Source organism: Azolla caroliniana, unplaced genomic scaffold (assembly GCF_043228905.1).
Source record: "Azolla caroliniana isolate FFs.n. ecotype wild unplaced genomic scaffold, voAzoCaro1.0.p SCAF_12, whole genome shotgun sequence".
NCBI classification, from domain to species: Eukaryota; Viridiplantae; Streptophyta; class Polypodiopsida; order Salviniales; family Salviniaceae; genus Azolla; species Azolla caroliniana.
The window spans coordinates 18,627,699-18,699,787 of record NW_028230447.1 but is presented as its reverse complement, the minus strand read 5'-3'; the positions used below and the strand labels follow the sequence as shown (position 1 = coordinate 18,699,787).

The 72,089-nt window shown below is 41.5% G+C and overlaps 3 protein-coding genes across 3 annotated transcripts; all 3 read left to right on the top strand.

The window, feature by feature from the left end:
• The first annotated feature begins 44,350 nt into the window (after positions 1-44,350).
• Positions 44,351-48,542, top strand: LOC147857354 (putative receptor-like protein kinase At1g49730). The gene is made up of 7 exons (XM_087328611.1): positions 44,351-44,864; positions 45,556-45,814; positions 46,491-46,543; positions 46,737-46,807; positions 47,007-47,096; positions 47,293-47,386; positions 47,563-48,542. The coding sequence occupies exons 1-7, from the start codon at positions 44,408-44,410 to the stop codon at positions 48,078-48,080; spliced, it is 1,542 nt and encodes a 513-aa protein (XP_087184737.1). The 5' UTR covers positions 44,351-44,407; the 3' UTR covers positions 48,081-48,542.
• A 6,887-nt stretch (positions 48,543-55,429) lies between these two features.
• LOC147857353 (uncharacterized) lies at positions 55,430-60,779 on the top strand. Its single transcript, XM_087328848.1, has 7 exons — positions 55,430-55,571; positions 57,452-57,584; positions 57,680-57,762; positions 57,970-58,048; positions 59,653-59,762; positions 60,259-60,323; positions 60,411-60,779. The coding sequence occupies exons 1-7, from the start codon at positions 55,500-55,502 to the stop codon at positions 60,502-60,504; spliced, it is 636 nt and encodes a 211-aa protein (XP_087184974.1). The 5' UTR covers positions 55,430-55,499; the 3' UTR covers positions 60,505-60,779.
• A 2,913-nt stretch (positions 60,780-63,692) lies between these two features.
• On the top strand, positions 63,693-69,325 carry LOC147857352 (uncharacterized). The gene is made up of 3 exons (XM_087328440.1): positions 63,693-63,848; positions 64,604-66,895; positions 68,940-69,325. Exons 2-3 carry the CDS (start codon positions 64,736-64,738, stop codon positions 69,030-69,032), a joined length of 2,253 nt encoding a protein of 750 aa, XP_087184566.1. The 5' UTR covers positions 63,693-63,848; positions 64,604-64,735; the 3' UTR covers positions 69,033-69,325.
• The last annotated feature ends 2,764 nt before the right edge of the window (positions 69,326-72,089 follow it).

Genomic DNA, 72,089 nt, shown 5'->3' with positions numbered 1-72,089 from the left:
TTTAGTCTCACTTTTGTAAACGGTCTTCCCTCCTTGTGCTATAAAAGGAGAGGGAAGGCACCATTGTGAGGGTTGCCTATTTTGAGTGTGCAAGGTATACCACATAGGTCGAGCGTTAGGGTTAGGGTTAGGGTTTCTTTATCTTTCTCTTCATCTTTGTCAGTTAAGGTTTCGAGTAGTCGTTTGGTGCGGCCTATGCAGCCACCAATTTTTAATCATTCATTTCGTTTTAATACATCTTGTTGATCATCGTGTCTCCATCTTCCTCTTGTTCGATCTAATCTCTTGTTCATTCTTCTTCTTCTTGAGCAAAGCTTCCATTCCATGTCCGATTCCTTCTCCTCTACTCCTTAGTCCAAGACCCCCATGGTCCCGCCCTTCTCCACGCACGCGCGTAGCAACGCGACAACGTAAACATCCTGTGTCGTCTCTGTTTGAGTTTGTTCTCTTCCATTCGTTGTTTTAAGACTCGGTTGTGCCAGAGCGTTATTTCCACACAATCTGGTAGCGTTATTTCCGCACATTTACTTCAGGCGGCCTTCGCGTGTCACTCGCATGCATCCACCCATTCCAAAGGTACACCACGTTACTCCTAAGCGCTTCGCCGAAGTTGGTACAGTCTTTTAGGCGTGGCCAACAGCATAACACCATATACACCTTTGGTCAACTGACGATCGTCGGTCGCGCGATTGACCTATGTCGTCCCTTCGGGACTGAGCGATCTAGAGATCGTGCACCATCTTTCTTAGCTCCTCTAGATTTGTGCCCCCGGACGGTCCCACGACCACGGTGGTCGAAACCTGGCCCGACTCGAGCCACCTTCTCGTTTCCTCGTCCGGGTCAGTACCAGCTCAGCCTTTGTCTCCGTAGTTGAACCAACTGTTGATGGCCCCTCGTTTTTCCAGTCTCGTCGTTTGTCAATACAACTGCATACTCCTTGAACCGCGACCCAATCAACCGTGAGCCCTTCGTCCATCTCCAAGAGGAGACCCACGTTATTGCGGTTGAGCAAGTCGACCAACTTAACAAATAGCAGAACCTTTCTCATATCAAGCACGGTTCGGTCCAGTGTCGAGAGTCGCGTGAATTGCGACTCAAACTCCTGAAGCAGGGCCAATGCGTTCCGGCCTTTGTCGGGGCTCTCGACCCAATCCATGAAATCTTTCTTCAACAACTAAAGAGAGTCATCAAAGCCGTACTTCTCGAGCAGCCGCCCCTTGAAGTCTGCCCAATTACGACAGTTCGTTTGCACTTCGAGCACCTCCGCATGGATGCTCGGTGTTATGACCCAAGGAAATCTGGACAACTGTCTTTCCTCTAGAATATTCCTCATCAACATCTTGGCCTTGTAGGCCTCCAGGTAGCTTGTTGCGTCTTTCCCATTAAACTGGCCTATCTTGTCGACCATCGTTTCTATGGCCTTGGAAGATCCTAACGTCGCTCGGACATAAACAGACACAGAACCAAACAGAACAAAATAGAACAGAAAAGATGAGAAAAGAACATAGACATAGAACAATGAGTCTCGATTCAATTAGGCATAGAACACGCAGTGAGTACAACCAGGCGCAACTGGTGAAGGAGCTCTGAGCTCAACAACCACACACACACACAGAATGATGATCCTCTGGTTGAGAGCACATGGGCTTCCAGCGCGAGTAGAGATTCGCCTTCTTGTTCCGTAGTATAGAGCACAATGCTGAGAGAGGAGAGAGCTTTCGCAGTTCAATGGGCAGAGCTTCGTCCTCCCAAATCCTGGATCCCCAAAATAGTTCAAGGCACCCCCTTTATAACACAAGGGAAGACCGCTACATCATCTTTATGATAATCGATTTTCTCACAGATCTCCCCTTGATTCTAGCCCTCTGTGTGGTACTAAAGTACCTATCGAATCATTCTTTCCTAGTAATCACCAAAACCGTACCATTACTATGATATTTACATACGTTTATACAAAAGACGTGCACTTGTGCACACCCGCGTTCACACGCATCTGGCTTCGTTTCCTCATATGGCCGGAATCCTTCACTAAAGCGCAAGGCGGAGCGTCCGGAAGAAGGGGGAGCAAGCACGTTGGACCCAGTCGACAAAACAATCCCACCTAGTGTGGATACTGTGGTAAATTCAGGCATTATTAGGTAGTGTGTCAGAAAAAGAAGAGTGAGTCGGCTTCCACAAGCCGACAACTCACAAACTAGGCCTCCAACTCCGACTACGATAATCGTGGAAGAATGTTTGTGATGAGGCACAGAACGCACTCGATGACAACCTCAAACCCGACCAACACCTCCAAACCAGAAGATGTATGGTTTGTCATCTCGGGCGCATAAAACCACATGGCATCCCACGAGGATTGGTTCAAGGAGCTACGAAAGCCCGAACAACCCGACTATGTGGAAACTGGGGATGACACAATTCACCCCATTCAACATATCGGCAATGTCCCATTTGGGGAAGAAGGTAACCAAACATACGTCAAGAACATTTTGCATGTTCTTACAATAACAAAGAACCCAGTCTCAATTGACCAGATAGTCAAACAAGGCATGCAAGTTCACTTCAACGATGGAGGATGCTTCATTGAAAAAGAAGGCCGACTCATCGCTAGGGGTCAAAAAGAAGGTCGGATGTTCATCCTCGACTCTCACGAGATGAACTCAACAATGTATGCCAAGCGCCAAAGAGTTGACGCCGACATAGAGTTGTGGCACAAGAGGATAGGCCACATCAATCTCCAAAGGCTCAAGGGAATGCAGTCAAAAGGAGTTGTCACCAAACTCCCGACCTTCACCGAAAAGGAAATTGCAGGCGTGTACAAAGCTTGTCAATTTGGCAAATAGCACCAACAATTGTTCCCAAAGGAGAGGAACACAAGCAAGGGGATCATGGATGTAATACAGTCAGATGTATGGGGACCAGCCCAGACGGCAACATTCGGTAGTTGTCAGTACTACGTAACATTCATCGACGACTTCTCCAAACATACCTGGATCTACCCCATGCGACAAAAGAGCGAAGTGTTCGGACACTTCCAAAAGTTCAAAAATGAAGTCGAAAAGGCAACCGCTCGAAATGTCTGATGCCTTCGATCGAACGCGGCAAGGAGTACTTCTCCGACACCTTTACAACATATCTTCGACAAGAAGGAATCCGACAGGAGTTTACCTGCTGACAAACACCTCAACAGAACGAAGTAGCCGAACGCAAGAATCGGCACATACTCGAGGTGGCATTGGCAATGATGAACGAGAAACATCTGCCAAAGTCCTATTGGGCTAAAGCGGCAAATACGGCCGTTTATTTGATGAATCGTTGCACAACATTAGAAGTGCACGGAAAATAAAAACGAGATGGAGGAACATGGAAGAGAGAGAGAGCGCAACAGAGAGCCGCCTCAATGACACAACAGGGGAACTCTAAAGAAGCATCTCCACCAACAGAATCTGAGGAGTAGCCTCTACCGATTGTATTCTCGACAGAAGAAGAGGTTGAATTACAATCAAAGATTCAGTGTCTAACTCAACTCTCCGTGATCTGCAGAGTGGTGGGAGCTCGGCCGAATAGAGGTGAGTGCAAAGATTTATTACAAGCATCTATGCATGGATTAATTGGTAGGATAATAGATGTCCAATTTATGGGATGAGGATTTTATCATGTGGAATTGGATACAATCGAATCAGTGGGCATAACGTTGGAACATAGTCCTCTTGATGTAAGAGGTGCCCGTGCATTTGTGATGCCTTGGAAACAAGGTTTTAATCCTGTGGAGGCAATACGGAAAGGAGATCGGATATTTCCGTTAACGATTGTCTTCCCGGGATTACGCAAGGAGTATTTACCGATGCTTGGAGCAATAGCTTCGAGGATCGGAATAGTAGTGAGTCCAAGAAAGTATGGTTATGCGATTAACTAAAATGTCAGGATTTCCGTCAGCCCGAATCTTGGTAGGATCACTCGAAAACTTACCTACAAAGGTAATGCTACCAAATGAAGAAGGGAATTTTATAGAACAAAAGGTGGAGTTTTCCGGACTCTCGAGACTACTTCTATTGTCGACAAATGGGACATTTAGCCAAGAATTGCCCAAGGAGAAATGTTAAATTGGGGGAAAAAAAACGTTGTTGCGAATATTGTAAACAAGAAGGGCATGAGGCAGATAAATGTCAAGAGAAACTAGCCTCAGATTGTATGGGTGTACGGGCACAAGGGGAAACAAGAGACAATCAATGGATAAATGTAAAGGCTAAGCATGGATGCAAGACACGTACGGTGCCGATGCAAGAGACATGCCTCACCCCTAATGCGTATAATGTATTGGACATAGAAACTGATACACAAGAACATCCAACATCCACTACTGAGATAAGGGGGGAAAATGTTAGTACCATCCAACCAAATGATGGATGTGTCAAGCCAAGAACATTTCGTTCGAAAAGAACGGTACGATCACAAAATTTGGATAATGCGATCACAATAAGAACATGTGTGATGTTGAAGGAGGATACCGAAAATGGGGGGTTCTCAATACTTGATTATGCAGCCCCCTTTGGGCATGATTTCACAAAGCATTTGGGTGTTAAAGATGTTCATGAACCCAATGCAATAAGGGTCCATGTTTTATTTAGACAAAAACAAGTGGAAAGCCCATTTGTCGGTTATTCCTTTCCACTATGTGGTTATGAGAGAAGTGACATATGGAATCAACCGAATGTTATGTTGGCCATGAGAGGACAAGTTTTGTATTTTACCAAATACGTGCAAAATCCTCAATTGGGGGAAACAATATTGAGGGGGTTAGAGAATGCAAGTTGTTCAATGGTTCCGTATTTGGATGCAATGAACCGCAAGCATGTTGTATTGGATGTACCTTTAGATATATTGTTTGATTTTGGATATGTTTATATTCATGAAGATGATGTGCCGGAAAGCCAAGCCAAGGCTCGGGCCCATCATCATTGGCGATTCATTAAAGAAGGTTGTGACATACTCAAAATCCAAATGGTGATTATGGGAGATGGGGGGGGCATAAGCTCCGTGGAACCATCCTCTAAGACTCGTAGGATCGGGTCTAATTCGGCCTCTAACAATTGTTAATGAGGCTCCTCACGTGGAATGTTCAGGGCTTGGGAGGTCCCTTGTATCGAAGATATAGAGGTAGGTTAAGGCAAGCATTACAAAAGTGTCTCACGAATGGGTCGTTGGATATTATGATGTTCAAGAACATCATTTGAATGAGCAAAGAATAAGGAACTATGGCACTATATTACCTGGTAGTTGGGAGATGTTTTGGTCCCCGGCTATTAGCACTAGTAGTACACAAGGCAGGGTGTATATGACAATAGCACATCATTGGAAATCAAGTATTATATGCAAAGAGATCATTGTGCCAGGAAGAGCACAATATATTGTATTACAAGATTTGCATACAAGTTGGGGTTACTTGAATATCTACGCGCCAAATCATGCATCGGCTAGGAAACACTTTTGGTGTGAAATTACAAATACATTACCGAATGTGTGTCATTGGTGTGTTGCAGGGGATTTTAATATGCTTGAGGACCCGGAGGATAGGAAAGGAGGGAGTGTTTCAACAATTCATGGGGAGGAATTAGTAGTTTGGGAACGGATGTGTTTGAAATTGAGTATTTTGGATGCATGGCATATGCCTAATGTTTATAGATCTCATGATTCCTTGAGTTTCTCACGTTCTGATAGGAGAATTGCTAGAACCAATCTTTCAAGATTGGATAGATTTTATGTGGGGGAGGCCTTTATCTTAAATGGGGGAAATATCACTATTATGCCAGGCACAACTTTCTCTGATCATGATCCTGTTATATTGAGAACCTTTGGGCAATCGAAAAGGGAGTCCATACGATTTAGGATACCCGAAAAAGTAATGTTACATGATAGATGGTATAATCAAGTGACAGATATTTGGCAGAACAAAGATAATAAGGATGTTCCCATTGCAATCAAAGTGGCTTGTGCTTTGACGGAGATATCACAATATTTTGTGTTAAAATCAAGATCTGAACATATGGAATATCAAGAGAAGGAAAGAAGGATGAGGGCAAGATTGATATCTTTGCAAAGATTGCAACAGGGTCGGCCAAAGTGTGCATGGATAGCTTCACATCGTGAAGAAGCCCGAAAACAAATTCAACATATGGAAGAATGTCGTAGTCAATTTCGGTATCACAATTCTGCTTCAAGATGGACGCAAATTGGGGATATATGTACAAAAAAAAAAATTAATATTAAAGGCCCCAAGAAGGTCTCTAATGTAACCTGTTGTTTGCATAATGAAAATGGCGAACTTGAAATGGATCCAAATGTTGTACGGGAAATTGCCACGAAATTCTATGCTACCCTTTTGTCAGAAGAGCCTATCTCTGAGGATATCAGCCAAAATAGAATGAAGGTCTTGGCAAAAATTCAACCCATAGTTGTCCTGGAGTGGATGGACTTACACCTAAATTCTACAAGAAATATTGGGGGATACTGAAGAAAGATTTAAAAGATGCTTACCAACATATGTTTGAAAGTGGAGAGATGCCCATGTCATTATCTGAGGGGCTTATTTATCTTATACCTAAAACAGAAGGGGTTTCAGAAGATATTCATAAGTGGAGGCCAATCACCCTCTTGAATACTAGTTATAAACTATTTGCTAAGTTGCTTAGTTCTCGGTTACAAGAGGTATTAACAAAGATAATTCATGTATCGCAAATTGGTTTTATGAGGGAAAGGAGTATTATGGATAATGTTTTTACATTTTGGGAGGATACTGCAATAGTGGTAAAAAAACAAAACCTAGCCGTGTTGCTTTTAGATTTTGAGAAAGCGTTGTCGCGTTGTTACGCGCGTGCGTGGAGAACAAGGCCGGACCACTGGGGTCTTGGACCGAGGAATAGGTGGGAAGACAGAGAGAGAGAGAGAGAGAGAGACGCTCACACACGGATAGACAAAGAAGCGCGCGGGAACGCAGCCCGATCAACACAAGAGACACAAGTTGGGCAGGAGGTAGAGTATAAGAACGCGTATATAAATATATGTATGCAGATGACTTGGATGGTTACAGCCGATCAGGTCGGCGAGACGGGTGTCGACGCCTGATCACCCACGCATACAGGGGACCAAGATGAAGATTCTGCCAGAAGCACACGGGCGTTCCACGGAGCAGAATCAGCCTCTCGAGAACCTACGCAAAGAAAGCTTATGGAGAACGACAGAGGAAAAGAGCTCGGTCCCAGTCCGGCAGCACTTCATCCCCTCTAGCGCGCGATCCCTCTCTCCCCCGTCTCCCTCTCTTTTATAGCTCAAGGAGGGAGGTCGTCTTGCCCGTTTACATCACATTAATTCTCTGTCCTTTCGGACAGAGATACTCCTCGATTCTCCCTATAGAATATTGCTACCTAGGATCTAACCCTTGCGCCTTCCTACCTACTATACGACAAGGGACGTGCCCACGTGTAAGGGCCGGTTCACACACACTATACACGGTTTGCGCCTGGGGACGGTTTTCTTCACGACAGCGTATGATAGGGTTGATTGGAATTTTTTGGAAGGTACTATGCATCACTTGGGCTTCAACACGGCATGGATTAAGGGTGTTTCTTGTCTTTATAGAAATGCACATAGTCAGGTGTTGTTGGCAGGTGGAGTAGGACCTCAGTTTAACATTGCTCGATCCGTCCGCCAAGGATGTCCACTCGCACCATTTTTGTTCCTTTTGTTTGTGGAAGCAATGCATGTATTTATATCATCACAATCTATAGGCTTGCGTGGTTTGGCAATGCCAATGCATGGACAAGATATATTGGACTCGAAATTTGCAGATGATACTGCATTATATGTGAATGGGACTCTAACGAATTTGCAACAAGTACAAGGGGCTTTGTCACAGTTTTGTATAGCGTCTGGAGCTATGTTAAATTGGGAGAAAATTGTTGCATTTTGGGTGAGCATGGAACCGCCATCCTGTTGGGCACCGCATCATACTTTCTAGTGGACTCAAAGAGGAGTTGCGGTTCGATATCTTGGAGTGCAGGTTGGGATTGATTTGGTTCCAGAATTACATGTTGCACCATTACTATTAACTTTAAGGAAAAAGGTATTCTTGTGGAGCCATGCTAAACTATCTTTGGCTAGTAGAGTGATAGTTGCCAACCATGTGCTACTATCTACAGTGTGGTATATAGCCTCATCTTGGATCTTTTCAAAATCGTGCATTGGACAAATTCAAAGGCTGGTTAGGAATTTTATATGGGTTGGGGAGGATAAGAGTCATGTAAGAGCGAAAGTAGCTTGGAGTACACTGATAACCCCAAAGCAATACGGTGGTCTAGGGATTATAGATCCATTAGACCAATGCATGGCCTTGTTAGCAAAGCTAATAGTTTGTGGCCTTTTACCAAGACATGCTCCTTAGAAGCAATTGCTTATGCAAAGATTGTATCGTTGTGCTCCGCCGACAGGTGGATTATGGGTTGATAGCATAAGGTGGATCTTTATACCAAACAAGAAACATGTTATGACTAGGAATTGGGAAGACAAATTTTTTAATGGTCTTCTACGAGCATGGGAGCATGTACATAAAGGGTTGGAACATGGTGTACCAACATGTGAGGAGGAATACTTGAGACAAAACTTAGTGTGGAATCTGAATATGTGTTTGCCCTCAAGGCACATGTTGGGGTCCCGTACACGATTGGATTGGGCCAAGCTCGATATAGGGCCAGGCACGTCCATTGATGCATGGAAATCATTTCATACTCTGAATATAAATGACAGATCAGAATTCTTGTCTTCCTTGAGAGGGGGGCTGATTATGTGGGACCAGGTGTAGTTGGTTTTGGGGCACTCAGCCTCTATGGTATGGTCCTTTAATCCTCCCAACTAGGAAGGAGCATTTACGAGGCTTCAAGTGCTAGTGGGGGTAAGGGGACATTTGTCTTGCGGATGATGTCAAGACTATGATGTGGAGGAAGATGGCAGTATATGTAGAGCAGTGATACAAACAAAGATCTTGCAATATGCTACATTTTCTAAAATAAGGGTCCTGGCTTATGACGGATCTAAGTGGATCATCGACCCACAAGTTGAGGCAGTCAAGGAGCATTGGAAACTGAGAGTTTTTGAAAAGAGACCTTTGATAAGGTTGCAATGGGATCCGGGAGATCCGTTTGATCCGTTTGATCATGCGGAAAAAAGGTGTGGTTTTTTCCAATACTCAGTTAAGATTGGACGACACATTTTGGCAGCTCAATGTAGGACTACACCACGAGCTAGTCAATTTTGGACCCACCAAGGGATCACATCCGAATTCCTAACAAAGTTTTGGAGAACATTATGGAAAAGGAAGCAAGATATGAAAATAAATGCATTCCAATGGCTAGTAATACATAGAGCATTACCAGTTGGCCAATGGTTGCAACAATCAGCCGCACCGACCGCATGCATCTATTGTAGTTGTCAGATGGAGACATTGAAACATTGCTTGTGGGAATGTCATGTTGCACAGCAAGTTTGGAGACAAGTGTTCCGAGTTCTTGCCTGTATGTTTAGGGATTGCAATTTTTCGTGGGGTATGGTAGTATGGGTTACAGTGGCACAAGTGATGTGGCCATATGAGGCATGCCCAAATGACACAATTATTAGAATTCAAAGAGGAATGATAATGGTGGTGCAATGAAGTCAAATGGAGGCTCCTTACATGTTAAAGACAATGCAAGAAGTATGGGAGTTACTATGCACCACCACAATGTGGTTTATTTGGACTGCTAGGTGTTCTAAGGTGTTAGGTAATACTATTGTTCATCTAGTGGAAAGTGTACGGAATGTCTGGATGGAGATGGTACATACCTTGAAAGGGCGGTATGAGGATATTAAAGGTGAGACGGATGTTGCAGTGTTGCAACGTCTCGAATTTATTGCCTATTGGAAGAAGGCCCCTTTCCTCATAGTACAAAATTCAAGACCTAAATGGTGCTTAGCACCACCAGTATGGTTGTTCCCACCACCAATCACATAACTTGGTTAAGGAGTGGTGGAGTGTTCATACTATTTATCCTTGAGGGATGGGACCTAAGGAAGAATGCACCAGATCAATGGTAGCTTGATGATAGGTCGGTTTTTATTGTAATAATTGTTTATAACTAATGAAAGGATATTTTTCCAGGAAAAAAAAAACATTAGGAATGCACGAAGTTACCCCCTGTGAAAAGTTCTATGGGAAGAAACCGGATCTATCTCATGTCAAGATATTCTCTTGGTGTTCCCATCAAGGATCTGATTCCCCTCTACTGCGACAACATGAGCAGTATTCTCCTCGCTCGGAACCCAGTCTTCCATGCTCGAACTAAGCACATCAAAGTGCACTATCACTTCATCTGAGAGTGTGTTCTGGCCGGGGATGTCGACCTACAATACATCCGCACAAACCTGCAGACGACCGACATCTTCACCAAGGCCTTGGCAGTCGACAAGATGGGGCAGGTCACGACCGATCTAGGTCTTTCGACCATCGACCAGCCAAGCTTGAGGGGGAGTAGTAGGACTACACCCGGCCATTTGAACCCGAAGCCGAAGTAGACCAATCCTAACCAACCATCTGGAAGCCGAAGTCAGAAGTTGTGTTTGAAGGGGCGTGTTGAGAATCAAACAACTTCCCATGAGTGGGAACACACTCTAGGATACTCAAGTGTGAAAACACCCCACCTCCTTGTATAGTAATTAGTGTGTCATAGAAGTTAATGTCCTATGTCTAAATTCTGTTATGGCCTCATACGTTTCGACTGAATTGACCGGAATCGTCCGGTCTTCACTCAGGCCTCCCGTGATCACCCTCTCGATCTCCCCAAGGGTGTTGTCAAACGAGACTGCCTCCACGGCGTCGTTGATAGTCTCTTCGGGTCCCAAGGCTCTGCACACCTTCAAGCGCCCTTCGACCCGTCGTTTCTCCCATCCGCCGACGTTAGCTACTGTACAACCTCCATTACTGGAGATCCAAAACTTCCTACCTAATGTACAGGTGTGGGGTTTCTTCCAGTATTCCGGACTATCGTGGCCCCACACCTTGATAGCCCTCTTCAAAAATCCTCTTGGCCTTCGCCACTGAGAGAGTCCTGATTTCTCTCATGGTTCGGCCGAACCGTCAAAATTTGGATAGAGTACCGACCATCCTAGCTCTTTACCCACGCGTACGTTGAACCGTTGTCAGGCACTTTTGTCTCCATCCGGGCTGCCATGATATAGGGCTCTCCCAAAATGAACGAGTGTGAGGACGACTCCTGCACAAAGAAATGTTGGTCGATCTTGACATCACCGACCTTCACCTGGACATTCAGGCACGCATCGTGAAGCTTCTCAGCCTCGCGGGTCGCTGCGCATATCTTCCAGTCATGCTTTGTGTTGATTGGTCATTTACCCTTCATGTAGAAATCCATGGACAACAAGTTAATCTCAAATCCATGGTCAATCAATGCTACAACCGGCTCCTTTACATCCCCGATCTGAACTAGCGTCTTTATGGTTGCCCTCACCCAATGTGGCCTCATGTAGTGGTTGTCGGCATATTCGTCTTCTAGTGCCACATCATCGATGTGGGCCGCCTTTACCTCGATCAGTTTCTCGTTCTCAGGCTCCGTTGAGAGCAGCTTTCTCTTCACCATGTCAATTATGGAGTTGTGGAACTCTTTCTTGGCAATGCCCAGCACTTCTCGTAATGAGAGTTCCACCCGACTGTCAAAGATTCACTCCTCCAAAACCTTCCGAAGGTCTGGTGATTTCTCTATCTTTGAGCCCAATCGGAAGCTCGGGAACTTCATCTTTTCTTTCTCCTGTCAATCAGCCAAGCCGACATCATTCTTCCTTGGTCCGCTTCGGGTGTTGTATCGATTCGACAGACCGGCCCCTCCAGTCTTTCCGACCCGCTTGTCCTCAACCAGAACCTCGTAGTTCTAGCATGCAGCTTCTACGAAGCTAGTCTTTTCCTCTATCGGGTCGCTCCACCCGGTGACCTCTCAAACTCGCCTCTCTGCACGGTCTGCTTCTTGCTTCACCAACTTTTTTCGGGAGAACTCTTCTAACACCACCAGCCAAAATACGGTGTCCTTTCCCGTCTTGGTGTTCTCCCCTCCGACCCGAATACTGGCCGATGCCGAGTAAGGGACGGTCTCTGCATATCGGCTCGCAGCCTCCTCCATTAGTCTTTTTATACCGCCTCGTCCGGTGTTCATTTCGAGGGGCCTTCACATTTCGCTCGCATGTACCCATCCGTTCTAAAGGTACACGACATTGTTCCTCAGCACCCTGGCGAAGTCAGCGCGGTCTCTCCGAATATGGCTAATGTCGTCGCACCACATGCACCGTGGGTCAGTGGGCAGGCGCCGATCATGCGATTATCCTTTGCAATCCCTCTGGGCCTAAGCAATCTAGAGATCACAAACCATCTTCGTCAATTCCTCTAGTGTTGCACCCCCCGACGAGCCGCTGACAATGTTTGTCGATGTCGGGCCTGACTCAAACCTTCGACTCGTTTCATCTGACTGAGTCGGCACTTCTCCTGTCATCCTCCCGACTGTCGAGTCGGCCAACGATGCTCTTGCATTGTTCCATTCACGTCATTTATCGAAATGGTTGCAGGCTCTCTTTACGACGACCCAGTTGGCCGTCTCGTCCGTCTCCAATAGGAGACCAACTTTCTCCCAATCAAACAAATCAGCCGACTTGATGAATAACAGGACCTTGCTTATGTCTAGTGCGGTCCGATCCAGCGCCGAGAGTCACGCGAACCATCTCTCAAACTCCTGGAGGGGCGTCGATATGTTTTGTCCTTTGCCAGGTGATTCAACCCATTCCATAAGCTCTCGTTTCGATATTTTGAGTGAGTCATCGATCCCGTACCTCTCACAGAGTCGCCCCTCGAGCTCCAATTAGTTTCGGCAGCCATCCTAAATCTCAAGCATGTCCGCATGGATGCTTGGCATGACAACTCGTGGGAAACTGAGTAGTTGTCTGTCCTCCGGGATGTGCCGCATTAACATTTCGGCCTTATAGGCCTCCAAGTAGGTCGAGACATCTTTACCATTGAATTGCCCCTGTCGAGGCCACTCAGGCTCTCCCGAGCATTCACCAAGCAGTCGACCGTCACTGCCATTGCTTCCGCGAGCTGGCTTCCCCTCATCTCGACTCCTTTGCCGCCCTTTTCACGTCGGGTTTACCAAGGATGTCGTGGTATTCCATGGGTACGTGTTGGATCAGGACGGAACCACCGGGGCCTTGAACCAAGGAGCCGGAGAGAGAGAGAGAGAGAGAGAGAGAGAGAGAGAGAGAGAGAGAGTGTGTGTGTGTGTGTGTGTGAGTGATTATCCGGTTCAATTTCTGGATGTCTTCACAAGCGCACGGGCCCACAACACAATCCGATCCGGACGTGTCGTTGGGTTCCGGATGATGAGCACACGGGCTCGGAGACTCAAATGAACACGCAAACGGATGGAAGCGGAGATGGGAATCGGGCCGGAACAAAGAGAACAAAGCAGAGACACAGATAGAATCACCAGATACAACAAAGCTAATGGATTAATCAATAACATGGTAGAGTACAATCGGACTCGACCAATAGCGGAGCTTCGAGCTCTTCATGCATCCACACAGACACTTGTGAGCCTCTAATCGGGAGCACGCAGGCTTCCAGTGCGAACAGAGGCCTCACACTACAACGATCAAGAAACACGAAATAGAAAAACGAGCACTCCCCCCTTTGCAATCCGACAGCGCCTCCTCCTCTCAAAATGAACCCCGAAAATAGTTTCAAACCTCCCCCTTTATAGCACAAAGAGGAGGCCGTTATACCACGCATCAAGACAATCATTTTCTGTCAGAGTTTTCCCCTGATTCTCTCACCTCATATCTCCTTATTCCTTTCTTTTCGTGGGACATTAAAGTACCCATTAACTACTCTACCTAGTACTTATAAAATACTTTATATTAACATTCTTTGTTTTATAAAAAGACCGTTTGCGTGTGCATCCGTGTTTACCCCGTTCACACGCCGCCAATTCACTTTTCTCCTCTTTGCCGGAATTCCCCACGACAACGTGCAAGACACTGTCCCACAAGCGTGCCAAGTGTTGACTGGGCATGACAGTCGAAGGTGTGAAAGGGGACAGGACACCAAGCACATGAAAAGTGGAACCAGTGGCAAGATGAATAAGGTGTCAAACTACCTAATAGAAACGATTGTAACGCACCATGCTTCCAGGAACTAGGAAGCATGGAGGCCTATATAAATACCGAGTGATCAAGAGAGTATGAGGGGCTACAAGAGTATTATTTTTAGGCAAGAAGTGTACAAAGGGGGGGGGGAGGGGGGGGAGGGGGAGGACTTTAGAGAGAGTGAGTGGTATAGCGACAATCGATTGGTACCTATAACTATGTGTATTCATAATTGATTATTCTTTATTGTGGGGTAACCCGGTGTGTGTAACGTATGCTCTAATGTGTATTGTTTGTGTATAATCATGAGCATGTAATCGGTTATATCCGATTCAACGGGATACTTGTTATTTCGTTCCTTACGAAGTTCTAGGAGCGGCATGTATCCCCGAGTGTCACGTGAATCAAACGAGCTTGAGTATCCATAGAGAGAGAGTTATCTAGGAACCCTTGGGGTTGAGTTACCTCCCTAACACCCGAATTCGGCTAAGTACAAAGTCAAAGGGAAGACCCAAAGTCCCTTCCTCCTTCTAACCACAATTACCTTGATCTACTTACTCAAAAGTAATAACCGAGAGTGTGTTCCTCCTAAAAAGGGGTAACAACCCTCCCTAGAGCGCTGTCGTGAAAAATCCGTCACTATGTGCAGATCGTGAGGCAAAACTACCGGGGTTATGGACTGGAAGGATTTAGAGCTCACCTGTACAACACAAGCAAGATTTACACATAAGACACATAGATGAAAGAAAACATTCATTTATATCAAAATAATAGATTCTTTTATAATATAAGAATCGTGTTACAACGGATTGGATATGAAAATGAGAGATAATCTCGAAAGAAAGGATTCAGCAACCATATAAGGAGTGGTTCGATATGAATATGAGAGATTGTTTTCCAAGGAATTGAGAGAAGGGAAAAAAAAAATGGAGAAAAAAAGAGAGTGGAATATATAAGGAGTTCTTTGTTGATCATGCCCTTTAATGTTCAATTGCATGCGTCCACACATGACCTTTACTTTAGTTCCATGCATCCACTTTTGGTTGCATGGCCTCTACTTTTAGTTGCATGCGTCCACCTTTAGTTGCATCCGACGTCCGTATAATTCGGCCATATGATCTAATCATCCATAAAGTTCGGCCCGTGGGTAATCCGTACATGCATTGCGACCGAACACCCGCGCGCGCTCGTCTCTACCAAGCCGTGGACGCCCCTGTGTGAGCGCATCCCCAACCAAGCCGTGGACGCCTCCATGCGCACGCGCGTCCCCCCCGACTAAGTTGTGGACGCCTCCGTGTGAGCGCGTCCCCGACCGAGCCGTGGACACGTCCGTGCGCGCACGCGTCCCAACCGCTACGAACGTTCAAACCGTGCAAACATGCGTGCGCGCGCGCGTTCTGACCGAGCCGTGCATTCATACGGACCCGTCACCGAGCCGTGCACATCCATGCGTGCATGCGTCCCGACCGCTACGAACGCTCAAACCGTGCAAGCATGTGTGCGCATGCGCGTTCCGACCGAGTCGTGCACGCACGTCCCCCAACTGGCCCGTGACCGAGCCGTGCACCACGAATGCTCAAAACTGTGCAAGCATGTGTGTGCACGCGCGTTCCGACCGAGCCATGCACACATCACGTGCGCGCACGTCTCCCAACCGAGTCGTGCACCACGAACGCTCAAAATAATCCGTGCACCACGGATCGCTCCAAACGGCCCAACAACTCGTGCACTACGAACAACCCATGCACCAAGCACCCAATCTCCAAATATGAAGTAATGGGTTTGAGATCTGGTTATATAATGCGGGATATCTCACAGTTTTGTTTTCCTCGTCTTCTCAACTTTATACTCACATAACTTGATACTTAGTTGTTGAATTCATATGTAGAAAAATGCGTTCAAAATCTCTTGAAAACGTCCATCTTTTTGTACTAAGCCATTTAAACTAATCTAAAACAATTATTTCACTATTTTTTTATATCTTGTGTAAAGAACCACACGACAATGCAAAAATGAAGGAGTGTATGAGATGAATGACAGTCATACACAATATGAGGGCTTGACCAAATCGATTAGAAAGAGTTGTGAATTATAATAGATTGTAGAGACCAACGTGGTTACGAATTAAGGAAAACGACTCGAGAAATTAAGAGGGATCAAGCGAAGGAGTATGTAAACATATACATTGCTTATGATCTATAATTCAAGAAGAAACCCTAATGAAGATGGTTACAAATATGTAGACAAAGTAAAAGTTAATCTTAAAATATATAAGGCATCTTAAAATATATAAGGCATCACCCTATTGTACGCAGCGGTAGGACTGTGTCTGTGTGTGTGTGCGTATGAGCACTTATGTGAAATTGAGGAAGAGAGAGACTTAAGATGAGACAACTATGTATTACTTCCAACAATAACAAAGTTACAAAAGGTTGGTTTAAATACCAATTAACCTAGGGCAAGGGCCCTTTCTACTATTTACAAAACTAGCCTAGTATGTCCATGAGGTAGTGTGAAACCTATTTCTATGACAAGTTCAGTTCAATTCTCAACACACCCCTTCGAACACAACTTCCGGATATCGAAAAATTGTTTCGGATCGAACTTTGGAACGCTTCGAACTTCAATTGTTCGGCTTTTCAGCTGCGTACTCCTTGTTCGGCTTCGATCAATCGATCGGTTCAATGTTCTGTACTCCCCCTCTAGCTCGGTTGGTCGAGAATAGGTAGGCCAAGGTTCGACGCGAACTGCCGCAGCTTGTTGATACCCAAGGTTCAATTCTCAACACACCCCTTCAAACACAACTTCTGGATATCGAAAAATTGTTTCGGATCGAACTTTGGAACGCTTCGAACTTCAATTGTTCGACTTTTCAGCTGCGTACTCATTGTTCGACTTCGATCAATCGATCGGTTCAATGTTCTGTACTCCCCCTCTAGCTCGGTTGGTCGGGAATAGGTAGGCCAAGGTTCAACGCGAACTGTCGTAGCTAGTTGATACCCAGGGCTTTCATGAAAATGTATGCTACCTGTAGATTCGTGTTGATGTGATGTAAGTCTATATCTCCGACCTGCACGTGTTCGCAGATGAAGTGGTAGTGCACTTCGACATGCTTAGTAAGCACGTGGAATATGGGGTTCCGCGCTAGGTAGATATTGCTCATGTTGTCGTAGTATAGACGAATCAGATCCTTGATGGGTACACCTAGATCCTTCAATATACGCTTGAGCCATACGGCTTCGCACGTAGCAACCATCGCGCCCTTGTATTCAGCCTTTGTGCTCGACAGTGCGACTGTCAATTGCTTCTTGCTACTCCATGAGATTGCTCCACTGCGAGGGAGAAGACGAATCCTGATGTTGACCGTCTAACCACTTCATAATCTGCCCAGTCCGCTTCTATGTACCCTTCATGTTACGGGCATGACCATATAATATCCCGTGGTGAGAATTTACCGTAGTATTCTATACACGTGGATAAGTGTGAGGGTTAAACGAGAGTGTAAAGAAGGGGAGGCTTACTTTTAAATCCTCGGGATTGAGACAACCCATTAGGCCAAGTGTGAACATGGTTGGGGGCCTTGGGTCTCGCTATAAATAGAGGCCTAGCTACCCTCATTTCATCATTTGGTTGACTACGTCGAGACTCTGTGTTGTGGTGGGTCAACTCTTGTAGTGAGCGCGCCAGCACCAGGTACGACTCGACGCCATGGTGGTGGTATGGGACGTCGATCGATGCTCGAGTCCGTCTCGATCCCTTCGCTCGGGGGTGGTCGGGTGGATCGGCACCCTTCTTTCTCTCTCTCCTTTCTTTTTATCTACCTAGATCTATCCTTATCTAATGCTTACTTTAGTACACGTCTCTAATACTTCAAGTCAAATTATCGTATTTGACATGTATCTGATGTCGTAATCCATCGTACCGCAAGTGTACCAAAGTACTCTCTTAGCACAATCAAGATGAAGATTTCACAGATTCTGCATGAATTGGCCAAGTAGGCCGACCGAATAGCTGAGGTCAGGTCGCATAATGGTTAGGTAGATGAGGTTGTCGATCAATTGGCGATACTAAGTTGGCTCGCACTCGGTTGTGCCAGAATCGACATCAAGCTTGAGATTACGGTCAAGCGGGGTGGACACAAGTTTGCACTCCGTCATCCCAAACTTGTAGAGTAAGTTGAGGACGTAGTGTCGTTGTGAGATCATTATCCCGATAGGTGTCCGAATTACTTCGATGCCTAAGAAGTAATGGAGCTCGTGCAGGTCTTTCATTTCGAATATGCCGGAGAGAAGTGTTTTGACCTTGTTAATCTCGGCGAGATCCTTTCCTCTAATGACCAAATCATCCACGTATAGGATGATGACAATCGGGCTATCCGACTCGTTTCGGATGTATAGAGAATTATCCGATTTGATGAAGATACTGCGTGATCTTTGAATGTCACACACACGGTGCTTGTTTGAGGCTGTAGAGTGGCTTCTTGAGTTGGCACACGGCGTTCAGATGATTGTGCAATTCAAAACTGGGTGGTTGGATCATGTACACCTCCTCTTCTAATTCTCCTTGAAGAAAGGCGTTCTTGACGTCCATCTGGTGGAGGTGCCACCCTTTTGCTACCGTGATTGCAATCACAGTCCGCACAGTTGTCATCTTTGCCATGGGGACAAAGGTATCTTCGTAGTCAACTCCGTGCGTTTGTGTGTATCATTTCGCAACGAGTCGTGCTTTGAAGCAATTTATGGAGCCGTCGACATTGTGTTTCACTTTGTAAATCCATCAACAGCCAATCGCTTTCTTGTGCGGAGTGTGAGGAACGAGATCTCATGTCTCGTTTTTGCATAGGGCTTGTCAAGAATAGTACTAAAACAGAGAGAGAATTAGTACTAGAGAAGGGAAGTATTATTAGTACTAAGAGGATGGGACTGCGTAAGACTCCCGAGAGAGGGAAAGAGAGAAGAGGAGAGACAGAGAGACAGAGAGATGGCAAGGATGAGAGAGAGAGAGAGATGATGATGATAACACATGATATATTCTGTGAAGAGTAAGTACAAAAGGGCTATGAGGCTTAAGACTGGCGTTGAACTAATTTGGTTCAAAATAATGCCTAATGCCTTCTTTTATAGTGTTCTTAGGAGTAATCCTAAAGCTTCTAGAATGTTCCAAAGAAATCTGGAATATACATTAATTTCCTATAGCTGAGCCAATCAACCAAATAATAAAGTTTGTTGCGAACAAGTTTGGAATCGAGGACGGCAACAACTTCACACTCCGGGCCGGCGTCCAACTCAAGCGGGGGCGGCGGTGGTGTAACATGATTGGGAATAGTGTTTGCTTTATAAGGTTCAAGAAGAGAACTATGGAAATTTGGATGTATCTAAAGATGTGGAGGGAGATCAAGGCGGAACGTGACATCATTAACCTTACCAGTAATACGGAAAGGACCAAGTCGTCGATAATCCAACTTGTCACACGGTCGAGTAGTCTTGATGTGACGACGTAAGAGCCATACTCGCTCTCCGATGGCCATACTCGATCTTCGTAAGTCTGTTGTGTGTGTTGGAGGCATGATGAAGATGAGTAGAGAGATCCAACTGGATCTTACGTAGCCTCTCCAAATGATCCTCAGCACGAGGATTGGTAGGTAGCTCCGGGGTGTCGATCACCGACCAACGAGGATGAGAACCAATATAAGCATAAAATGGGGAGACCCGAGTCGAGGAGTGAACAACATTATTATACGTAAACTCCACAAAGTGGAGAATCTCGGCCCAATCGTCCTGTTGATAACTTAGAAAACACCGGAGATATTGTTCCAGCGTTTGGTTTGTTCGTTCCACCTGCCCATCGGTCTGGGGATGGTAGCCGGAGGAGAGGTTGTAAGAGACCTTGAGCATCTTGAAGAGATGCTGCCAAAATTTGGAAACGAATTGAGGGCCTCAGTCATTGATGATACTGTCTGGGAGGCCATGATGCCGAAATACCTCACGCATGACAAGGGCGGCGGTTTCCTCGCTAGTGATGGCCTTAGTACACGGCACAAAATGTGTCATCTTAGTATATCGATCGACGACGGTTAAGATAGCATCGAACCCCTTCGAGACTGGCAGATCTGTGATAAAATCAAGACAAAAAGAATGCCACGGCTTACTTGGAATCGGTAAGGGTTCCAACAAGCCATATGGATGGTGTCGTGGCATCTTTGCTCGACAACAAGCATCATCTTATTTCGAGAACTCAACGCTCCTTATCCGCAACGCTCAGCCACAACCGAGCTTAGAATCATACACAGAAAATGGGAAATAATAAACGACACAAAGAAGAGAAGAGTACACAGGAGGTTTACGTGGAAAACCCCAAACTAGGGAAAAAAACCACGGCAGCCCACAGGCTGCAAACTGTCACTATGTAAGTGTTAAGAATCAACGCTCCGATTCTCTTCCGCCGCTCGGCCACAACCGAGAAATCGCGAATCAATGCAGCAGAAAATAGGAAACACAGAGAAAAAACACGATAACACAGGGATTAACGTGGAAAACCCTATACGGGAAAAACCACGGGAGTCCTCAAACTCCAACTATCACTATGAACAGAGATGTACAATGGTGAAGCTTCAAGGCAACAACCTTGAGCTCACTGTCTTCGCCACAGGCGGCGGTAATACACAGAGGCAACGACCTCTTCGTCTCTCTCTCTTTCTCTCTCTCTCTCGGCTGCTCTCTTCACTCTCTCTAAGTGGAAAAACAGAAAAATGAGTAGCAACATAAAACTGTTTGCCCTAAGTCATATTTATACACATATGACTTTCCGGCTATTTACAAATATAGCCACAAGGGCCCTTGGCAAACATATTCACAGATATGTCCCCGCATCCGGATCTCTCTCTCCGGGTACATTCATCATCCGGCTCCGTAACCGGGTCTTCGTCATCCGGCTCCGTAACCGGGGTCTTCATCATCCAGCTCCGTAGCCGGGTCTTCGTCGTCCGGCTCCGTAACCGGGGTCTTCATCATCCGGCTCCGTAACCGCAACCGGGCTTGCCGTCATTCATCTCCGGACATCCCATCCGGAGGGACCGTAAATCCTAACAAACTCCCCCTTCACTTCGGCATGGGATGTCTCTCCAATCCGATCCTCTTCCGGCATGCTTCCAGCTTGTCGGGTGTAAGTACCTTAGTCAGCATATCCGACCCGTTCTCGTCCGTGTGGATCTTCGTCAGCACGAACTCCTTGTCTTCTATCCTTTCCCGGATCCAGTGATATCTTCGCTGGATGTGCTTCGTCCGGGAGTGATAGGCCGCGTTCTTCGCAAGGTGGATGGCACTCTGACTGTCGCAGTAGAGTCGGTACTCCTCCTGCCGGATACCGAGCTCTCTAATGAAGTCCTTCATCCATATTATTTCCTTGCCGGCTTCAACAGCTGCCATGTACTCCGCCTCCGTGGTTGACAACGCAACCGTCTTCTGCAGCCTCGACTGCCACGAAACAGCTCCCCCTGCATACGTCATCACATACCCTGATGTGGACCGGCTGGTATCTGCATCAGCCGACATATCCGAATCGGTGAAGCCATCGAGTTCGGACTTACCGAGGCCAAATCGGAGGCACACGTTTGCCGTGCCCTTCAGATATCGGAGTATCCACTTGACCGCGTTCCAGTGCTCTTTGCCGGGATTGCTCATGTACCGGCTCACCACTCCGACTGCATATCCTATGTCCGGTCTCGTACACACCATGGCGTACATCAAGCTCCCGACGGCTGAGGCATACGGCACTTTCATCATATCCTCCTTTTCAGCCTTTGTCTTGGGACTTTGCTTGCTGGACAGCTTGCAGTTTGCCGGGAGGGTCGATCCGACCGGTCTTGCTTCCGACATGTTGAACCGGTGAAGCACCTTCGTCACGTACTTCTCCTGTGACAACCACAACTGCTTCTTCTTCCGGTCCCAGATGATGTGCATCCCTAGTATTTGCCTCGCCGGACCCAAGTCCTTCATTGAGAAGGTTCGGTGAAGAGCCTTCTTCAGCATCCGTATCTTGACCTGGTCCCGTCCGACGATCAACATGTCGTCCACGTACAGGAGGAGTATCAGAGAGTCTCCTCCTTCGAACTTCTTTACAAACACGCAGTGATCAGACTGCGTTTTGTGGTACCCTTCGTCGGTCATGAAGGAGTCGAACTTCCGGTACCATTGCCGGGGAGCCTGCTTCAGTCCGTAAAGGCTCTTCTTCAACCGGCATACCAGGTGCTCCTTCCCTTTCTTCTCGAATCCTTCCGGTTGCTGCATGTAGATCTCTTCTTCGAGGTCACCGTGAAGAAATGCCGTCTTCACGTCCAACTGTTCAACCTCGAGGTCCATGCTTGCCGCTATGCTCAGCACCGTCCGGATGGAGGTCATCTTCACTACCGGGGCAAATATCTCGTCGAAGTCGACGCCCTTCTTCTGCTGGAACCCCTTCACTACGATCCTGGCTTTGTATCTCGGGGGGTTTCCGGCATCTCCCGGTTTCAGCTTGAACACCCACTTGTTTCGAAGTGCCCGCTTACCTTTCGGCAACTCCACAAGTTCATATGTGTGGTTCTCATGCAGGGAATCCATCTCCTCCTGCATGGCACTTAACCACCTGCGGCTATGGTTGTCAAGGTTCGCTTCTTCAAAGCTCTCCGGCTCCCCCTCGTCGGTTAGCAGCACGTGCTCTGGTTCCGGAAATCTCCGGGGGGCCCTTCTCTCTCTTAGAGGATATCTCCGTTCCGGAGCTTCGGTAACCGGTTCTTCCGATTCTTCTTCATCCGAATCCATTTCGGGATCGGGGCCGGTTCCGGTATCATTTTCATCTTCTTCGGCTGGTTCTATTTCTTCACCGTCTTCGGCCGGATCCTCGAGTGTTAACCGGTCCCTTGCCGGTCGGGACTGCTCCTCGTAGAGTTGATCCTCACCGGTCGACTTTGAGCTCTTCATCTTCTTCTCCGACTCCAAGTCGGCGAGTGTCTTGTCCTCCATGAAGATGATGTCTCGACTCCTGAATATCTTCTTGTCGACCGGGTCCCATACTCGGTAGCCGAACTCGTCGTCGCCGTAACCGAGGAATATGCATGGCCGGGTCTTTGGATCTAGCTTTCCTCTCCGGTCCTTTGCCACATGCACGTAAACGAGACACCCGAACACCTTCAGATGCCGGTAGGACACTTCCTTACCGGTCCACACTTTCTGCGGCGTGTCTCCGTCCAAAGGTACTGAGGGTGATCTATTTATCACGTATGTCGCCGTCGACATTGCCTCAGCCCAAAACCCCTTGGGTAATTTCGCATGCGCCAGCATACTCCGGACCCTCTCCATTATGGTCCGGTTCATCCTCTCGGCCAGCCCGTTCAGTTCCGGCGTCTTCGGCACAGTAAACTCGAGCCGGATTCCCTTCGAGCGACAGTACTCTGCGAACTGCCCCCGGTATTCCCCTCCGTTATCTGCTCGTATCGCTTTCAGCTTCTTGCCGGATTCTCTTTCCACTCTCGCGTGGAGTTCTTTGAAGACGGACAATACTTGGTCCTTTGTCTTCAGCGGTGCCGTCCACAGCTTCCGGCTGTGGTCATCTATGAATGTTACGAAGTACTGGGCTCCGCCATGTGACTTCGTTTCTACCTGACACACATCAGTGTGCACCAACTCCAATGGTACACTACGTCTCGTCGGTGGCCTTGAGTGGAAAGAGGTCCGGTTTTGCTTACCGGCCAGACAGTCGGTGCACTTCTCCAGGTGCACATGCTTCACTGGAATAAGATTGTCATCTGCAAGCCTCTTCATCCCCTTCTCACTCATGTGGCACAGTCTCTTGTGCCACAGCTCACCGGCAGTGTCGGCTGCCACGTTCAGCTCCTCCGGACATAGCCGGGAATTCATCAGGTACAGCGTGTTGACCTTCCGGGCCCGAGCCACTATCAGGCTCCCCTTGCTGAACTTCATGACACCGTTCCGGATGCTACCCGTGTAGCCTTCATCATCTAGCCTCCCGGCCGAGATCAGGTTCAATCGAACCTCCGGAACGTGTCGGACATCCTTCAGCAGCATTTTGCATCCGGTCGAGGTTGTTAACCACACGTCTCCTATGCCGGCAATCCGGCACGTACCTTCATTTCCCATCCGGACACAGCCGTGCTCACCGGCTATGTAGGATGAGAAGTATTTCTTCTCCGGGGTCAGGTGGAACGACGCTCCGGAATCGACCACCCAGGTCATCTCTTCACCGGCAAGGTTCAGCTCCCTCTCTTCGGTAATGAGCATGATCTCTTCTTCACTTGCCGCGAGTGCCGTCGTTCCTTTCCGGTCCTGCCCTCGCCGATCCGGACCTCTCCGGTCCGTGGCTCCCCGGTATGCACCGTTTCTCTCCGGTGACTTCTTCGAATCGGTGTCGTCGGCTCCGTTATCCTTTCGGTAATGCCGACAATTCTTCCGGAAGTGCCCCGGCTTCCCACAGTGGAAGCATGTGGGTCTTCCTCTTGACTGCGACCGGGTCCCCGACTTCTCCCGTCTTTGTGGACTCCGGTTCCATTGTCTTCCCCGATCCGATTCGGTAAGCAGCGCCTTCGAGTCGGAGGCCGGTTCTTTATCTCTCCGACGCGCTTCTTCATTTAGAATACTTGTCTTTACCGTTTGTAGAGACAAGTTATCTTCGGTGCAGGAGGTGCTGAGAGTCACCACCAAGTTCTCCCAGCTTTCCGGCAATGTACACATCAATATGATGGCTTGCATTGCATCCTCCAACGGGAACTTGATCGCCGCAAGCTGGTTCACGAATCCCATGAACGTGCTTACGTGTTCCACCATACTCTCGCCGTCCCGGTACTTGAGGTTCACTATCTTCCTCATCAGGGAGGTCCGGTTCAGAGCATTCTTCCTCTCATACAGTCCGGACAGCTTCTGCCACATCTCATAGGCGTTCGTATCGTTCGCCACATGTTGCAGGACAGTTACATCGACATACTGCCGGATCGTCGCTACGGCTTTCCGGTTCAGAAGCTTCCACTCCGACTCTATTACCCCCTTGGGTATCTCGGCATTGTCGATCGGTTCGTACAGGTCTCGGACGATGAGGAGGTCTTCCATCTTTATCTTCCAGTCGGCGTAGTTCTGTGAGTTCAACACCATCATGCCCGGAGGCCCACTACCGCCGCCTTCCATTTTCTGCACTGCCGTCGCTCTGATACCACTTTGTTAAGAATCAACGCTCCGATTCTCTTCCGCCGCTCGGCCACAACCGAGAAATCGCGAATCAATGCAGCAGAAAATAGGAAACACAGAGAAAAAACACGATAACACAGGGATTAACGTGGAAAACCCTATACGGGAAAAACCACGGGAGTCCTCAAACTCCAACTATCACTATGAACAGAGATGTACAATGGTGAAGCTTCAAGGCAACAACCTTGAGCTCACTGTCTTCGCCACAGGCGGCGGTAATACACAGAGGCAACGACCTCTTCGTCTCTCTCTCTTTCTCTCTCTCTCTCGGCTGCTCTCTTCACTCTCTCTAAGTGGAAAAACAGAAAAATGAGTAGCAACATAAAACTGTTTGCCCTAAGTCATATTTATACACATATGACTTTCCGGCTATTTACAAATATAGCCACAAGGGCCCTTGGCAAACATATTCACAGATATGTCCCCGCATCCGGATCTCTCTCTCCGGGTACATTCATCATCCGGCTCCGTAACCGGGTCTTCGGCATCCGGCTCCGTAACCGGGGTCTTCATCATCCAGCTCCGTAGCCGGGTCTTCGTCGTCCGGCTCCGTAACCGGGGTCTTCATCATCCGGCTCCGTAACCGCAACCGGGCTTGCCGTCATTCATCTCCGGACATCCCATCCAGAGGGACCGTAAATCCTAACAGTAAGAATGTACAACAGTGAGTTCACAGAGGTAACGACCTCGTGCTCACAATCTTCGCCACAGGCGGCGGTTACAACTGAGGCAGCAACCTCTATCTCTCTCTCTCTCTCTCTCTCTCTATACACTATTACGCACTTTTGGTCTCGCGTAGACAAGAATAACCAACAACAAAAGGTTTGCCCTAAGTCATATTTATACTAATATGACTTTTCGGCTATTTACAGATATAGCCTCGATGGACTCTCAGAAACATATTTACGAATATGTCTCTTCATCCGGTGAGCATTCCTCACCGGGTCTGCACCATCCGGCTCTCCGTAGCCGGGTACTCCTCATCCAGTTCTCACCGGGTCTGCACCATCCGGCTCTCCGTAGCCGGGTACTCCTCATCCGGTTCTCACCGGGTCTGCACCATCTGGCTCTCCGTAGCCGGGTACTCCTCATCCGGTCTTCACCGGGTCTGTACCATCCGGCTCTCCGAAGTCGGGTACTCCTCATCCGGTTTCAGCCTCGGCCGAGTTTGTTCATCGGCAATGTTCTTCTCCCTTCCCATCCGAAGGGACCTGTCTCCCAACACATCATAGGTCTGAACGTAGTCATCGACAAAACATCACATACGGGGCCACCAAAAAGATCGTTGAACTAGATCCAACGTCTCAATACTACCGAAATGTCCCGTCGTATGGGTGTCGTGACAACTTTGGAGGATTTGAAGGCGACAGGAGCAATTGGGGACATATGCAAGCTTTTTAAAGAATAACAAACCATCATGATATTCGAATTGTCGGTAGTCCATACCTGGTTGTTGAGACTGGGAGCAGGATGCCCGAGAGGTATCAATGTGCGCCAAAATGTCTTGAGCAAAATAGTTCGTCTTCAAGTTCTCACACATGACATGAGTAATCCGGGAATCCATTGGGGTGTGAAAAATCCGTGTTGTGTGCAATCGCGCTGGTCCCAAGATTACTTGCTTTTGATTATCAAACGTTGGATCACCAGGACGAGGTGCAAGATATGAACGTCATGATAGTGCATCTGCTTTTCCTTGCTGCTTCCCCGGTCGATATGTGATTTTGAAATCAAAACACGTGAGGAATTGAGCCCACCAAGCTTGTCGTCGATTTAGCACACGAGCATTCGAGAAATAAGCAAGATTTTTGTGACCACTGAAGACAATGACCTGATGTGGAGAGCTCTCTAAGAAATGCCACCATTGCACAAATGAATCTACGATGGCTAATAACTCCTTGTCATGTATTTCGTAGTTGATTTCCGCGCCATCGAATTTGTGCGAAGGGAAAGCCACATGATGTAACTCTTCTTTATCTCCTTGTTGAGAAAGGATACTACCGAGGGCGAAATCCGATGCGTCGGCCTCCATGATGAATGGTTTGTTTGTATCCACATGAGCTAGAATAGGGGCTGATGTAAAGGCTTTCTTAAGATGCCGAAAAGCCATGTCCGCTTCATTGGACCAAAGGAATGCATGTCCCTTCTTCGTAAGTTGTGTGAGAGGTAAAATAATCTTTGAGTAATCTTGTATAAACTTGCGGTAGAAGTTAGTAAAACCTAGGAAACATTGTACATCTCGTAACAAATGGGGAGTTTGCCACTCTAGCACAGTTTTGACTTTAGTTGGATCCATGGAGATGCCCCTTGAGGAGATGACATAGCCTAGAAATTCCACTTGCGTGCAGTCAAAGCTACATTTTTCTAGCTTGGCATAAAGACCATTCTCGCGGAGTCGTTTTAGTACTAATAGTACATGAGAATCATGCTCTTCCTGGGTCTTCGAATAAATCAATAGATCATCCAGATAGATGATCAAACAGATATCCAAGAGGTCTCTGAATATATCATTTTCCATGTGTTGGAAGACTGCGGGTGCATTGGTTAGACCGAACGGCATAACAGTATACTCGAAATAATAGTACTTCCCTTCTTTAGTACTAATTCTCTCTCTGTTTTAGTACTATTCCTAACTGTTTGAACCAATTTGGTTCAAAATAATGCCTAGTGCCTTCTTTTATAGTGTTCTTAGGAGTAATCTTGAAGTTTCTAGAATGTTCCAGAGAAATCTGGAATATACATTAATTTCCTATAATAAAACTTAAATGAAAATAATATTTTATATATTACAATAGATGGTATAATGGTCAAGAGCTTGACCCATATAACATAAGGTCATGGGTTTGAGTCTTGCCATATCATGACAGGGCTTGCATTTCTTCATTCATCGCGTCGACCCGTCGCGGATCCGTTACGGCCCCCGGAAAGGGTTTCCGGTTTCCATACTGACGCTACCTTCATCATAAAGGCATAATGGTACGCCATATAATCGTTGTAGCCGAATCGGCTTACAGGGTTCTTTTCATGGGTGGATTGGCGGAGCTTCTCGTTTGCGAATACTAAGGCTTTCTTCGCTCCATTTGTCTGAATGTCAAAGCCTTCGAGCTCACTATCGAGGGAGTGAGTCGATTCGTTGCCGTCAAAGTGATCGTCTTCATACTCTGGCATTTTCACCTTCCCTTTGTCCAGCTTCGAAATTGGCCGAGATGTGCTTTGATCGCTCAGGGGCTCTTGTGGCCCACTAAGCCTTGTCATAATTGGGCTTTCTTTGTACATGCACCTGAGCCGATCTTCGACTTCTATCTCTATTTCGGCGTATTCCAGGTCAAGTGGAATCAGAGTTGAAGTCATCTCTAGTGTGTACCAAGATGCGGATTGTCAAAAACGACATCTCGACTCACTCAAGATTTTCAAGTTGAGGGGTTATAGCACTTGTACCCCTTTTGCTCCAGTGAATATCCTACGAGGATACATTTCTCCAACTTCGGTTCGAGCTTTTGTCGCTTCTCGTCAGGGATGTGAACATACACGATTGAGACAAAAATACGGACATGTGATAAGTTTGGCTTCTTTCCAAGGAACTTCTCATGGGGGGTTACGTAGTGTACTCCCAAGGTTGTGCACCTATTCATGAGGTATACGGCCGTGTTCGCTCTTCTGCCCAGTACGATTTCGGCAAGTTTTTCTCGTTCATCATCGCCCATGCAACCTCTACTATGTGTCGGTTCTTTCGCTCGGCTACGCCATTTTGCTGAGATGTGTGACGGCATGAGAATTCTCGTCGAATTCCTTCCTTTCGAAGATATGTCGTAAACTCATCCGAGAAATATTCCTTGCCTCCATCCAATCGAAGGCATCGTACGTGACGGCCCGTGGCTTTCTCAACATCGGTTTTGAACCTTTAGAAGTGACCGAACACTTCACTCTTCTTCTTCATCGGGTAGATCCAAGTATGCCTAGAGAATTCATCGATGAATGTAACATAATATCGGCAACCTCCAAATGTTGTCATCTAGGCTGGTACCCACACATCTAAATGTACGACATCCAGGATCCCTTTGCTCACATTCCGCTCTTTCGGGAATGGATGTCGGCGTTGCTTTCCAAACTGGCACGCTTCGCATACGCCCGTAATCTCCTTCGCGGTAAAGTTTGGGAGTCCAATTACGACTCCTTTTGATTACATATTCTGGAGCTTCTGGAGGTTGATGTGGCCAATTCGCTTGTGCCATAGTTTCAAGTCAGTTTCGACTTTGATGCCATTAGCAAACATAGTGGACTTCACCTCGCTCGACTCGAGGATGAACATTCGGCCTTCTCGACGGTCGTGAGCTATGACTCGATCGTCTTTGTCAATGAAGCATCCGTCAATGTTGAACCGTACTTGCATACCTTGTTCGACAATCTGGCCAACCGAGACCTGGTTCTTTGTGATGGTTGGGACATGCAGGACATTTTTGAGGTAGGTTTGTTTGCCTTCATTTCCGATATGCCGTATTGAATGAGTCGTGTCATCACCTGTTTCGACATATCCGGGTCGTTCGGGCTTTCGTAATTCCCGGAACCAATCTTCATGAGATGTCATATGATTGGATGCTCCTGAGTCAATGAACCTTACATGATCTGAGGGTGTGATGCTTGTTTCACCTTGTGTCGCCATTGAGTGCGCTTTGTGTCTCATCATGAACATTCCGCTACAATCGTCGTAGTTAGAATTCGACGCGTAATTCATGAACATTCCACTACGAATGTCATAGTCGGAATTCGATGCATAATTTGTGACTTGTCGACCGGTCGAATCGGAGTCTCGCTTCTTCTTTCGGCACTCCTCTTCATAGTGTCCAAGTTTTCCACAGTATCCGCATTCGATTGGGTTATTGCGATTGCTTGGTCCGACGTGATGACTCCCCCTTCTACCGAACTCTCTGGGATTGTTCATATCCGCTTCCCATTGGTGGGAGTTACGCTCTTGGATCTACCGACCGTGACGACCTTGTCCAAATCGATCTCTATTTCCACGGCCGAAATTTCTTCTATCATCCGACTAGGAGTAGAGCATATGACCCTTCGGTGCGTTGCTCCTTTGTCGGGCGTGATTTTCCTCAACCAGCAATATTGATTGGAGATCAAAAAATGAAGGAGGGTTCTCCCTTGCAAGGATGGCCGATCTAATCGAGCCAAATCGGGGTGTTAAGCCGCCGAGGCATATTTGCACCATCTCATCATCATTGATGACGACATTGATTGATCTGAGGGCATCACATAGCTCCTTGATCTTCAAGGTATAGTTGTCGATTGACATGTCCCTTTGATGAATATTGTTCAGCTCCTGACGACGTTGAAGCTTACAAGCAGCCATATTGGCCGCGAAGATCTTCTTGAGATTGCCCCAAGCTTCTTTCGGCATTTTCGCCTCTCGAATATAGCCGAGCATGTGATCATGTACGCATTATGCAAGGCAATACAACACACGGCTTGTAGTCTGCTCCCAAACGGGATAGTCGACGTGTGTTGGGTTGGGTTGCGTTTCGTGAGCTCCTTCAATATAGCTCCAATATCCTTGTCCGACAAGCCTGTACTGATGCATCTTGTACTCCCAAGATGCGAAGTTTGTCCTATCGAGCTTCTTCGTAGGAAGAGCATTTCCTATCTGAGGATTCATGATAATTTCTTCTTTGTTTCTTGGACCGGTTCTGTTGATCATCGGTATGTAGAACACCATAGTTGATTAGACTTGATCAGAAAACCACACACTCTGATACCATGTAAAGAAAGGAGAGTGATTGTATGCAGCGGTAGGACTCTGTGTGTGTGTGTGTGCATATGAGCATTTATGCGAAATTGAGGGAGAGAGAGAGACTTAAGATGAGACAACTATGTATTACTTCCAACAGTAACAAAGTTACAAAAGGTTGGTTTAAATACCAACTAAACTAGGGCAAGGGCCCTTTCTACTATTTACAAAACTAGTCGGGCATGTCCATGAGCTAGTGTGAAATCTATTTCTATGAGAAGTTGAGTTTGATTCTCAACACCCTAGTATAATTAGGGGTGATTTCCTCTACGAACGCCTTCCTTTAAACAAAAATTATTTTGAGAGTGTAGATCCTTTTTTCTTGAAATTTCTACTAGTTGTAAGTCTCCAAAAGAGAAAGATTTTGATATATTTATTACACTTCCAAAATGGAGTTCTTACAACCTTTATAGAGTTGTTTGAAGTTTTTCGCACTATTCCACCCGTTCTTCCACCTCCAACCTCCAAATTTAGCGTGTAAGGGCTCGTTGGAAGTGTCTTTTAACGAGGATATATTGTACTAGAATAATTAGAGAGAAGAAAAATATTTAAAGAGTAATTAAGTAATTAAGGCGACTAATGAACTTCCATAGAACAAGTCTATTCTCTTCAAATTCTTCACCTTCAACAACGATTTTAAACACAATTGATTCTACAATTAGATGGCAACATAAGTATATAAATCACTAATCTTGATTAGAATAAAATCTAGTATAATAAAACGCTAGCCTCTCTATTTATAGTGCTTCCTTCATCATACATATCTTTTTACTCTTTTTTTAGAGTTTCTTTGATTGTGCTTGCAAACGCGACGTCGATGAAGCAAGAAGATGCTCATGCAAAAGTATGAAGATAAATTCAGTTTCCTATCCTTCAGAGACGGTCGACTCCGAATTGACTACCCCATCATTGGTCCAGTTTTGTTTGTGGTGCCATTTTTAACACACTCCATGTTATTCCCGAAAAATACCAACACTTCTCCGACGTATTTGAAAAATGTAATGTTGATCGTTTGCCTGAACACCAGCTCTACGACTGTTCGATTGATCTTCAAGAAGGTGCGTGTCCACCCTTTGGTCCTCTATATGCATTGTTTGCACCAGAGTTGAAGGCCCTTCGTGTGTATCTCGATGAGAACCTCGAGGAAGGATTTATTCAACCTTCTAAGTCACCAGCCGGGGGCCCCATTTTATTTGTGAAGAAGAAGGACGGCTCTCTACGCTTATGCGTCGACTACCGAGGTCTCAACAAACTCATTGTGCGCAACTGTTATCCGCTACCTCTGATCCCCGAACTCCTTGATCGGCTCCGAGTTGCGCATGTCTTCTCCAAAGTTGATCTGCGTGGAGCGTACAATCTGGTACGCATCAAGTCGGGGGATGAATGGAAAACCGCATTTCGAACATGGTATGGGCATTTCGAATACAAGGTAATGTCTTTTGGTCTTACTAACGCTCCTGCAATTTTTCAACATATGATGAACGATATATTCCAGGAATATCTTGATCTTTTTGTTGTCATTTACCTCGATGATATTCTCATTTTCTCGCTAAACATGGAGGAGCACACTCGCCAAGTCCGATTAGTTCTTGCCAAACTTCGCGAGCATGGCCTTTATGCCAAAGGTGAGAAATGTGAGTTCAACCGTACCTCGATCGAATTTCTAGGCTACATCATCTCACCCACTGGCATCACCATGGATATGAAGAAGGTCTCTGTCATTCAAGCGTGGGCGACCCCAAGGCGACCTAAAGATGTGCAATCCTTCCTCAGCTTCGCAAATTTTTACCGTCGCTTCATCAAGGGGTTTTCCACCCTAGCACAACCTCTTATCGCTCTCACCCATAAAGGCACTCCATTTTTATGGACCTCGGAGACGCAAAATGCATTCGACTCACTCAAACACGCATTCATCACTACCCCGGTGCTGCTACATGCCGACCCCACAAAACCCTTCCAAGTCAAAATCGATGCCTCTGACTTTGCCATTGGCGTCATCTTATCCCAGGCATACGACAACAACCTAATGCACCCAGTGGCTTACTATTCCTGAAAATTTACGGCATCCGAAATCAATTATCCCATTTACGACAAGGAGCTTGCTGCTATCATTGCTGCCTTTGAAGAATGGCGACCCTACTTGGCCGGCGCACAACATCGTGTCCAGGTAGTGACTGATCATAAAAATTTAGTTTATTTTTCCACCACTCGTACTTTGAATCGAAGGCAGGCCCGTTGGTCGACATTTCTCGCCAACTACGATTTTGAGATCGTATTTCGACCTGGTGGCCAACATGGGAAGGCTGATGCCCTTTCTCGCCGAGCTGACCTTGCACTCCGCCCTGGGGATGCTGCTTATGCTCAACAATCTAGAAGTTTGTTGAAACCCGACCAATTGCATCTTTTTGCCACTTATATGTTGCAGGATGATTCTTTACTCCAACAAATCATTGATGCATCCAAGACCGATGCATTCACCAACGAGATTCGAGATAGTCTGCAAAACCCCTCCAAGGCGACCAAAAGGAAGGATCTTGACACCTTCACCATACAAGAGGGTTTGTTGTTCCGAGATCATCTCTTATACGTCCCAGAGGGCCCATGTCGCACCCGGGTGTTGCGGGAATGCCACGATGACCCACTTGCAGGTCATTTCGGGGTCGCGAAAACCCTCGAGCTAATCTCTCGGGGGTATTGGTGGCCACAACCATGGAAGTTGGTCAAAGAATATGTCATAAAGAGTTATGAGGTTTGTGCTCGCTCCAAAGCCATTCATCATCGGCCATACGGCTTACTACAGCCACTTCCATGTCCTTGTCGTCCTTGGGCCTCTATCTCTATGGACCTGATAACTGATCTACCCTTGGTCAATAGCTATGACTCGGTGTTGGTCGTTGTCGATCGGTTTATGAAGGTGGCTCACTTCACTCCATGCTCCAAAACCATTTCCGGAGAAGGAATGGTGCATCTACTACTCAACAATGTGGTACGCTTGCATGGACTCCCCGATGATGTCATCTCAGATCGCGGACCCCAGTTTATCTCTCACTTCTGGCAGCGCCTGCTACAAACTTTAGGCATCTCTGTCAAGTTGTCCTCCGCTTATCACCCCCAAACTGATGGGCAAACGGAGCGTGTCAACCAAATCCTTGAGCAGTATCTTCGGTGCTCGGTTAGTTACCAACAAGATGATTGGGTGAACTTACTTTCGCTCGCGGAATTCGCCTACAATAATTCTCTCCATGCATCAACTGGCGTCACTCCCTTCTTTGCCAACTATGGTTTACATCCTCGCTTCAACATTTCCCTTCCTACCACTTTCATGAACCCTTCGGGGGAGGATCGCGCCCGCATTTTGGAAGAGTTACATCATGATTTATCCTTGGAGCTTAGTCTTGCTAGTGAACGATACAAGAAGCAGGCTTATCGCCATCGATCTTCCACTCCACACTTTGTCGTTGGAGACATGGTCTGGTTGTTACGTCGACACATCTCTACTACTCGTCCATGTGCGAAACTTGATTACAAGAAGTTGGGACCATTCCGTATCATCGAGTGCATCAATCCCGTCGCCTTCCGGCTCGCCCTTCCATCCCACTTCCGGATTCACGATGTTTTTCATGTCTCCTTCCTCGAACCCCATTATGCTTCACAACTCCCAGGACGTTAGGCCCCACCACCACCACCTGTGCAATTGACGACAGGGGAGGAATACGAGGTCGACCAAATCCTTCCTCGAACCCCATTATGCTTCACAACTCCCAGGACGTTAGGCCCCACCACCACCACCTGTGCAATTGACGACAGGGGAGGAATACGAGGTCGACCAAATCCTTCCTCGAACCCCATTATGCTTCACAACTCCCAGGACGTTAGGCCCCACCACCACCACCTGTGCAATTGACGACAGGGGAGGAATACGAGGTCGACCAAATCCTTCCTCGAACCCCATTATGCTTCACAACTCCCAGGACGTTAGGCCCCACCACCACACTTGCAATACCTCGTCCTATGGAGGGGTTACCCCATGACTGAGGCCACGTGGGAACCATCGGCAAATTTACAAAATGCCCCAGAGGTCGTCCAAGATTTTCATCACCGATATCCCCACAAACCAGCGGCCGATTTGGGAAGGCGGCGTAGGAGGGGGGATAATGTCAAGATTCGAACTCTTGACACGACCATGTTATAATCTAGTATTATGAGTTAACCAAGATATCTAGTACATAGTTATGTATGTAATTGATCCTTATTATTTTGCTAGCATCATGTGCATAGTTGCTCCCTTGTAGTATTTACACTTGGCACATGCATGCATACCTACATGCTCTATTGTAGATTCACATGCGTGCAACAAGTATGCATGCCATGTAGTATAAATAGAGGAGTTCACCTTAAAGGAATTCAAGGTGAACAGCACCAGTTATGGAGTCTTTCCTTTAATACTATCTTCTTTCTTGTCCATTTGGTTATCTTCTTGCTTGTCTCTTGAGCTTATGATCCGTGACAGTGCTCCTCTTTTTCTTCTTTTTCTATGATTAGCTTGATCTTGTGTTGCTCTATTTTTGCTTCTTCTATTTTTAGCTTGATCTTGAGTCAATGTTCTTATCTCCAATGTGTTCCATGCAATTACCTTCTTCACCTTAGTAAACCTTCTTTAACCATAGTTAATGTGACGACTATGGTAAATCTTCACGTGGCTCTTGTCATTAAGCTTGAGCCTTCACGAATTTAACTCGTTGCATATAATGTCTCATTACAAAAATCAAAATAGAAGCACACACATATGTTGTTAAGATCCTACTAGTTACCAAGTCACACAATAGTCATGCTATGGACTTTACAACATAAATGTCATAAATTCTCTTTCACATAAATTGTGGTGTTGTATAATATATTAGATGGGGGAGAAAGTCTTTAACGTAATTGTTGAGAGAATCGTGCAAGGATAAGATACCATTGTAGTTTTTACTAGTTTTAATATCCTACACCTAAAATACATCCAACGAACTTGAATAGGGTTTTCTGAACTTTATGAGATATAATTGTTTGAGAACATTTGTGATGTACATCACAAATTTTCTTTATTTCCCCAAAAACAATCATATAAGTAAACGAAGGATCTCGATAAGGTTCTCATTTTCACATATTTGCAATCAACTTAAAACTGTTTTTATCATCACCCAAAGGTCATTTTGTACTACTTGTAAAGGTAGTGATATTTTGAACCTATCCATGTGTGGAAACACTTCCAATGTTCATTGCCCATAATCTAATATGAACCTTTCTCAAACACATTAGCTAATGTTTTGATGAAGTATTGATGCCACATCTTGGCATCCCATGCCAATCCATTATTTGTAATAAAAGGTCAACTTTTGTTGATCCCATTCTTAACCAATTTTGCTAAATTTATTACACCAGCTTTTACATGGCTCACCCTATGACATGATCCGTTTTGAGTTGATTGCAAGTGGGAAAAGCCCATACATGTCCCCTTTATGCATGTTTAGGGCTACTTTTTGTCTATTGGAATTCTTTATATTGACCCCAATCCATGACTAACATGCACTCCATGCACTCACATGTCAAGGTAGCTCAACTAAGCTATACATGTTTTCATGTTACTGAAGAAGGTGATTGCCATGTGAAATTGGGTCATTGTGCTCCATTAAAAAAGTTAATGGATGCGCATTCAGAACGGATTTGTGGTGAAGATATCCTTAAACTACAAATCAATGTTGATGAAACTTCTTGAATTAACAACCTTGTATGTAATTTATGATAAGATATTTATTCACGTTCTTTAATGCGACATAATCCATATGTTTGACACATGTTTTGATTATTTGAACCAAGGTTTTCATTATATTAACTAGCGTATTGCAATCATACTAATGATAAGCACCACACTGACGGCCCCAAAGCAAAGGATTTGAGATGAACATAAAATACCATCGGAGTCCCATACCACCAAATAGTACCGTATGTTACACCTTGGATGTTGAATAATGGATCTAAAGAACAGAGTTTAGCCTCACCAATAGAGTCTCAACAACATCTCAAAATGTCATAATGAATGAGGTAGCAAGTCCCCTTTATATAGCTCAACGTTGAAGACTCCCAACCCACTACGTGCTCCCACGTGTCATAGGTCCATATAGGTTTGGCCCAAAACCTAGGATAACTAGTTTCCTAACTATTCTACCCTTGGTTCGTAAGGTTATGCCTATAATATAATCATATCCTCGAATTGGTATTGATGGGATTATTATTATATATAGATTGTGTATTGTTTTCACCTCATGGAAGTATAACAAATTTTCATATACTGAAACAAGCGAAAGGTGTTCAAGGGGATAACCTAGATCGATTATATGGAACATAGTATCATTGGGAAGTCCATATGATTATCTCTAGTTGGATGGGAATTGACATAATGTAGGTATTCTAAACAACCATGCTTCCACATATCAATTTTATTATCTAGATATAACATGGACTTTGCATCCTAGGAATGGTTACTCCACAATTGAAATATACTTGGAAGAGCAACTAACAAACATTTCACATTTGAACACCCAACATTATGGGTATATGAAAACCACTAGAAACAAACTACTCATAATTATACATGTGGTAGAGCATACTCAAAATAGAGGGAGGTATACTTTGATCAAATAACCTTGCTAAAAAATTTCAGGATGAAATATATTTGTACGTGTGTGATAGAAAGAGCATTCTCAATTTATAGCTCATCAATTTACTAGACATGGCCACAGAAAAAAGTTAAGGAGAAACTGAGGGTGAGTAATATTATCTTATGTGTTCGCTTGCCTAAGCAATATACTTTATGTTTCTTCATTTATATGTGGTTGGCACTACTATTATGGTGCTCTTACTCTTTGGGTTAAATCGACTTTACATAACACGCTTGTACGGTTGAGCGTGAAATCTATTCAGTAGCACTGTGTGACATGGTAGATGGTGATGATATTTCTTCCACGTATGGTATGTATGAAAAGCTAAGAAACTTTCGTCGGATTTTAATTGAAGGTATAAATGAGTAAGATAGAGGTATGATGTGTGTATAATTAATCCATTGGAAATTGTGAAAAACAATGCATGTATAAGTATGCAAATGCCACGAAACAACATTGGATATATTAATGCGTGTATTGCAATGCAAAAAAGAAGTGTGCATTATTATAGAAATTACACCTTCTCTTTGCACATGTATCAAAGAACTATATTCCCAAAGGTTCTAACGATGATATTCCATTTTGTGGAAAGGAGTGAGTCTAGCTTTTTATCATAGTAATACAGACAAAACATGTGGGTTTTTTAATAATATATATACAAGGCAATATAACATTTACACGACAATCGTGTGTTGAGCGCAATGCATCTTGTGATGGTTTCGCTCGAAAATTTAGATATATCTTCGGCTAAAACGCATGGTTAAATTTCTCGAAATATATCATAATCTTTCTTGTCTATTTATGGCAACATAGTATTGATTCTAATTTGACAGATAATCTATATTATTGACATTTTATTATCACTTTCCAAGATGAATCTCTCGAGAGTAACCCATGAATTTCTAGTGCTAATCATCATGTTATCCATTGTTTTTGGTTTAGCATGGGACTTGTAATTTCTTTCCTTTGTTAAATCTTCACGAAAATCAAGTGTTTTAACATGGAAGTTATCTTATTTAAAATCGATGTAGCTCATTATCGTTTTTTGTTAGATCCTTTCAAGATGCCAATTTCTGACAAAAAGCATATGATGATGTGCTTATTAATTGAAGATTTTCATGGAAAATAAGAAACTTCTAATTTCTATGCCATTTATTAACATTCTGAGGGAGTTTATCATATGTCCTTTGCCACAATTGCCTATCATTCAGATGGAGGGCATCATAACTCTTTTAAAACGTCACGGAAACATGGGTGATTAATTTTAGCTTGGACTATCAAATACTCCATTGTAATTTGCTCGATGCAATCTCAATGAATGTGTCTAGTATGAAGTTAAGATGAACATAAGGAGGGCATGACAAAGTTTTAGTTAAGCTCACTTTGGAGCTTAAACATCATATGTGCACAAATGAATAGGACTATTATAAAAGTTTCGAACATCAAACTAAACATTAAAAAATGTCAGGGTAATGCACTAATTTGCAAGCAATTTTGAAATTTGTTGCTTACATCATGATTATCAATTCGAACAAACCAAAAGTGAAACTTGGGAAACCTAACCGCTTAACTTTTTTGCAAGGCCCAAGGCAAGCTCAAACTCACGGTTCACAATATCTTTATTTATGCATGTTCATGGATTCAATGTTGACAACTACAAATTTATCAATAATAAACAAGTTCATAAGCATGAGCCCTAATGTATTGTCACCATCTACTCATGTGAACAACAACTACAATTTGTTTTCATATTTGATGCACACTCCTTTTTTCTTGTAGGTTCATATTTGACCTCTTTGGGCAATAATACTCTTGATGATTTGTTTGCTATGGCTAACTTGGTATTCTCCACACAAGTACAATCCAATGTAGTAGACAATCACCATATTGACATTAGTTTGATCCTCGAGGAATGATTGTTGTGGTGCTTTGTAAGATTGATTTGTTTGATGTGTCAGTTAGTCTATTCCATATGGATGAGCATCGGCTTGTTATTGTCCACCCTAACGTTGTGCACATGTCTATTGTTCATAGTTCGAAACCCTCTAGTCTTCATCATGTAGGATTGGCATATGTACCATGAGCCATCGTGTACTCATATGTGCAAAAGATGTAAAAATGTCATTTTAAGTGTACCATGATATGCAAAACCCCGCTTGAGTTTACCATAGTCCCAAACATGCCGTCAATAATCATTTCTCGTGATTTGATAGTGAAAAGTATCAAAATGACACTTTATGAAAATTAATTATTTCTGTCCCCAACCATGATGTCTTGTTCTTAGGGGAGCACATTTAGATTGAGAACACCTTTCTTCTATTTGAAAGAAACAACACCCATCTATCAATGAAATTGAGATGAGAAAGAAATTTTGAGAAGATACCACGTCTTGTCGTGCCATGTCACATGGGTATGTGAGAAATCGTGGTCATGGCAGCTAACTCTCGATGCATGTAGAAAATGATTAAAAAGTGATGACTTCCACATGTGAGAGTTATTATGAGAACCTGGAATTAGATGTGATATGCTTATGTAATCAAAACTCTCATGTTTCAAGTGATGCATTCGTTCGTGTTGGAAGCAATATTTCCCTGCCTTAAGGCATAACCAAACAACAATGCCATTAGGAGGAAATGCTTTATTTTCTTTCTTGTTCGAATTATAATGCATTATTTATCAATGTTTATCCTCCTCTACCATGTAATGTCTTTTTTCAGTCCCTCTTCGTGTAATGATTTGTACCTTTTTCCCTCAATTGCTCTCATTCGAAGCTTTGTATCCCCCCCACCACGTTATTCGAAAAGCCTTCCAAATCAAATAACCTTTTCTTTTGACGGGGAAAGATGCACCACCTAAAGGGCAATCATGCAAAGTGATAAAATGGGTATGTAAATTGTTGTCAAATCCCGAAAAAAAAAGTTCTATTCTGAAAAGGGACGTCTCTTAGACTTGGAGGCTTTTTGAAAGCAAGAAGAACCTAGGCATGGGAAACCCATACGAGCTCCAACCTTATCGAGGGGGAGGGGGGGGGGGGGGGGGGGGGGGGGGGGGTTGAGGAGCTATCCTTTGTCTTCTTGTCTCCTCTCGATTGGATTTGTGTCCGAAGCATGTTGCTCGGCAAAATCTACTACTAATCGACTTTGGAAAAGGCAGGCAATTCCAAAGACACAATACACGTATGGATAAGGCGAGCAATCAATTTTCTTTTCTTTTGTCGATGAGCTATATGTAGGAAGCGAGCCCTAGGTATGTATCAGTATGTATGGTGGATGAGCAATTACACATGTATGTATGTATGGTGGGTATGTACGTATGGTGGATGAGCACTTACACGTGTATGTATGTATGGTGTATGGTGTCTGTATGGTGGGTATGTACATGTGACCAAACACCTCTCAACATGAGAAATGAGGAGGAGGATCTATTGCATCATCATCATACATACATATATACACATTACACATACACATACACATTACACTTACACATACACATTACACTTACACATACACATACACATACACATACACATTACACATACACATACACATACACATACACATACACATACACATACACATACACATACACATACACATACACATACACATACACATACACATACACATACACATACACATACACATACACGTACACGTACACATACACATACACATACACATACACATACACATACACATACACATACATACATACATACATATGTATATGAAATATGGTGAATATATCATTGGGAATGAGCATCATCAGGAAGGAGTGGTCCTAGGAGGTCCACGTCAGCACGTGCGTGGCCACGTAGGGACGCAGCTCCGGCTGAGCTGGCAGAAAGCGTGTGGTACGGAATCTGCTTTTCCGGAGTTTTGGACTTGGGAATCCGGATTTTTTTTTTAATTTCCTTGATTTTCTTTTTTAAAAACAAATCGAATTTGTTTTTCCTTTTAAATACATAATAAATAGATTGTTAAAGAAAAACGAAAACAAATTAGTAAATAAAAATGGAAAAAAAGGGCCACTAAATTAAGTGTTTAAAATGAGCCGGGAGTAAATTCCCCTCTCGGAAAATGCAGTCTAATTTGTGTTGGAAAATTTAAGGCCTCATAAACAAATACATTGAAACAAATACAATATAAAACGCTTGACTTCACTCAATGTAACATATATATTGAAATTAAGACAAAATGCTTGACTTCACTCAATGTAATACATTGAAATTAAGACAAAAATGCTTGACTTCACTCTGTGTGAAGCAATTGAGGGTCAATTATAGTCAATGTCAAGCATGGTCAAGTAAAGCGAGGATCTATTCCAAAGCAGTCCAATTTAGATAATTGTATGAGCTCCCATGGGCTGACAAAGAATACAATCGGATTATGTACTAATTATACACCCACTAATCCAAATTTAGTTATAACTATTATTATTAACCTTTTGAACAAATTGGTATATGCCCTAAGATTCTACTACTCCCCAGGGTGCACTTTTTCAAATCCACACAAATGGAAAATTTATAGCACTGTTGGACTCATACTCTTTAACTCTGGGAGTCTCCAACCGTTTCGCGACAATTTCACTATTTGTCCTACATAATAACAAGGGGGTTTTCTCGCATGGCACTCGAGAGGACCAAATAAACCATTTCCGAAAGAAAGGTAAGGTGCTCCAACATCCATTGGAAAAACATAGGATCATCGACTTTAATTTGCATCTTCAGTCCTGCGTCACCATAACCTTATCAAAGCGAAACCATGGTATACTTGAGAAGCCAATTAGCAACCTAAACATAAGACCATGGAAAGAGGCAAAGAGCTCAATTGAAGCCAAGACCATATACAATTGGGGAGAACAATGAGACAGATTGCCCCCCCCTAAACTGATAAGAAAGATGAGATCAACATTTGGAAACATTTCCGGGCTCGGGTTGAGATTCCCTCATCTAGGTGTGTATCATGGGGGGGGGGGGGGGCTCGGGATAGAGAGAGGTGAAAAAAAAACATGAATGCCACGTTTTTTTTTTAACCTTTACTTTTTTTAGTGTTTGGTTTGTGAAATTTTTCACGACTCGAATAAGCAAAGGTGCCAAATATAAATAAATATCCGTTCGTTCTGGATTTTATAGTGTGACATGGGGCCCTCCCCAAAGGCAAGCAAGCACGCACGGACACACGTGTTTGCTCTTCTTCTTTTTCTCGAGCTTTTGGACGATCCTGGGGGCATCAAAAGTCCCCCGAGCACACGCGCAAGCTATAAAACCAAAGGCCAGAATGAACATATCACTGTGCTATATGAAAACAAAGGTTCCAAGGAGTGTATAACTTGCTATGAAAACAAAGACCATAAGGAACATAACTTTATAGTGAGTGATTGGGGGGTTGGATGGGCAAAATATGGTAAAGACTCAAGAGAGGAGGAAGCTTTTTGTTACTCAAAACAAAACCAAAAAGGACAAGGAAACCTAAGAGTTTAAATGCCCCACCCCACCCCACCCCACCCTACCCAAGAGAGAGACAGAGACAGAGACAGAGAGACAGAGACAGAAAGACAAGAGAGTGAGTGAGGTGGCCATGGCAGGGTGGCACCAGAGAAGCAAACACCAAACTCACAAAAGAGAGAGAGAAATTGAAAAGAAAAGAGAGGATGGAAGCAGGACATAATCAGAGAAGCAAATTTCTTTGATTTATATACATACATATGTACATACATACATACATACATACATACAATGATACATACATACATACATACATACATACATGCATAGAGACATAGAGATAGAATGTATATACATATGTATGTATGTATGTATACATTACATACATCACATACATACATACATACATAGAGATAGAATGTATATATGTATTATGATTTATGTATATATGTATGTATTCTGTATACATGCATGCATGCATGCATACATAGAGATTGAATGTATATATGTATGTGTTTTGTATACATACATCCATGCATGCATGCATGCATACATACATACATACATACATTTTCTTCATGAAGAAGCTTACAGAAGCAGCAAAAGAAGGCTCTCTCTCTTTGTATTTGTATTTTGTATTTTGTATTGTACTCATCTTCCTCTGATCATGAATTTACATCTATATTTATGACTTCAGCTCAAGGCCACACAAAAACCACACATACATTCTAAAACAGACTAATCTGCCTCTCTCTCTCTCTCTCTCTCTCTCTTTCTCTGATTCTAATGTTAATCATATTTGCTTCTTCATTTCCAATGATAACAGAGCACTCTGCAAACAGATCAAAGTATGGTAAACAGAGAGCTTCTATTGGTACCCTGCAGACCCTATTGAGCTTTTCCTCTTTTTGTTTTGATTCAGCTATGGATTCTGTAGGGGTTATACAGGGATACTAGAAGAACATATAAATATACAGAAAGATTGAAAGAGAGAGAGAGAGACAGAGAGAAAGATATGGACAGAAAATCTAGTAGTGGGGGAGCTTCTTCCCCTGTTCAATTGCCATCATTACCTGCAAATCCTTCCATAACCATACCTGCATTGCCCTCTGATCCTTCCATAACTCTACCAGCCCTCCCACCTTACCCTAGATCTCTCCCAAGAAACCACCCCAATATGACTGTCAATCTGCCCAATTCCTCCAACAATTCCTCCCTCGGCAATGGCGATCCTTCTGGCTATGCAGGGAACAGAGCAAGCGGCCATGGTGCAGCATCTTCACACCTAACCCTAATCTCTGTCCTGGGTGTCCTTGTCACTGTCACGGCCCTCACCCTGGTTTCATTGCTTGTGTTCCTCATCAGGAGGCAGAGGAAGCAATTGGCGAAGAATGTGGAAGCGCCTCATGGTTACATCAATCACAAGGATGTCCTTCAAAGCCCTAAGAACCCACTCAGGAAATGGCTCAGAGGTCAGTCTCTCCCCTATAAATCTGGGCCATTGGGGATTAGCGAATTAGTTTTGAGTAATCAGGAGTTTTAGGATCTGAGGTCTCGCATAGTAATGTTGTAGGGATTATGTATTAAGGTTTAGGGTCAGGTTTTAGGTCTTATGGAGTAGCATTTAGGGTTTAATTGTATAGCTTCTGGATTTAGTACAAGGTTTTAGGAGCTTAAGGTTTAAGTACCAGATATTTTTTTGCGGTATAGGGTTTATAGTGCTAGGGTATATGGATGACCATTTTCGAATCAAGCTAGGGTTTATAGTGCTAGGGTATATGGATGACCATTTTCGAATCAAGCTAGGGTTTATAGTTCTAGGGTATATGGATAACCATTTTCGAATCAAGCTAGGGTTTATAATTCTAGGGTATATGGATAACCATTTTCGAATCAAGTTAGGGTTTACAGTGCTAGGGTATGTGGATAACCATTTACGAATCAAGCTAGGGTTTATAGTTCTAGGGTATATGGATAACCAGTTTCGAATCAAGCTAGGGTTTATAGTTCTAGGGTATATGGATGACCATTTACGAATCAAGCTAGGGTTTATAGTTCTAGGGTATATGGATAACCATTTTCGAATCAAGCTAGGGTTTATAGTGCTGGATTTCTGGTTCCAATCGAAGAATTGGGTCATTGATGCTCTGTTTTTTGTCACAGATTCGACTACATTCCGGCGATTCAGCTACTCGGAGATCCAGAAATCTACTGATAATTTCAGCACTATCATAGGGAAGGGGGGCTTTGGAACTGTATACAAAGCTCACTTTGCGGATGGCCTTGTCGCGGCTGTGAAGAGAATGTACAGGGTTTCGAGGCAAAGAGAGAAGGAGTTCTGCAAAGAGATGGAGTTTCTCGGTCGCCTCCATCACCGGCATCTTGTAACGTTGCGAGGATTCTGCATCACCAAGACTGAGAGGTGCCAAGGCTATTAACCTACAAGAAGAAAGCTTTTTATTATGGGTTCAGGATTAATGGTTTAGGTTTTAGGTTTTAGGGTTTAGGGTTTAGGGGTGAAGGATGGAAGGATTAGTCTAAGGATCTATGGTTTTAAGGGTTTTAGTTGAAAATTTGAGGATTAACTTTGTATACTTCATAAATAGCAGAAACTTTTTTGAGGATTCTGCATCACCAAGACTGAGAGGTGCTAAGCCTATTAACCTACAAGAAGAAAGCTTTTTATTATGGGTTCAGGATTAATGGTTTAAGTTTTAGGGTGAAGGATGGAGGGATTAGTCTAAGGATCTATGGTTTTAAGGGTTTTAGTTGAAATTTTGAGGATTAACTTTGTATGCTTCATAATGAGCAGAATTATTTTTGAGGATTCTGCATCACCAAGACTGAGAGGTGCTAAGCCTATTAACTTACAAGAAGAAAACCTTTTCTTATGGTTCAGGATTAATAGTTTAGGGTTTAGGGTTTAGGGGTGAAGGATGGAGGGATTAGTGTAAGGATCTATGGATTTAAGGGTTTTAGTTGAAATTTTGAGGATTAACTTTGTATACTTCATAATGAGCAGAATTTTATTTTTTTTGCTAATCACCACTTGGGGTTCTCATGATTCTCTGTCTGTAAAAATCCCAATTGTGTGCCAGGTTTCTGGTGTATGAATACATGGAGAATGGCAGCTTGAAGGAGCACTTGCAATGTATGTGTTTATTCATTCATCCATTTGTATACAAATCAATCCAAAACAAAAAAAAAAGTGTCTGTATGTATGAAGAAATGTAGAAGATGGAAAACTCTTTGAGTATATGAAAGCTCATACATATATCCACATTAACATGACTTCATGGAGCTCTTCCTGATTTTATATATAAATTAGAAACTTGGACATGCAGCCGGACATAGCAAAACTCCGATCGATTGGCGGACAAGGATCCAAGTCGCGATTGATGTGGCTGCAGCATTGGTAAGGTTTTTTGTTCATGTTTTTATTTTATTTTACTAAACCCTAAACTCTAAACCCTTGAATCTGAACTTAATTTTCTTTTTTTACTAAACCCTAAACCCTAAACCCTTGAATCTGAACTAACTAATGGCCACAATTGTGAACATGGATTTAACATGGATTTTGTTTTGTTTTGTACTTTGTTTGTCTTTGGAAAAAGGAATATCTGCATTTCTTCTGTGATCCTCCCCTGTGCCACAGAGACATCAAATCAAGCAACATTCTCCTGGATCAACACTTTGTTGCCAAGGTGTGTGGGGGTACTTTGAAGACAATTAATTCCCTGTGTTTGTTTCAATACAAGTAAATAAAAAAAAAAACATGCATTTATTTGTATAGTCAAAAACCCTAGGAATTATTTTTCTGAAGTGGATATAGATAGAGAGAGTCACTATCTATATGATCATTTGCTAACAAAACCCTAAAATTTGCTTCTTCTCCTTTAGGTTGCCGATTTCGGGCTTGCCCATGCCGCTCCAACCATGACCACACCGGCTGCTCCTAATGAACAAATTAGCACGGATGTCCGAGGGACTCCTGGTAAGAAAACAAAGAGAAATTATTGCAAAAGCCCATGTTTTTGTCTCTTTTTTTTTGCCGAATTTAATCATTCGGACACTGCGAACACTAGATTGAAATGTTGCGATTTTGTGTGAACCATCTAATGATGCCTTTTTTTATGAACCCGTATATAAACATGGGGGTTTGTGTTCTAGGTTATCTCGATCCCGAGTATGTGATCACAAGACAACTCAATGTGAAGAGCGATATATATAGCTATGGTGTGCTACTTCTAGAGCTCATCACGGGAAGAGGGGCAGTGCAAGATAACCGAAACCTTGTCTCCTGGGCACAACCGTATTTTGCGACCGATGCAAAGAAGATGCTAATGGTCGATCCGGAGCTTGAAGACAATTATGATCCCGATGAGTTGCGGAATTTAATCAAGCTTTTGAAGATGTGTACCCAAAAGGAGAGCAAGATGAGGCCAAACATTAGGCAAGTGTTGAGCTTTCTCTATGAAAAGCTCGATAAAGACGGAACGCATGCAATGCCGAATGCCCTGGTAGGAAACACTCAAAGTGGGATTGTGGTCAATATGGGCGTATCTAATGATATGATGGAAACGTCCGGGTTTAGCTCTACCTTTTCTTCTAATACACAAAGCACCAAAGCATATAGGTTTGATACCACATCCGTCACATCCGCATCCGAAAGGCCTTTGATAGATTGATGTGGATAAAATCGAAACTCAAAAGACATTCTTCGACGCATCAACAAAGCATATGGTCGAGTCATAGATTTTGATCTCGACTCCGGATTATCCCTTTAGGTGAAAGGGTTTCGGTTTTAGTTTTTAAGCTACCCATGCCTCATTTCCTTCCAAACATTAAACCCTAAACCTCTAAATCCACACACGCAAACATTTGTCAAAAATCAAATGATCATTAGGGTGTATGCGTCTTTGGTGTCTTTCCCATCCATGCCAAAAATACCATCAAATCAAAACCTTGGCACCTCGGCTCCGAAGATTAATAACTGCTTGGAGAGAGTTTGGAAGAGGCTCCTTCGAAGTTCCTCTTGAAATGTGTTGTAAAGTTCTACTAGCTAGTGGAAACATTTCTCCTTGTTAGATTTGTTTTTTGTTCTCACCTGTGAAATAATGGCTGTGGGAAGATCCTTGTAATTCTTCTTTGATGTCTCTCGGAAGTGTTGTAAAATGCGGAAATATGTTTTATTGTTTATTGTGCTTTGCACTCTCGCCTTTCTTTGTGCATGCCCACAATGTTGCTCTCTTTATGCTATGTACTCGAGGATGTATGATGTTATCGTTCAACAATGGATATGCTATTGGAGCACATTAACAAATGCCGATCAATCCTCCAAATATGTCATATTTACCACTTTAACCTCCTTTGTCTATATGTATATTTTTGTAGTGATTTATTTCAATAAGTTTATAGTAGTTAATATCTAGATATGGTGTTCAAGAGAAGTTGATACAAGCGTATCAATCTGGAGGGCTTAGATATGCAATGCTCTTGTTCAAAGAACAATGTGGACTGAATTTATGACGATGAAACAAACTATCTCAACAATGTGTTCACATTACTTCCATTTAAAACTACATGCATGCTTATTCCTCTATTGTAAGCACCCAAGTGCACTCTTATTCTAGCAAGTGGTCCTACACTTTTAAATGCCCCTTAAATACATGCCTCGATCTCTATGAAGGAAACCATTTGAATAGAGTTTGAGACAAATAAAGTTGTAGATGAGAATTATCCTTGCATTCGTGTAGAGGGTGCACATAATGGAGTATGTCATACAATGAGATGTTTCTATGAGCAGTAAAGTCCATAAAGAAGAGAAAAATTTTGGTGTAGCAATTGAAGTCCTTAAAGAAGAGAAAATGATGACCTAAGAGTCATTCAAGTCATTGAAGAAGAGAATTCGATGATTGCATCATGCAAGCCTTAATTCACCATGTGACACCTAGTTGGCACATATAAATGAGGCAATCATAGTCAAAAGAAAAGTTATGGAGTAAACCAATTTATCATAAAAAATTATGTATAGTGTAAAAAGTGAATTCCTACTCGTCCTAGTATGAAAATGTATGAATTTGATTTTACTTTCATTGATATGTATATATTATATGTTAACTTTTCAATTCGGCGATCAAGTTGTTCATTTCATCTAAAGTACATATTTCTACACGGCGCACGTTAACTTCTCTCAAATTGGTGGTGATGGTGTTCTGTATATGTTGGAATTGAAAAACCTTTTAAAAACACTCAAAGTGTTGAATAATCATTATTCGTTTATTTTGTTTGGAAGTAATCAATAAAACTATAGCTTTCAATGAGTTGAGATAGTTGTTCAATTCATTGAAAGTTAACATCAAGCAAATAAAAAATTATCCTCAATATGCCCAAATTCATAAAATTTTAAAAGTTAGGAAACGCGTAATAATATACATGAGTTAAGGTCAAGTGTCTTATGCAAATGTCCATGTTGATAGTAGAGATCTAAGGAATGAACAACAAGAGGATCAATTAGAGAATGGTGCAAATCATGTACTTGCTCTCTCCCTATTTTGAGCATCATTAATATCTTAGGTTTCTTCTTCTACCTCTCCTTCTTGTTAATGATAAGAATGTCTTGATGACTTCAATATTGTCCAAAACAAATATAACTAGTCGCTCCACTTATTTCTATAAGATTTCAATTTCACCCTCTTAGTCATTGTATAATCTCTCGGCTTAGTTTATGGCTTTGTTATTGTAGTAACAATTGTGTTGTAAACACTTGGAAGCCAGCTAGGGAGGAAGATAATAGATCCTCAAAAAGTTTGAAGAGTATAGTTTGAAATCGTCACTATCCAAAGTTACCATGTCAGTAAAATTGAATGGCATATCAAGTGCATGTGTGTGTTTGATATTTCAACATTTAATGAGTTTGTCTTGTAATTGGTCCAATTGAAAGAGCAAAATGGAATTACTATTGGGATAAACTCATTAATGCATTCTTTGGTGGAGAAAGTGGAGGATAAGATGGGAATTAAGGAGGTCCACGAGGAAATGTGATGGCCCTCAAAAGCTATCGACTAGTTATTTTTGTCAATCAATGTTTTTTGTATGATCAAACTAATTGTGGTCACTAAGAGGATACAATCATGGTGGGCATCGATCAAACAAGAAGTCATTGGATTCAACAAAGAGCTCAAAACAATTTTGTGAATAGGCAATATGATTCAAATAATGTGTTTCCATTGTCGAAATAAACATGATCGCTCAATAAGGAAATATGATGGGGAAATTTGAAGAAAACATAGAATAATAAGGTGCATCATCTGGTCATAATAATATGATTGTGAATATAATTTTGCATGGCCTACGCAACAAGAATGTGATTTAGCATCTACAACAAAACAATGCATTGAAGATGTTTGGTTGTTCAAACCATATATGTCTTTCTAATATTGTCAAATGCTTGTAATAACAACAAATATTACTAGTACGAAAAGTAATTTACATGGATGATGACAATGACAATGTAAAACTATGTTCGTTTGATGATGTTGTCAAGAAACTAAAGGATGTTTGGTATGTCCACATGTTCTTAAGAATCATTGTTCGAATGGTGAGGAAGCATCCTTTTTGTGTTTACAAACATGTATGTGAAATGTGGTTGCCTTGAAGAAGCACAGAATGTATTTAATTGCCTTCAAAACCGAGATGTAGAGGCATGGAATATAGTGTTCTCTATCTTGAAAGCTTGTGGTAGCATTCGGTTTTTTGGATAAAGGTAGATTGATTGGAATTGCATTGGTGGATATAACATGCTGAAAAAGCATTGTAATGGTTCCAATCTCTGAGCTACAAGGGCTTGTCTCTGAATGCCACAACTTTTGTTTCTGTCTATGGAATAACTTGGAATGTGTTGATTGCAAATTATACTGAACATGAGCATGTTGAAGAAGATTGAAATGGTTTCTATCTATGACCTGCGAGGGCTTGTCTCCAGATGCAACTACTTTTGTTGCTGTCTAGTTGAAGAAGATATGAGTTCTCTCTTCAATCATGTTAACATATGATAATAGAATGAGTATATGATAATCTTAAGCTTGGTTGGGTGTTTTGTTTCTTGCATGATTTGGATCTATTTCATTCAAAGAAATATTGATGTACTCTCAAAATAATTATAATAAGGCCAGTCATTGGTAGTTATGGTGCAATTTGGGCGTGATAGAAAGGAAAAATAGAAACATATTGGAACATGATTTGAAATGAATTTGTCTAATTTTTTCGGGTAGATGCATGTCATTTATATGTTGTTAGCTTGATAAACACAATGTCGATGTCCATTATTGGCATCAATATACTTCGCATGAGTTGTTTCATGGTAAAACACCGAAAGACGACAATTTGATTGTTTTTGGATGTGTGTTGTGCACATGTTCTTGATCAAGTTTGGGAATTTGTATGTAAATGCAATAAAGTATGTAAAGTTTTCTAGCCATTGATTTGATCTCCATGGCAATCGATTATTCGAACCATGGAATAATTAAATATTACATTTTGGGACATCTCGAATTTAACTCAAACACTGAGTTCAGATTCATTAGAATGTGATGTGCTCATCTTTGATGGTTTTCTCTAATAGTCATGCACAACTTTTATCTCTTTACTTTCGTGTAGATGTCTACATAAAATGTTTTATTTTTTAAAATTTTATGGATGGGGAAATAAATGTTATTAAAAGTAGAGATTTACCTCATCCATGCCTTTTGGAGAAAAACGTATTTTTTAGAGGTCATATTTGTGACAGTTTCAACGAATCAAAAAGTTGTGTTTGTTGAGAAAGGATCATGGTACAATCCGCCCACCACAAACAAACAAGAAATCATAATTAAACTGCACATGTAAGTGAAAGTGCTGCTAAAAAACGTGTCACATACAACTGTAGGCTTATATTGATTCCCCCCCCCCCCCCAATCCATGAGGTGACGAACAATGCCTATTTTGGCTCTTGCTACTAAGTTACTTGTGTCAAAATATCCCATTAAACTTTACAATAAGATGGGGACCTTCAAAAAGTAACAAAGGACTAGGAATAGACGTTACTTGCTCAATTCAAATTAGTCGCAAAAGGCCTTTTAGGTGATGAAAATATTTAAGTGACGTTCACACTTTACCATTACATGGTTGTGCCAGAGGAAGAGCTTGGTTGACTTGTCACAGTAGGGTCGATGACGTGGGGCTCAATTTTTAACAAGACTTAGTTGTTAATTTGAGCACCTGAGCTCATTCCATTAACAAAAACAAATCAATCAAATTCCAAACCTAGTTGTATCATTTGTGGTTGATGGTCATTTTTCAAAGGGCAACATTATCCTATTCAACTCTTGTCTTGTGGAACAAGAAAAGATCCATGTCAACTTTGTACAAGATATTTTTACAATGAACTTAAAATAAGATTATGGAAGTTTTTATAATGAACATCACATTATCTTATTCCCAAGGTATGGAATTTTTCTGACTATATCGCGTGCTTAGGATGAATGGAATTCCCCCCTGAAATGAAAATATTATCCTTTTGAACAAAGGCATTGTTTCCTAGGTTGCTAGTGGTGCAAACTTTGTAGGTATGGTTATCCACCCTTTAAAAATGATGAATACATATGAAACCCATTGCTTAAGATTTAAACCTACATCACTTGACCTAGTTGTTGATGGGGTAGAACCATGAGGACCTCCCTATTTACAAGGAATCCTCTCTTTCAGTAAAAAAAACAATTGAGGTTTATTTTTATGGTTGTAAAGAGAAAACTCAAAAAAGGCTAATAGATTCAAAGCAACAAAAAAAAAATCTCTTCTTTTTTCTCTTTGTTCTTTGTTGATCCTATCCCTTCCAAGACAAATCTAGCTAGTCATGGAACAGGGAATATAAGTACCATTCAAGAGCTTCCATCGTACTTGAGATTTTTCCTCATAAAAGCTCTTTAAGATGGGCACAAAAAAATACTACACTAACTTTAAGGTGCTATCAAGTGGAATTTACCTATTTTCGCATCTCTAGTTACTCTAATCTATGTTCAATGAAAGCCATTACCACGTCTAGATTAATATGCTTGTATGTCTCTCTATGGACTAGAGAAAGAAAAAACAAACTTCAATGGAACCAATAAATTAGGTTTTACACTAAACATTGTTGAATGGCTAGTTTTGAACCCCATTTATGGCCCCCGTAGATCCGGTGCCCTCTCGTTGGGCAACGCTCCAAAATTGAGTAGAGATCTTTGAACGATTGCCAACATTGAATTCAAATCAACGAACTTTTTGAGTTCTCTCATGTGACACCTATTGTGGGAACTCCCACCACAATAGAAACCAATGAGTTATATAGTGGACACATGGCAATATAGAACTCAAAGAGTTCTATCATATGGAGTTCATAAGATTACATTCAAAGAGTGCTATAATACATGCCTCCATGACGAGCAATTGGGCACTGCTTTAGTGCCTCCCATACTGCTAAATATCATCCTTTTGTGTGAGCCTAGGTGTTACATGCATAAACAAAAACCTATCTCATGATTAGTTATCGATAATGTTAAATGCTTAACCATAACCGATCATGAGATAGGTTTTGCACCTAACACTTGGGTTCACACTTCTATTTGGTGCTTATCGTTGAACATGATTTTGCTCAACATAGTTCACCCACCTTGGCGTTTTTTTTTGCGTGGTCACTTGAACGATATTTGTGATGTAACCGCTACAAACATTGGCAATTGAGCCTTTGCCCTTGTAGTTTAGAGGACAGTTCAAATAAAACACGTTGGTGTGACTCACTATTGTAGTAGTAGCATATAATTGGTCGTAAAGTTGTAAAGATGGACTCCTCGGGTAAAAGATTGCATTATGTCAACTAGGGAAGCTAGAGGTCTTTAGAGTGCCTTTGGAGGGGCCATGTAGGGAGGATACTTAAGAAAGGCAAAATCGGGTGTAGTTGATATTGTGGAAGTGTGTATTGTCACAATACACTCCCATCAATCAATGCATTCATAATCCTCCAATGCTTTGTAAACCTTGTCTTATTGATCATATTCGTGATAGCTTAAGTTATCCATGTAGATGTAGTCTTTATTTTGAGGGGGAAACCTCTAGTTGAGTTTATCCTTGGTTGGGGGTGCCTAGTTCGTGTGAGATTCATGGATGGGTTGCATGTGGTTTGTATTAGTCGTTGTTTTGGCGAGTAAATTATTTCACATGGTTTGATGGAGTCTGCATGTGTGGCATTGAATTTAGTAGGTCTAGTTAATGGTTGACATGAAGGTAGAGTATACATTGGACAACATTGTGAAAGCATGCCTCTTTGTCTATCAATAGTGACAGTGAAAGGCAAATCATATTGAGGGCATCACTAGTATGTACATTATCCATATCCACAACTCGATTGACAACATTGTCAACAGGTGAAGAAGGTTGAGAAATTGATAATGCCCATTGTTGTGCATTAGAGGCCCTCCCAAGCAAGAAGGGGCTTTGAAGTTTATCATCACGTGGACAGAAGGGGCGACTTGCATAGCTACTGGTTGATCCAAATGGCCAATTTTGAAAATCCTCATATTTGGTCCTCAATAAGACATGTAGGAGGAGTGCTGCTGGTGGGTTTTGTTCAACGAGACGTGATGTTGGAACATTCACAAATAAACAGAGTATACTGCGATTGAGTGTTTCGAAGTGGCCATACGAGCTAGCGGCAACCTCCTACTCTTCAAGTGATATATGCTAAAAAATCGGAGATTTGGTGGAGCGATGAGTGATAGTGCGAATAGGCTTAGGTATAAATTGACAACACAATGTACACGTACGTGCTTGGTACTCGAAGTTGGTACGCGACTATAGATCCCAAGGAGAGCGTGTTGTCCGGCCGTCCGGCCGGTCAGTGGAGCCTACGGTAGAAGAGGACTCCATGTCCAAATCAACAAGGCCGGTCACTGGAGCCTAACGGCAGAATAGGACACTCTGTCCAAACCAATAAGGAACCGACAAACCGAATGATCAACTCTCTCTCTCTGGTAGGACACACAGACGCAGACACAGACACAGACACAGACACAGACAGACAGACAGAGAAAGAAATGGCTAGGGTTTCTGTTCGAACAGCGCTTCCGGGCAGATCTTACACTCTCGATCTTCCTGCAACAATGGAGGTAAGGATAATCTCTCTCCCTCCCTCTCTCTCTCTCAGCAGTTAATCTCGCGCCTGAGTTTCTTCTTCTTGAATCCTGATGAGTTTAGAAAACCTCGGAAGCTGTTCTCAAACATTTTTTGTTGTTGTTCTTCCTGAATCCTGAAGAAAAAAGAACCTTCAAACGTCTCCTGCTTTGAATTCTTGTTTTGAATCAGTCGTCGTTTACATGTGCAATCCTTGAGGAATGAAGGGAATTTGAAACGCTCCCACTCTCCTTCTTGCATCATGCGGAGACGCTTTCTGATTCATAATGTGTTTATTATTATGCTTGGATCCCGAAGAAACAAATCTAAACTCCACTGATTCTACTTGACTCTGGAAAAGCAGATGTTTCTGACTTTTACAGAACTTAGAACGTTTCTGTTGTCATTTCGACTCCAAACATTGTGGACTCTGAACAACTGCAAATGTTTCTCGTTTCTCGAATGTGAAAACGATTCTGACTTTTCAAGATTCCGTTCGGACTCCGAATGTTTCCGAAAGTTTGGAAACGAATATTTTTCATGCGTATGCTAGGTCTTCCACAGATTCAGATCAACATTTTGCATTTTCTCAGGCTTTGTTTGAGGCCTTTTGCACTGTTTTCATCACCCTCTCTGTTTATTTGACAAACGTGTACTGTAATTTGCAGAAAAAACAGACATGTGATTTCAGGCACTATATACGTCATTAAAAAATGTAACAAAGGAACCACAGGAGAATCTTTGAATGCAAGTACAGAAAATATCTAGTAACGCTTAGAGGAAACCTTTGAATTATTATACCTGAATTTTAGTTATTTCCCCAAATGCCCTATAATCTACCCCTGGAAGAGAGAAGAAGGTGCTAGTTTATCCATACCAATGCTCAACTAGCACTTGCGGCTGTTTTTTCCAGGTTTGACTGATTGCATTTGGGGAAATAAGGAAAACTTTAAAGCATTTCAGAAAATAAAGAAAAATTAGGGGATATTTTAGATTTTTTTTCCTAATACTTTTGTCTTCATTACTTCCATTATCTTCAAATATGTTCTTTTTTCTGTCACAACATATAATTTAGACAAATAGAACCTTTAAAAAACGAAGCATAAAAATGCAAGTTAAAGGGGAAGTTGACTCTGCGAAATTCTTGTTGAGAATAGATCGATGATCAAAAGAGGAATAATTAACTCACCTTCGATATATCAATATAATGAAAGGATACTGAGACATCAAGCTGCAATTGTGGAATAGATCATTGAGTAAGCGAGAGAAAGTTATTGATTCCCTACATATAATACAACATCAATCACTAGTTTAGCTGTGCTCACATGGAGAGAATTCTCTTACCACCTTTAGTTAAAAGGACCCGTGTGATATAATGTTGTCATCAAAGTTTCCAAACTAATCTACTTGTGAAATTCTCTCCTGCTTTTCCTTACTGCTTCTGTTATCCATATTACTTTGAAATATTAGTATGGTGGAGATATGTAATTTCAAGTACTTTCGAAGCGTTGGAAAATGTATCATAAGACCAAGGCCAGAGTGCCGAAGCTGTCAAATTTGTAGCAAAAGAATGAGAAGTAAAGTGAGTCCACTCAGTGTATTAAGTCGCTCATGTCTAAGGTTGGCTTCATACCATAGGAAGTAAAAAATGAAACAATAGAACTAAAAATTAAAGGAATTGCATAAGATATCTAATAATGCTCTTATACATATCGTGATTGGGATGAAATCCATGTATTCTATGTTAGAAATAGTATTGATGTTACTTTAATGCATCAAATGTGCTAACAACAATTGATGTGTGTGTGTTGCAAATTTGAAAATTTTCTGATATTGATACATGTGCTGCGATATCTTTGTCTGTGTTTTGATTCAGGTCTCTGCACTTAGGGCATTGGTAGCAGAAGAAACCTCTTTACCTCTAGAGAGATTAAAGCTCATATTTAAAGGGAAAACACTACTTGATCTCAACAAAGATGAGCCTGTTTCGGTAAAACTTATCAATGGAGGTATCGTCTTCTAGCTTATCATGGCACCTCCAAAGATTGATGATTTAATTATTTTACTATTAACACATTTTCATTCTTATGACTTGGTTAGGCAGATTCTATTCTTGCAGTAGTTGCACCTAAAGCTCCACCTAAGCACATTCAAAATAGGGATGGAGCCGATGATGAGGATGACCTGGTTCTCGTTTTCTCTCCCAATCTTTCAATGAGCTTATCTTTTTGTATTGATTAGTTACTGAAAAATGTTATGACTGTAACTTTTTGGGCCTTGTAAGCCACTTTGATGTCTGGCTTTTTTAAAACTTCAATTAAATCTTTCTTCCACTCTTTCTCTCTCTGGTTCCTGTGCATTGTGATTTTAAGTGATTGTTTTGTGTGTCTACAGAGTTTTCGTATTCCAGAAACAGCCACGCTATTTCAGAAGCAGATTATTCACTTCTTACAACAAAAATTAAAGTTACCAGGTATAATTTCAATAGCCTTTGATTCGATTTGTTTAATGTGATAACAATGTTTAATTGATCTCAAATAACTTGACCGGAAAACGGAAAACCTGTGCAGGATGTCTTAAAGTTGAACATTAAAGACTGTTGGACCACCCTTCTCTTGTCATTGATTCATTTGTACTTAAAATGCTACATGTGCCACCTTTCAGTATCATATAATATACTTTTTATGACTTAATTTTAAATAAGAGGAAGCATTGAGCACGCCTAAATTAGTGATTGAAAGATTCAAATTCTAAACATAATATAATTCAAAGAGAACGAAACATTTCTTTTTCTCATTCGAAAGATGCATTTGATGCTCTATCCATTACATGCTCTTATTTGTACTTAAGATGTTACTTATGCCCCTTCCATTACCATATAGTATACCTTTCATGACTTAATTCAAACAAGAGGAAACATTGAGCACTCCTAAATTAGTGATAAAAATTCAAATTCTAAACATAATATAATTCAAAGAGAATGAAACATTTATTTTCTTACTTGAAAGATACAGTTGATGCTCTATCCATTGACATGCTGTTATGATGGAGCTTAGATGTTGATCTAGACAGATGCTAGTAAAGTTTGTAAACTTAGCTGGAAAATAGTACATGTAAGTTACCTGAGTGGATCACCTTTTAGAGTTTGTGGAAGTATGGGAAAATATTTCAGGAGATATATTCTAGGTCGGGCTTTTATTAACTCCATAAGTGGTACTTTGGAAGATTTACCTTGTGGTGCTACCAAAACTGTTGCAGTATAAATACATTGGCCTTTACTCGTCTGAACTCATAATAATGGCATTACAAATTCTGGCACCATGGTGCATTGCCAATATCTCAAGAGGATGGATCATTGAGCATCATGTCTAACACAGGCTATTTCATCCTTGCCCTGAGTTGTATACATAGTACTAACAAATCTCTATATGTTTAGTGTACAGGTGGAATACTGGAATTTTGGAACCACCCATATTTATGTTGATTATTTGATCTGAAGACGATCATCTCTTCCATGTGTGTTCCCATGTATGATATGTTCCTCCTTGATTACATTAATCAATGCCTGAGAATGTGGAGTGATTCTCATTAGCTTTGCCAAACACATGAAATGATCTTTTGTTAAAACTTGTTGGGACATCTGAATTCGCTGGAAAACTTATCCCTGAGAGCATATCTTGGATCGTTAAGTTCAAAATTATCTATGCCAAGAGCTTATGTTGAATAGATATATGCAAATTTATCATTGACAAGAGTATATGTTGGATGGATAAATGCAAAATTATCCCTGACAAGAGCATATCTTGAATGAATTAATCTGTTCACGTCCCTGCACTGTAACCTTCTATAATGGATTTTTGTATATTTGAGCCAGCTTGTTAAATGAAAATGGTTCGCTAGCATGCCATTGGCTTTAGTCACACAATTATATTGTATATAACCTGTCTAGAGCAACCACCTTAAATGGCATTCGAAAAAGCAGGGCAGAATATGATGTACATTTTATTACCAAATTATGAGATAGCTCTAGAGAGATTTAGTGTGAGAGAGGTATGATTTATTGTTTTGATTTGGCAGACATCATCTTGATTATGATTTTCTCCATCAGCATGAGAGGGTGGGTTGTAGTTCTGTTTTGGTTTGCAATGGCGCCTGTAGCTTATCAGTGGGATATTGGTCCAGTCTATGTAAGTCCTTTTAACAATTTTGTATTTGGTTATGCACAGTCAATAGTTTTATATTAAAGACTGGTAAATGCTGTCTGTATCTCTGTTATCTCTTCACATCTTAGCAGAGGAAAAAATTACACAAGGTCATGGTAATTAGGTTTTAAGTTTAAATATTCTTCTTAGGTAACCCCTACAATGTCATTGTTCAAACCTTCAATGATAGGTTTGCCACTCCAAATAAGTAAGTTTGTGATTGGATTGTAAAGGTTTTGGACAATTACCATTGTCCAAAACGTGAAATGCCAGTCTGGTTTGACAAGTAAAACATATATTAATGGCACTGAGTTGGGTCTGCAATTGGATTCAATAGGTTTTGAAGGGTAATGTGGTTGCTAAGTTAAATAAGTATTAATGGAACTACTGATTGTCTGTGTGGGTAAAGCCTACATATAAGATAACGAAGATTTTAACGAGTTAAATAATGCTTTGTCTTGGCTGTACTTTGCCTGTGCAGATCCTGATAACTGCATTTGCTGTTATATTCATAAATTTAGGGAAGCGCCAAGAGGGAGAAGTAAGGTTTGTACTCGACATATACCCACTTAGTCTTATTATTAGTGCTCATATAAACACTTTTGGAATGAGATACTAATAATGTCCTTTCAGTGCATATTCAATTTTCAACGAGGGGTTCCGGGAACTTCCTGGCACATTGAATGCAGAAAGGTTGGACAGGGACATAAGAGCAGGACAATTCTAAATAATATTTATAAACTCACCAACAATGGCAACACATACCTCTGTGAATTTAACACAGTGAGAATTTTGGCATCAAAATTTTGCATGTATATATATATATATAAATAGTTGTATAACATCCTAACATCACCCTATTTTTTCTGATATACCGCTGGGTGGAAATACAAATCTTTGTAATAAATTGAAGCGTGCTTTAAACACCTGAAACTATAATGGAGCATGCAATACTTTCCAAGTTTAATGGCACCTCATTTGCTCCTTGATTAATAACCTCAATTATTGAGTTGTATTTTTTGATTCTTGATGGTTCGCACATGTTTACATTTTTACCACAACTAGTATTCAAGGACAAGGAAGAGTAAGCTTTAATTTGGTCTTTCACTTTTTACTGCAATTGCTCATTCTCAATCCAAGGACAATGAAGAGTAAGTTATAATTTGTGGTGCTAATTTATTTACTGCAATTGCATATTCTCATTTATGGATCGAGATATTTGAATGCTCTCTTAATCTTAGAAAATAGAGATTTGTAGTTTTACAATGGGAAGATTTAATTTTCAATGCATGAAATAATTTTCCATGCCATCAAAATTTTCAAATAAGTTTTCCTTGCTTGAATTGATTGGATATTTGATGCCTTTCGAAAAAGGACAAATATTGTATTGTTTATTCCTAACTTTCTGGAAGTGTTGAGCTAAAGTCAATTTTTTGACAAGCTGAGTAGCAAAGTAGAATGAACATAGAATAAAGAAGAAGGCTTAATGCATGCCAACTATAACTATTGTGTTGTGACTCAAAAACACTAATAGTCAATGTATAAAGTTGCTTACACGTTGTGATTTATCTTCACACTCAATGAGTGAGATTTTGTGATGGAAATGGAGTTTGTGATTGTCAAAAGGAGATTAATGAAGGAGTAAAATTGTGTAAAGGGTATTTATGAAGAGGATATTCTCTTGTTTCGATATAGTATCTAAAGGAGAATAATGAGGAAGCATAATTGTGTAAAGGTTATTTATGAAGTGGAAATGCTCTTGTTTCAATATATCAAAATAGCATCTAAAAACAAGTCTTGAGCCTCCTCAATGAGTCACTACAAGCTTGACTTGGCTACAAAAGAGCAAGGAGGAGGTTTTATTTTGTTTGAACATAACAATGCAATATTTGGATCTAGCTTAACCATCACAAGTCTTGGCCATAATGACAAGGGTCATAAGGTTGTCACCCTAGGAGCACTAGGTTGGTACATAGGAGGCATGACCTAGAAAAAGTTTAAACTTAGAAAACCATTGTAACAAAGATTAAATTGTTTGTAGCTAGTATAAATAAGTTCAACGGAGCAAATTCCTGTAATCTTTGCAAATGTATGGCACATACTCATTTCCTCTTTGATATGTCGTAGGGAGCATTTCGATTGCATAGAAACACTATCATGTGCACATTTACATGTTATACCAAGTCTAGATATATTTGTTTTCATTATATCTACAATCATATGCCTCTTTCTAAATTAAACAATATATACAAACACATATTTGACCTAAGATATATTAGTAATTCAAGAGTGAGCAGTGTCAAAATGAAGTGAAATTAGGTGAGCTATGGTTGGGGTACCATTTACATTGGGACCACGGGCCACATCCACGTCGAAACCCTTTGACCTCTCGCTTCTTTTCGAGAGACTTGGACGGAAATGAAACTAGGCCTAGTATAAAGCCATCGAACATGTTTTTTTACTAGAACTCTTTAGCTTGAGTTCTATTTTATTTATTTATTTATACTTTCGATGAATGGGTAAATACCCCAAATTTGTTGTAAACCAATTGTCTCATGGGCCAATTTTGGTCTTAGAAGACATTAAGATATCTTTCTTTCTTTCTTTCTAACAACATGCCATTCTCCTAGATTAACTATGAGATATTCTTTGAATGTTGATTCATCCAAAATTTGTACGTATTTTCAAATATTACAATATCCAAATTTACATACGCCATCAAGAGAAAAGTCGTGGCATTTACAGAAGCATAACTTCTTGAAGTCCACAATTGAAAAGAACACACTAACCATGATAAACAAGAAATTTGTTTCACAAACAACACTAGGTCATGTATTGCCAAATGTAATGAAGAAGCACAAAGGCCTTGCAAATAGAGTTGGGGAAACGATTGACTTTTTACTTCATCAAATCCCAACATGTTATGTGTGCTCGAGCAAAATGTGAAAGCATTATTTACCCTTAGGTTTATGTATAAAGGAGACTTTAGACTTCCCCACATCTTGGATTTGCATGTTACTTGAAATCAAAATTATAAAACATGATGCCGTAGTGATAAAGCTTTTGTTTTGTAGCATTGATGTTGTGCATGTAGTGGTAATGTCATGCTCATTATCAAAATACAATTACAATAATTCGTAGTTGGGATCATGCACAATGACAACTTGTTCCTAAAACATAACTTTATAACATTAACACAGAATCACAATTTCCAAAATATAAAGATTCCTCCATATTACAAAGATCGTTTTGTTCCTAAAACACAGCTTTATACCATTGATACATAGTCCCAATTTCCAGAATCTCTTTCCAAAATACAAAGATTCCTCCACAATACAGAGATAGATAGTAAAAGATAATCATTGTCTTCTAAAGGGCAAATGTTTTTATTTTTTTGGACCCAAAAAAAGATGCCATTGCCGATCCCTTTCAACTAGAGATGATAGCTGAATTGCCATTAAATCCATCAAATCCAAAGAGCAAAAAAGAGAGAAGGAAAGCCAAGGAAACAACTCACATTACGTAATCATCGAGTCGGGCTCCTCGAGCAAACAAAAAACATTAAACACAAAAAACATTAAACAAAACAAATGCTCAATAAGATCCAAAGGCGAAAAAGGGACGGATGGATGGATGGATGATAATAATAAACAAAAGGATGAAGAAAAAAAGAACAAAAAAAGATGTGTTGGCTTGGCTTAGCCTAGCTGCCCACAACAGTTCATCATGAAGAATATACACATATTAGAAACCACACAGAGGTTGACCATTGCCATGGCAGACCAAAACCTTAACCTATGGGATAAAACAAACAGAATTTGTTGATATGTCAAGAGCCAACAGTGCAGATGAAAAGGAAGGAGTGTAAGTGGGCCCTCCTCTCATTACAAGAAACAAAGAGCAAGGATTGGGATTTGCAATCCCCCTGTCATCATCCCTTCCCCCATTTCTGATTCATCTCCATTGATGATTTCTTCTCCTCCTCCTGTTTTTTCCAGAGGTCTATCCTCCCTCACAAAAGAATCAAAGAAATCAGGGAAGACTCATGTCCTTCTTCATGTGGGCCTCAAGGTGTGTATATCTGAGCCTCTTATATATTATCTATAATTGCTCGCGGCGCTGTTGATATTCAAGCTATAGGGTAACCTTTTAAGGGCGTTTTCTGTGTCTTGACTATCATCTGACTTGTTGGGTTGATTCAAATTCAAGCTCTAGGATACAATTTGAGAATTTTGCTTTTGGTGTTTTGGTACTCTTAGGGTTTATTGGGTCTGCTGAGATTTAAGCTTGAGGGTAATATTTCAGAGTTTCTGTGTTCCAGAAGTTATTGGGTCTACGGGGATTCAAGCTATATGGTAATATCCTAGGTTGTTTTTTGTGTTCTACTCATTGTAGGATTCTAGGGTAATATTTTAAGGTTTTGTGCATCTTGATCATCATAGAATTGATTGAGTCTGTTGAGATTCTAGTGGTGTCTTAGGATTTTGTCTGTCCTTCTCATAGGATTTATGGTGTCTCATTAGATTCAAGTACCATTGCAGGTTTTTGTATATCCTCATTAAAAGCCTTATTAGATCTCGTTAGTTTCAAGATTTAGGTTAAAAATCTAGGGATTTGTATTTTTTTTTGGCTCTGTTGAGATTCAAATTTCAGGGTAATTTTTGGAGATCTATGTGCAAGGGTTTTTTGGGTTTAATGAGATTCAAATTATAAGGTAATAATTTGGAGGTCTTTGTGTCCTGCTAATTGTAGAATTTGTTACGAGATTCAAGCTCTATGAAAATATGTTGAGGTTTTGTGTGCTGTTTTTCATCCTCATTACCCAGGACTTGTTGGGTTTATTGAGATTCAGTCTCTTCAATGGGTAGCACATTGCAGAAGTGCTCAAAATAAACTTTTGGGTTTGAATTGTTCTTCTCCATTACCCATTTGACATAGAAACTGAAAAATTTGCCACCATGATTTCCAATGAGAAAGATCTGAGTCATTCAAATGAGAAGAGTCTGAACCGTAGCTCAAGCACTATACCATGGAAGGAGATGTTTGAGACTGCTGCCTCGAGCCCCTTGTCCCAATTTACGCCACCGAGGTACTTATCTTCGAGATCCTCTCCGGCTCTTGGTTCAGTAGCCAACTCACATGAAGCTGAAAGTGCACAGAAACCTCCTCTGCCCAGAAAAAAAGAAAGCACACATGCTCTCAGTGTCCACAAACCTTCATCCGATCACAATGCAACTGAGATATCAGAAAATGCTCATTATGGCACACATCAGATTCTCAATAATTGTCAAAATTCTGGCCTATCTATTTCTGATGAGAATTCCAAGGAAGTTACTGCTCTGCACCAACAATATCATCAACTTGCAATACATATAGCAATGGCACATGGCGTCCTTATATTTCTTGTTATAGTGATGTATGGAATATGGAAGCTCTTGGGATGCTACCAAAAGCCTATTCAATGGGCAGTGCTATGCTCAATGCCGTTGAGAGCTATCCATGAGGCTATCAGATCCTTTTGGGAGACTTCTTTGAAACAGGGTCTCTTTGGAACACTTTTGGCAATTCCTTTGGCCTTATGCAAGGCTTTAATAGTTAGCACACTTGATGCTCGACTTGCTTTGCTTCATCTCATTGGAAAAAGAAGGTCCCAGCAAGGCAGGAGAGTTAAGTTTTCAACTCTTACAGAATGGTTAGTTTCATTTACTGTGTTGACACTTGCCTATGAATACATGGGTTCAATCTCTTTTGCAATTATACCTTTTGTGGTGATCACTTTCTACTCCTTTGGCGTACTTCTTGGTCTTGTGCCAGAGATTGAAGAGCTGGAAATGGAAGCTAAACGATCTTTACTTGTGGAACCTAGCCGGCGATGGAAACATGCACGAACTTGGTTTGAATGGGCTTTGTTACCACTCACAAAAGTATACAAATTATTCGAAGCATGGATTACTGGTGCATTATTGAACAATCTACACCATTTGGTTGCAATATTTTTGATTGTGTTGATGATTTTTGGATCTCTATCAGGATTGGTCTTGTTCTCATATAAAATAGGGTTGGAAGGCAAGGATGTAGTGGTTGCCTTGAAATCCCACGTAGAGAGAAGTAACTATGTAGAGAAGGTGGGATTAAAGCAGTGGATGGAGGAAAATAACATTCCTGAGCTTATTGATAGCTATTCAGGTAAGGCATACGATGTAGTATCTAGCCAGATAGATGTCTTTGCGGAGAAATATCAGATGACAGAGCTGGCTGATGTGGGTAAGCAGTACTTTATTCAGCTTGCACGTGGGCAATGGAGAAGAAATCTCGCAAATAACTCCAACACAACAGAATTGGTTCAGTCTCACCCAATTTTGGTTAAAACACATGCAATAGTACAAAAATGTCGAGAATATGACCTAAAAGGTGCTTATTTGGAGCTTCAACAAGGTGGTCATTTTATCCTCGAGCATCTTAACATACCAAGAGAAGAACTATTGGATAAAGCAAAGAAAATTGGAGAGAGGTGGCTTGGAGTTGGAAAACACGTGTTTGCAAATAGCTCAATACTTGTGTTTGCGATTGCAAGACTCATTGTTTCAAGTACTAGCACAGTTCTTTCTGGTGCTCCTGAGCTCCTGAGCTTTTGTGCAGATTCTTTTATCTTCTTCACTGTACTTCATTACTTAATCATTTCCAAATCTGGAGGTGTGATGGAGCAAGTGTTAGGGATGCTTCCATTATCTAAATCTACTAGAACAAGATGTGCAGATGTATTAGATGATGCTGTAAGTAGTGTTTTGCTGGCTACAGTTAAAGCAGCCTTTTTCCAGGCGGCTTTTACATGGCTCCTCTTTCGGCTTTTGAATATACATTTCTTGTATATGTCAACCCTACTAGCATTCTTTAGTGCCATTGTTCCACTTATTCCTAGTTGGTGGTCATCAATTCCAGCTGTTGCTCAGTTAGCTATGGAGGGACGATATATTCGAGCTGTCTTGCTGATGGCTGCCCACATTGGAGTTATGGATTATGGTGTTGGTGCAATTCAGAGTGGTATTCCCGGCAATAATGCATATTTGACAGGTTTAAGTATTGCTGGTGGCATTGCCTTATTTTCGTCTACACTTGAGGTTAGCTCTTGACTATTTACATTATTCTCTAAAGCGCTGATGGGGTATACATTTTATATAAATTACTTGCTATAGAGAGTGGCACCGATAAACTTGTCACATTTGTGCGAAATTTTGGATGTTTTCAAGTTTTGAGCAGTAAAGATTGTTAAACAGATCATCTACAATATATCCATGCAAAAGTCTTTTTATATACAATGCAGTCCATTAAAGTTCATCTGTTCATGGTCCTTTGCATTTCCCTGTCTGGAAGGAAAAAGATACACGTTTCTTTTTTAAGCAAATGTGGAAGAATCTATTCCAGTTACTAGAAGTGCTAATCTCCCCTCTTGGGTTGCACTCGAACAGCATGTGCTCTCTTCATAGGAGATGGGCTATGCCAATTGAATTAGTTAGAAACATGTTTGGAATGGGTTGGCTAGGTGTGTAAATTCCAAGGTATTTTCTGCTTCAATTGCCTCTTCATAGTATCCTACCAGTAGGTTGTTGACTTTGCCCTTGGCCACATTTCACTGTTATGGTGCTCATGAAATCTCTAGAAAAGCTTTCATTTGCCTTCAACCTGCATTTTATTTGCTGGTGTAATTGCGCCACCATCGTGAATGTAGGTATTCCAAGTCTTTCCATTCAAACCCCATAACTTTGTCTGTGGTTGTGTGAAAGAATAGGACAATGGTTGTCGTTTAAGCAGAATCTCCTCTGGTACAAGCTGTAAACAAATGAGATGATCAACAGTGTTGTATTTGAACCTGCTTGTAGTTGTACTACAGCTGTCGCCATGTTTTTCAGGCCGTTGACTGAGTTGACGTTCTAGAGTTTCTGCCTGGAAGTGTAGCCATGCAAGAGCCCACCATAATCCCGTGATTGTTGTGCAAGGTGTTTTCAGTTTCCCTGATCTATCATAGGGTCTTAATCCAGTCATATAACTGATTTAGAGAAGACCCAGTAATATTGGCTGATTTCATAATGCATATATCCATCGGTTGGCCACTAGGCATTTCCTTTTTCGCATTTCTGACCACTGATGAACAGGGGTGTCCAAGGGGAGCCAAAACTATGAATCAAATCCTAATAACCAATGAATATTAAGATTAAGAAAAGAATGATTTAAGGGTACAGACCACCCACACCCCAGAGCGAAACGCAAGAGATGAATATAAAATACCGTCAATTTTGCATACGATCGAATATTACTATATGTTATTTGAGATGAATGGATCCAAGAGAAGAGATCTTTGTTCACCGATCACATCTGGATCAAAATGCCGTAATAATCCTCACTATATGTAGTTTTCGTTAATATATCTTGACTCCTTAGGCTCCCAAACTCCCACGTATTCCCATGTGTTACAGGTCCTAGGATAACTCATTTCCCACTTATCCTGCCCTAAACAGTTGAAATTAACCTTTAGAATTGGTAACTAGAGAGAGAGAGAGAGAGTTGGGTTTTGAATAACAATCGGCAACGGTTCGGTTCGGTTTGAGAGTGAACCAAACCATGATACTGTTAAACCGAACTGTTAAAATGTTTTCAAACCATTAAAACCGCGGTTTTGTGGTTTGGTTTCGGTTTTCAACTTAGGTCAAAATTCAATTTAAAAATTTTTTAAATTTAAAATATTTCATTATTCTAAATCTTTCAATTTTCAAAATTTTAAAGATTTTCCTAAAATGTGAGAATAAGGCCTGAAAATGAAAAGATTGTTTTAAAACAATTTTTAAAAATTAAAACAAATAAATAAATAATAATAATAATAAACCGTTCGTTTAAACCGCAGTTTCTAACTGTTGAAACCGAACCGAACCCATTTAAAAAAACCTGAACCTGAACCGAACCGAACCGTTCAAACTGTTAAGCTGCGGTTTGGTTCGGTTCAAACCAAACCGTTGCCAACTGTTAGTTTTGAACCCAAGATGTAGTGTAGTAGTGCAACAACTTACCACTAGGGTAAGGTAATTACAATGGAGAGAGAGAGAGAGAGAGAGGAGATTTCTATTTACATTAATTGTGCTAAACAAAGGGAGTTTATTGTATATATACCAGGGAGCAATTATGGGCCCATTGCTTATGACAGTTGCAATTTCATTAAAGAACCTTTATACAGAGTTTGTTTTGACAACTCCGAAACAGATATGACAAAAGTTGCAACATTCTTCTTGTATCCTCCATAGATTTCAATCATTTCAATCCAATTCTACATAACATTCTTTCTGGAAACCACCATGAATGGCTAAATTTGTTCGAGAAGAGAATAAACCTTGTAAATTTAGTCACTATGCTACAAATTGAATGTAAGGGCTTGATCTTAAGCTGATTACGATTCGTCTATTCTATGCCAGTGACTACCCTGTTATGTAAATAAATCTTGCCTCCAAAGGTATACATGACACATAATTTTTTAAATATAGTGATACAAGTTGTGTGGTCAATACTCTTTTCATTTTCATAATAGTGGTGCGTACTTATTGATGATTTAGAGGTGCTAAACAGTAATGGACTATAAATACATGGTATATTTTATGCTTCATGAAGAGTATTAGATTGTGTGGCACTTTCAGTGTGAATGTAAGATTGGCTATCTCGTCTTTTTATATTTAACAAAAAAATGTGTTTAACATAATAGTGTGATCATTGGAGTGTCATTGATGCACCAAGAGATAATTCATGATCATGCATGCTTTATGCGTAAGCCTCAAATCAATTGTCCATTGTTGCTTTGAGAACTTTGATGATGAAAGTTCCAACTCGCGATTATTATTATGATTTATTTTTCAAAATTTTGAAAGGTTGCAACACTACTTAAATGATCATACTAAAACGTGCAATTTGTTATTGATGTCAATTCTATACATAAATTTTGTATTGAATTGTTAGTGCATACCCATCTCCTTTTACTTTTGTAAAAAGCTTACTACCTTCCATCTTTTTCCACCATAAGCATGTATATACTAAAGCATATAATTATAGATTGCTAAACAAGGTGCGAAACCAGTGTTGATTACTAATTACTGCACAAACAAGAGTTTATAATAGAAACTATTTGAAGGTTTTTCATACTTGGGTGATTTTCACTAATATGATTTTGATATTTATTTGTTCAAGACATGAATAAGGAACATGGTGATATAATATATAAACTTATTAGTGCTAATAATGTGAAAAAGGGGATTAAAAAGATATTATTGGTGGTTGGGGTAGAGTATTTGGATTAACAAGTAAGGGCATAAAGAGAAGAATAATTAAAGGCACTAGGATAAAACAAGTTAATTAAGGAGAAATTAAAGGAAGGATTAGAGTGCTAGATTGTTGGATTAACCGTGGTAGCATTGATTAAATCATGAATTATTTGAAAGTTAATTAATGGTGAGGGACATGAGTAGAGTTTCTGGGTGTTGGATTAACCATGGTAGCATTGATTAAATCATGAACTATTTGTGAAGGACTTGAGTAGAGTTTTGGGGGAGTGTAGTAGGTTTTTGGAGTTCTTATGATATAATTATTTTAGGCTCTTGTAGTGCTCTAGATATGGAAATAGAGAGTTTCAATGTCTAACAAAGGTAGTTCAAATATCATAATTAGTTTCTTGATAAGCAAGTCACCTATTTAATTACTTAGTTGATGGTTCATGAATGGCAAACGTATTAATGAGGCTAGTGCTACATTTGTGCTCATAGAGTCATATGTTCTTACCATAAAATTAGTACTTATATATGTTGGCAAAACATTGACTATTTGTGGGCTTATGAGATTGATGTGAAGAAGTCTATGATCTAAAGTGTGAGGATGAAGAAGCCTTACACTAAGACTCTTAATGGAGTTGCATCTTGCACTTATTTGATCATTAGTTAGTGTGTTAAATACGATTACCAACATCGTAAGAAAACAAATTTTTTCATATTCTTCTCTTTCCTTTTCGATTGTGACAGTATTTTTTATATTTCCGTGAGATAAATTACCAAACTTTTCTTCTAGTTCCTTGTGGTAATTGATTGATTAGTTATTGCATATAATTAAGTTATTTCCATATAATTCTATCTTAATTACAAAATAGGAATTTCCTACTTGAGGAAAGGACACCTGTATACGAATGTGTCACTTCCCCATGATGGTAGAAGCATTATTTTAGATAGTGAATCTTATCAACTTAATCAAATCATGCCATCTAAATGAATGCATTTAAGTGTTTGAAGCATCGAAAGAGATATAATCATTGTGTACGAATCTTGTGCACTTCTACAACATCATCTCAATGCCCTAGATGGTTTATTGTTGCAAAAGGGCTCATGAGAAATGTAGGAAGAGATTGAAATCATGATCTTCCACACATGTGTGGACTCAAAAACAATCTATCCTAATTCCTCACCCTATAAAGAGGATATATTCCTATTTCTAGGATTTGCATTTACAAATGTGAATGGATGCCTCTATGTATGACCCAAGCTACCAAGGATCCACTCGCTCAAGGATATGAAACTCAAGTCTTGCTAGGACAACAATTCGCTTAGGCAAACTTCTAGGAGCCTTGTACCAAAGTATGGCTTTTTGGAACTATGATCACCCTTAGCCCCATGCATGGTGTGATTGTAAGGGTTTCCATGCTCCCCCTACAATGAACACAAATAGATCGTCCACTAGTCATGATGTTGTCACATATTATATATAACAACACATTTACTACACCTGAAATAATCCATGTTGGATTCACAACACTTCCATGATGGGAGAAGTCTTATTTCATGTAGTGAACTTGATCAAACGAATTTAAGTCATACCACCTCAAAGAATTTCACATGAGGCATTTGAAGCATTGAAGCAAGTGATGACAATGGAACACATAAAAGGATCATTGTACTCGTTGGTGATAAAGTGGTTCAACATCGAGAACTTTCCACCCTTTCTATTTGTAGACCTCTCAAAAATGAGAAACAAAACAAGGGAGTGCAACAAAGAGCTATAACAACTATTTACCCAAAGACTTGGATCACACAAGGGAACCTCTCCCCCTAAAGGTAGCTTCCTATTAGAAAGATCATTTTACAAACTTCTTATGGGATGGATTCATATGGAGAGCGAGATATGCGAAAGGATGCAAAAGTCTATGTGCCACTCAGTGCTCACAAAGCAATAGGCCAACATAGAGTTAACATATCCAAAGTCCAAAGATGTTGCAAACTATGTGAGGGAGAGATCGGA

Bases quoted from the DNA above. Each gene is read 5' to 3' on its own strand.
- LOC147857354 (XM_087328611.1), top strand. From the start codon at position 44,408: ATGGACAGAAAATCTAGTAGTGGGGGAGCTTCTTCCCCTGTTCAATTG. The intron at 46,544-46,736 runs GTATGTGTTTAT...TTGGACATGCAG, and splicing joins CTTGAAGGAGCACTTGCAAT to CCGGACATAGCAAAACTCCG. The intron at 47,097-47,292 runs GTGTGTGGGGGT...CTTCTCCTTTAG, and splicing joins ATCAACACTTTGTTGCCAAG to GTTGCCGATTTCGGGCTTGC.
- LOC147857353 (XM_087328848.1), top strand. From the start codon at position 55,500: ATGGCTAGGGTTTCTGTTCGAACAGCGCTTCCGGGCAGATCTTACACT. The intron at 58,049-59,652 runs GTATAATTTCAA...TTGATTTGGCAG, and splicing joins ACAAAAATTAAAGTTACCAG to ACATCATCTTGATTATGATT. The intron at 59,763-60,258 runs GTAAGTCCTTTT...TTGCCTGTGCAG, and splicing joins GGGATATTGGTCCAGTCTAT to ATCCTGATAACTGCATTTGC.
- LOC147857352 (XM_087328440.1), top strand. From the start codon at position 64,736: ATGATTTCCAATGAGAAAGATCTGAGTCATTCAAATGAGAAGAGTCTG. The intron at 66,896-68,939 runs GTTAGCTCTTGA...TATATATACCAG, and splicing joins TATTTTCGTCTACACTTGAG to GGAGCAATTATGGGCCCATT.